This window comes from Populus trichocarpa, chromosome 1, assembly GCF_000002775.5.
Source record: "Populus trichocarpa isolate Nisqually-1 chromosome 1, P.trichocarpa_v4.1, whole genome shotgun sequence".
NCBI lineage: Eukaryota > Viridiplantae > Streptophyta > Magnoliopsida > Malpighiales > Salicaceae > Populus > Populus trichocarpa.
The window spans coordinates 39,879,100-39,951,188 of NC_037285.2; the positions used below are offsets into that span (position 1 = coordinate 39,879,100).

The following is a 72,089-nucleotide window of genomic DNA, read 5'->3' on the forward strand; positions in this document are numbered from 1 at the left end:
CTTTGAATCCTATGCATTTTAAGGTTTACATATTTATTGTTATTTCTAAAGACTTGAGCATGTGTACATGAATGTATGTGACTTATATGAATAAGCCTTTATTCTAAGTTTTAGTGCATTTTTTGGATTTTAGTATATTCTGGGTTTTTGGGTTTAACATTCATCTAAAGAAGATTGCTTCGGGTTATGATTTCCATGTTGTTTTGATCAATTATTAGTTCTTACACATGCGCACAAACTTGTTGATCACTAATCTAGGATCCTAAAGGCTTAAAAACACTGAAATCTTGGCATTTGATCTTTGGTTCAGAAAAACAAATAATCATGACAATTGATTGTTTGTTGTGATGATTGAACCTCAAATTCTTGTTTGAACGATGATTTTACATGTCCCTGTATTTTTGAGTTAGTGAAATATGGTCTGAAATTGAATCTGTATTTTTTGATTTATGTTGACATGTTTTTCGTGTTCTTGATAAATTCTGAGTTTTGATCCATTTAAATTTTAAATTTATAAAAAATATGTTTTTTTACCTTGTTTGATCGGTTTTTATAAGTTTAGGCCTTTATTTTGTTGATTTTGGGTCGAGTCCACTAAGCCCAACCCACATGACTAGGCCAACCCATAAAACTTTAAGGTCTTGTTTAGCCTGTCCCAATTTTACATGGGGATCATTTTTCTTCCTTTAGGGTGTGTATACATAATCAGGGCTAAAGGCATGTTTGCTCAAACATGCCTTTAGCCTTGATTATGTATTCTTCTCCTTTGTATTCTGATTCAATGTCAAATAAACCTCAAATGATTTCTAAAAATTCTAAAAACATTCAAGGATTATTTTAAAAATATTTATGGGTCTCTCATATGTTTTTTCAACTATTTGGTTTGTAACCTTACATTATAAAATACCGATATGATATTAAATATACATACTTTTCTTTAAATTTTTTTAAAAATACAAAAACAAAAACCAAAATTCCTTATTTAAAAAAATATGTTTTTATCTGTGTGTATAAGGCCAAATTCTAAAACTTTTCATGCATATTTTATAAAAAAAATTGCATTTTTATCATATTTTAAAAAATACAAAAATCAATTAATGGGTATCATAACAAATTTGTGATTATCCATTAAGATTTAACCAAAATTTCAAAAACACCATAAAAATCAATTTGTTTAATTAATAATTTGGGTATGAATTCTACATTGTAATGTATATTCCCGATATTAAATTAAATGAATTAAAAAAATAAAATTTTAAAAATTAACTATGGATTTTAATACTTGGTGGTATAAAATTACACTATAAAGTATACCCCTATGTATTAAACATATAAAATAGAAATAAATACATCATTAAAAGTTGGGCCTTATAATATTTAGATTTTAGCTTGATAAAGTAGAGACCTCTTTACTGAGGGGGATCTGTCTTGAACGTACAAAGATAAAGACCTTCTTACTAAGAAGGATCTACCTCAAATTCATAAGGTAGGACTCTCTTTACCGAGGAGGACCTTTCTTGAACCTTAGACAAACCAACGAATAGAAACATGACTTACCATAGATAGGGTGCATTTGGAGTGATGTGTCTTCTTCATGCACAATTAGTCCTCTTACTTAGATTCTTGTAGACCAGTAGGTTTTTTAGTGACCACAATACCAGGTGGAGACCCCTGAACCCTTTAAATCATAATTTCATGATTAATACTAACACATCTAAAATCCTTTTGATATAAGAGAAAGATCTGTTATTCGCCACTGTGCACGCCACGATAAATTATATAACAAATTTACTCTTTCATGATTCAATGATTAAACTAAAATTAGGACTCCATTTGTCAATAACACCTTATGCTCCTTATGATTGTGTCATTTTCTAATCATTATTATGATGAGAAATGATATGACTCGAACACATTCATCACATATATTGTTTACATACAAATATATAAGTATGTTTTGTTCTTAAAATTATATAATAACTATTGTAACCCAATTTTTTACCCATATTTTTGTTTATATTTGAAAACAAAATAGAAAACAAAACAAGAAAAACAATAATATATCTTTTTAATAATTATAGTTTATTTTAATCATTTCAATATTTTTCTTCATTTCTTATCTAATTTTTATGTGTAAAAATATCTTGAAAAATACAAACAAATTAAAAAAGTAAAAAAATACATGGCTAGGGTTGAAACTGGACCAATAATTGAGTATCACGGGCAAAAGAAGGAAGTTTAGGAATTTTTAAGCTATTATTGAGGGCTTAATTGAGGAAGAAATTGAAGAGAAGGGCTTAAATTGATTTAGTTTGGCTAGAATAAAAAAATTGAGGTTCAAGAATGAGTTTGGAAAAAATAATCAAGTTAGAAAATCAATTAAGAGTTTAATTGAGAGAGAAAAAAAAATTGAAATTTTAAGTTAATTTGGCTTAAAAATGAAGAACTGGAAGATTAATGATCAAATGGAGTAAAGCGGAGAATTTATTGGACATATGTTATTTCAACCAGGGGCTGAATTGAAATACATAAAATGGAAATGATGAAAATTAACCAAAAGTAAGAAATTGAAAGACCATAAATAAGGAGCAAAAGACACCGAAATAGAGGGATTATGATGAAGTTGGCACAATAAAATTAGAGGAAAAACCCTAATTTTGATGGAGAAGAAAAAACGACATTGTTTCACTCTATGTGAAACGGTGCGTTTTGCTTGAAAGAGGGAAGAACAAATGATGAAGCTTGGAATGAAAGGACGATGTTTTATCCTAAAATATGTAGGAATTTTGGGCATTAAAAAAGACGTTGGGAAAGCTAATCTCATGCATTGTTAGTGTTTAATTTTTATCCCAATCAATCCTCGTGGCGGCGCGAAAACAAGAGAAACATGGTCTCTAATTGTTCGGCTACATTCTTGGGGCAAGAAATCAAGGTAGAAATTCCAGAATCAATTACATTCTTGGGCTAGGCTGTCAAGTCTTAAAGGAATCAAGTTGGGCTTCACAGAGCCCGTTGTGGGCTCTTGATGTAGATGGGCCGACATTCTTTTTGGTTGGGGTAACTATCTTTATTTGGGTCTGCATGCTCATTGTGGGCTCATAAAATGCTCTATGTGGACTTGTATGGGCCAATGAGTTTGATTTGTTTTGGGTTTAGATTAAGTATTAGATTAATTTATATATTTATATTTTTTTAGGATTGATTGTAAATTTTAAAATCAATGTGTCTCCTGTTTTTGGGATTGATGTTAAAATTATTATTTATTTTATAAATAATATAAAAAATAAACTTTTTATTAGGATTGATTCTAAATTTTAAAATCAACATGTATCTTGTTTTCAGTACCGACGCTTAAAATCTTTTTTATATATATAAAAATATAATGAAAAAAATATTAGGACAATCAATGACAATAAAAAACAAATCTAGAACAAATAATACATAACTAATATAACCTTTTGTAAAAAAAGATGCAGTGAGGGTGACATCGTTTTCCCCCCGAATATAAATAAACTCTTACTCGAATCTCTGGAACCAGTGTCATTTGTTAGGATCCCTAGTGTTTTTTTAATTACTAGGTGGTGAATCCAATCTTCAACAAGATATTTTGGCCCCATTGCGGCATCCACTAAGATATGACAAAAACATTATCATTTTTTTTATGAACCAAAATTATCAATATTTAACGGGTCCAAAACCCCGAAGGCCAAAAACCATGGGCTCAAGCAGCGCCTAGGGCTAGTGCTGGCACCGCCCATTACCCTTCTGGATATGCAACCTAGTGCTCTAAGCGCTGGACACACATCTAGCACCTCATTTGGCGTGTAGCCCATCATCCTAGGTGTGTACCCCAATGCAACTGGCTCTGCGCACCAACCAAGAATCCCATAGGCTCGAGCACACGCCCGAGCCCAATATCTATGGGCTCACGCAATGCACTTAAGCTCATTTTCACCCCTTAACTTGCTCAGGACATGTGTATGATCCCAACACTCAGAGCTTGATTTTTATAAGACCTCACACGAGTACCTCGAGATATTTTTTCAGGAAACCACGTGGGTTCCTCATGATTTTTTACTGAACTAATATATTTTGGATCTTACCCTCTCCACACCCCTATGTGTATAAAAAATATTTCATGGTCTATCACCTTTCCATCTCATTAATACATGAGTAAAAGATATTTATTCATTATGAATGCTATCAAGGCAAAATTACTCTGCAACCCCTCTACTCAAACAAAAAAATAAAATTCAAGAGCTATAAATATCTCATGAATCACCAAAGTAAAAGGAACATAATCTCTTCATTTTCTACATATTTGTATATATATTCTCATAATCTCTATTTTTAAAATATTATGGATGCATTTTCTTTCTCTACAAATATATTTATTTAAGCATTTAAGAGTTTCTAAATTTACCAATGGGGTTTTTTTACTTGGCTTCCCACATCAAGCTACCACTCATCTTGGCTTCCCATACCAAGTTACCACCTGTCTTGGCTAGGAAGAATAAATCAGATTAAAAAATTAAATGATTAACATATTATTCAATTACATGAACTTTATTCTTAATAATCTTAAATTTTGAAACATCATTAATTTTCTAATTATTATGATGGGAAATGATATGACTATTCATCACAGATATTTCTTACATACAAATATATGAGTATATTTTGATCCTAAAATTATAAAATTACGCAAACATGTCTTTAAATAATATCTTCCTATTATGTTTCTTTTTCTCTTGGAGCTTAATGATGGCTGTCACTTCAACCCTGAGATGCACAAACCTTCTTGAATCCTTGATTCGAGCATTAACTTCAAGAACACAAATAATATTTTGGTTATGACATGGTTCCATCTGACCAATTAGTGTCTCGCAATTCTGATTGGTTTTGTCCGAGTTTAACCAATCTATAGCATTTTTATTTCATTAGTAAGAGTCGAATGAATAAGGATTCGGTTTTGCTTTTTCAATCTTATTTGCTGGTCTGATAAATATAGATCATAATCCGTGTAATACCATAATTGACTTTTTAGATAATATAAAAAAATAAAAAGCCTTGACGAAAAAAAGAAAAAGAAAGACGAAACCTAATTGGAGAAAGAGTAATGTTAGACATACATAATGCTTTTAACAAAGACTCAAGAAATGCTGAAAGGCGTTTTTTTTTTTCATTTATGTTATATTTGTTTTTTTCATTTTTGATATCACACTTTTTCCCTTACAATTAATGATCAAAATATGATAAATTAATGACAAAATTAAGATAAATTAATATAGAAAGGCAAAACTTAAGGATAGGGGACCAAAGTTTAAAACATGAAAAAATATCATATTCAACCTAGAATTAGAGCGAAAAAAAAAATTTTTGTCCCTTTATTTTCCTTCTTCTATCACAAACCTTTAGTTTTACAAATATTTTGTTTTGGTCCAAAATATTTTTTTTTTATTTTCAGTCACTAGCTTAAAAGATAAGAGAGAAAATCACCGAAAAAAACAAAGGAAAAAGAAAAAAATATTGATTGACAACATTCGAACCATGAAAAAAATTCTTCTTGGTGTTTATGAGATTCATTCAATAAAAGAAGTCTCACTTAAGTGTTATTTAATATTTATTTTACTTAAAAAAATAGATCTAGTTGAGAGAAAAACTTTTTTCTAATTTGATTTTGTATTTTTGAACTTTTTTTTTTATGTTTTTGGGTTGATTAATTGTTTTTTTTTTTGAGATTCTAAGGGTGATTATTAAGTTTTTAGAAAAAAATAACATATCATCTATCTTTTTACCTAGAAAAAAAAAAAAAAAAAGCCTAGGTGTACAGGCTTAACCTTGAAAGCCCACACCATGTGCTTTTGATTTTCTGATTTAGGCTCATGAGTTTTCCTTTTTAAAAAGGTTTAATTGTTAATTAAAATATATTAATTAATTGAATTTTTGGAAGGCCTGACATGAAATGTATTTAATTTAAATTTAATTTACTTGAAATAACTAAATTAAATGTTTTTGGGTGATATTTCTTAATAAAATAGCATTTTATTTTTTGCTTGGTTTTGGAATAAGATTGTAACATTTTTATAATATTATTAGGGTTCTTTTTGTGCAACATTATATAATTTTTTTCTTTTTCTTTTTAATACTTTTTTAATTAAATGAATAATTAATGCCAAGAAACAAAATTATCAGACCCAATAAGTACTGTAATCCACATTATGAGATTAAATATCTTAATATGTTTCTATCTTTTAACTTTTCAATTTATTCCTTAGTTTTCATTGGGAATTTTTTTTTATATGTATAATTATTGACGTACATGATTCTAAATTATTTAATTAAATATATGCATAAGTTTTGTGATTCGCATAAAAAATATTTAAAAATATTATTACGGTTGTTTTTTAAAATATTTTTCATTTAAAAATATATTAAAATAATATATATTTTTTTATTTTTTAAAAATTATTTTTGATATCAGCGCATCAAAATGATCTAAAAATACCAAAAAATATTAATTTTAAAAAAAATAAAAAAAAATTAAATTTTTTAAAAATATTTTTAAAACACAAAAATAAACAAATCGATCTTAGGTGGTGGCCTCCCCCACTAGTTCAATCAATCAAGTGAAAAACTTTTGTGAAGTGCAAGCATGTTGTGTGAACATGATAAAGGATTCGTGGGTCTGGATTAGATTTATGATTTTGAATCAAATCTTACGCGGTCGAAGAAAAACTGTTGTTACCAAATCATCTGTTCTGAAAAGAAAGAAAAAAAAAAAGGAAAAAAGAAAGTGAAAAAAGGGATGCAAATTTTATATTCAGGCTTTTTAAACGATATGACAACCAAGAAAGTTGTCAGCAAAAGTGGGAGCCAAACATCCATAAAGTTAAGCAGAATATATATATATATCCAACACATTTTTAAAATGTTGCATAGTCAAGGAACTTCTTCTCAGTCTCATTAAAAGTGATAATTGTTAGCTAGATAAGATTATATGTTTGGGAACGCGGCTGCGGCTGCGTTCCCAAAAAATTTGAAATTTTTTTTTTTACTAAAATTTAATATGGTTTGTATGGTTTGGATCGTTTTGATGTGCTGATGTCAAAAATGATTTTTAAAAAATGAAAAAACATCATTGGCATGCATTTTGGCACGAAAAGTTATTTGAAAAGCACCCGCAACCACACTGCCAAACATGCTCTAAAATGAAGAACTTGTAAGTCACCAGTTCAATGATATATTATATTAAGATAATTTGGCATGTTTTAATTTTAAAACAATTTCTAACATCAATCTTAACATAATTTTTAATTAATCTAAAAAGAAATAAAAATTTTAAGGTTTAAAAGTTTAACAAAATACTAGCATGCATAATAAGCTTATATTGAATCTTGCAAAAAAAAAAATTAAAATAAAATCCTAGCATTTATAACACGTTTATATTGAATCTTGCAGAAAAAATTAAAATAAAATCTTAGCATGCATACGAAGCATATAAATGAATATTATACTTACATTAAAACAATGTAACATATTTATTTATTGAAACACTTAGAATTTGATAAAGCTTAATATTTATTATTTTCAATAATTAATCATTTATTTTTAAGATTTTATTACTCGTCACCTAATGTAAATGAACTACAAGTAATCAGCTTCTTAAGATTCCAACAACACTACTTTGGAAGAATGTATTTTCTTTAAATTTCTACAAATCAATGGAAGAAGAGAAACTAAAAAACTCTTTACAAAGTATTGGAATCTAAGCTCCAGATTAAAGGGTAAAAAGGCAAGAAGGTAAAACAAAAGAAAAGGCTAAATATACTTAAAACTCATAAACAAATCAAGCTAAATGGATATCGCAAAGTGTGCAGTAGATCATAGGGTTAAAAGGAAAGAAGGCAAAGCATAATGAAAGGCAAAGCAATCTCAAAAACTGGAGAGAAGGCTAAATACATACCGCAAAGTCTGTAGAATATCTCCCATTTATCCTTTATTTATACTGATTTTTGGAACCAAAACTAATGCAAAATTAATTCTAATAATTATTAAAACTAGTTCCTATAATTTTGCTTAAGTTACCTTCCATAAAAAGAATAAAAACCTAATAGCTTTTTGCTTTAAAAACTAGACATTTTTCATTTAAAAATTAATTTTTTAGGAAGAAAAAGAAGATTGTTTGGATTCTTTATTCATAGGCCAAATATATAAATGAGCCGGCAAAAAAAAAAATTTATGGGCCAAAGAATTATTTATATTAAATTTAAATATAAGTTGAAAATAAATTTGTAAAAAACAAACTCAAACCCGTAAAAAACAAGCTCAAACCCAAAGCCTAACCTAGGCCTTGTTCCTATTCCTCAATAGCCTAAAGCCTAATGCCTGGGACTAAGGTAGGAGCTAGAGGCTCAAGATCCATGCCTTTGCTTGTGCGTATGCTCGAGCCCGAGTTGAGCCAACCAAGCAAGCATATGTGGCTTAAGTCGAAAACCATTTTGATTAGGTTATTTATGAGTACAAAAATCTTATATGTTTTCTATGTGAGATAAAATGGTTTTAGGTTTCACAAAAAACGTATCAATCAAAAGTTATTTGTTGGAGAATAATTTCAATAAATTTTAACCTTAAAAGCAAGAGGAACCCATTTCTAACTTGGCCTCAATTGTGTTTATTAATCATGGTTTTAAATAAATTTTCTAACAATTGCTCACATCAATTGAATTTGTTTTTTTACCAGTTCAACAAGACTTAAAGATTGGTGGAGTGATAATAGTTTATTAGATCACTACATCAAGATAAATAGCTTTTGACGTTGAACATATCTTAGTGAAATACTATCATATTTACTTGGTTAAATAATGAATACAATGTCTTGAACTACACAACCTTTTACGTAAACCAAAATATTCGTACTCATATATTTATCTTCCTAAAGTTTTTCTTTGGTTCTCATGATTATGTTTATTTTAGCACTAAACAACTCTTGGATTCATGAGTATTTTAGAGAATTATGCCTTTATAAAATTCTCAAAGCAACGACCACTTTTTTTAATCACAAAGGTGATCTTTCATTTAAGATTATTTTATTTTACTCTATTTAGTATTTCAAGTTATGAAAGTCACTAAGAGCACAACTCACCTTTTATCACGTTGCAGCTAACACCTTTTTTATTATAGAAACAAACATGAAATTTAAAAATCTTCAAGTGCTACTAAAAATATTATATGATTTAGTTTTCTCTTTGAACTCAGATATTAGGATCTTCAATCAATTAGATTGAGTTATCATCATTACACTTTTATTTTAAAGGCTCCAAGCTCATTCTTCTTGATGAATTATATACAAACTATCTCGACAAATCTTTGGTTCCATAATTTTTTCCTTTGACTTTACATAGTTAATCAAAATTATCTCATTCAAAAGCAAGTGTTTAAAAATTATTGTAGGGAATATCTTAACGAGCTGGTTAGGATTGATAGAAAAAATCAAGAAAAATGAGATGATTATCCTAAAGGGAAAGAAAATCACTCTAGAACATCATACCTAAGATAAAGTGCTTCATGTTTATTTTTGTGACAAAGATACTTATAGTGCTTACATGCTAAGAGTTTTCTAAATTGATTGTGTTTGTTATTAAAGGACAACTAAAACCTAATATAGTAATTTGGAATCTAAGCTCGGCAATAGGATCTATTCTTTACTTTCAAAGTATATATGTCGAACCTAAAAGAACAATAGATGATAAATCAGGTTTTGACTTGTCTTTTTTTTTTGTCTCTCTTTCTTGCCTATTTTCTTCCTAAGATCTTTATAATAATGTTTTATGCGTATTTGTTTTTAGGATTTTGATTTATAGTGTTGGGGTTCCTTTAAAACATGAAAAATCAAAACTAGAAAAAATAATATTGGAAGATTCTTACATTATTTTTTTTATTGAGGATTTCCCTATATTTTTTTTCTCATTTATAAGATCTTTCATTATATTATTTGGTTCTGTCATCTTAGTCCTCTTTTTCTTTCTTGCCTATCATTTCACTCCCCAATATATATATATATAAAATTTTTTTATTCTTTATTTTTTATTATAAAAAATTACATGAAATAAAATAAAATAAACAAGTGCCAAAAATCATGAAATGATAATAAATTAAATAAATCACATTAGAAAGATATCTTTTTGAAATTTAAAATACATTGAATAATGGAGGTAAAAAAAAAAGGGATTATGACAATAATATTATGTTTACTATCTATATGTCTAAACTTACCATTATATATATTATTTTGTGCCGTTCCAATTAAAAACTAACTATCCCAATAGACATGAAATGCTACCATTGGTTTTGGTCAACATGGAATATCCTCCAAGAAATTTGAAAGCCACTCAATCTCTAGCTTTATCAAGAGCAAAAATTTGTGATTCCATTATGAATCTTGCGATACACATTTTCTTAGAGGGTTTTCAAGATACAAGAGCTCCACCGAACTTGAAAACATAAACCAAATAAGAATATTTCATTTGACTTATTCCTATACCTTTATATTTAGGTAGATATACATTGATGTCAATTGGTGTTTTGGTAGTGCTATTGTCGTCTTTATAAAAATTGTCAAAACTTTTCTTAAGGTGTTTTGGTAGTGCTATTGTCGTCTTTATAAAAATTGTCAAAACTTTTCTTAACATACATAAATGATGTTATAGATTGGAACAATACCAACCCATTAAATGTCTTAGTAATTTTTATTTATAGTATAATATCTAGAATATCTAAGTCTTTCATGTCAAACTTGTTAGTTAACATTTTTCTTAGTAGACTTGACCATGTGATCATTGTTATAAAAAAAATATATCATGCATATAGAGACATAAAATGACATAACATTCACACACGTAAATTTATCAACTTTGTTGATTTTAAACTCATTTAACAATATAACCTTATTTAATTTTCTCATACCATTATTTAGGTGCTTGCTTCAAATCATATAATGATTTGACAAGCTTACAAAAAAATTTTCTTGTCCATTAACAATAAACTCCTTAAGTTGTTCCATGTAAACTTCTTCATCAAGGTCATCATTAAAAAAAGTTATTTTTACATTTATTTGATGTATTTCAAGCTTGTTAATAATTGTGATGACTGTTAATGTACGAATGCAAGTTATTCTTGATATATGTGAATATATATCAAAATAATCTGCACCTTCTTGTTGTTTGAATCCATTAATAACAAGCATTTCTTTGTATTTACCAATAGTTATATTAACTTTCATCTTTCTTTTAAAGATTTACTTATATGCTAATAGTTTATTTCCAGATGGAAGATTCACTTGCTCTCATGCAAGATTGTTTATAATTGATCCAATGTCACTATTGACTATCTTATTTCAATATGAAGCTTTAGAACAAGACATTATCTCAGAGTAGGTTTAAGGTTCATTCTAACAACTATGTTAGAAAATCAGGACCAAATATTTTGGTCATTTTTTTCGTTTTACTCCTTTTAAGCTCAACTTATCATTTTTCTATTGATGATAACTATTTGGGATAGTTTCATTCATTCTTTTAAGTGAATAATTTTCTTTTACTTTATTAAATGGAAAACATTAAAGAATGTAGCATTCTTGATTCCATTATAGTATTAGGATGAATGTCATCAATACTTAACTTGTGTATAAGAAATCAACATGCACCACTATTGTAAGCATATCCTATAAAAACACAATTCATGATTTTAGGTTATATATTGATCTTTTTGGGATAAAGTACTACTACTTTTGTAAGATAACCCCACATTTGAGGTAATTATAGAAAGGTCTTTTACCTTTTCACAATTCATATAATTTATTTTCTAACTTTTTATGGGGTACTTCAATATAAGAGATGGTGGAATCCTTCTTAACAAGATAGCATTTACCAAAGCAAAATCACTTGAGACAACCAAATCTTGATTTAAAGTCATGATAATTCTAAATAAGAAATAACCAAATATTTATAACTAAAATATTAGTTTCTCAAATTCAAGAAAGAAACAACAAATTTAAATATGTTTAACAATCACAAAACTAATCAAATTATCAAATAAAAATTTGATAACTAAGATAGTTGATTTAAATAATTTTTAATTGTTTAGTTATTGAAAGTACATATTTAACGAGCATCATATTAATATTATTTTAAATAAATTGCATGATCATATAAGCTAGATTAAAAGTTTAATTTAAAATTAGAGTTGTTAACAACCTAAAAAATTAAATTAGTTTGCAAAGATTTAGATATATAAACTAACCCAATGACTAGTATAATTTAATTTACTAAGTTTTGTTTATATGCATGCAATTTATATAATCAATGTAAACTTGTAATTGAAATCAAAATAAAATACTAGAATGTATACTAATCATATATTGAATCTTGAAAAAGAGAGAAAAATAAAATGCTAGCATGCATATTAAGCATATAAATGAATATTATACATAACCTAAAATAGTGTATAGTATTTATTTGTTGAAACACTTAAAATCCGATAAATTTGAATATTTATTATTGTCAAAAATCAATTTTTTATCTTTGAAGCTTTATCACTCATCATTTAATGCATAATGCAATAAACTTCTTATAATTCCAATAACATTACTTTTAAAGGATGTACTTTCTTTAAAAGTCTATGAATCAAAGGAAGAAGAAAATTAAAAAACTCGTTACAAATAACTAGAACCTAAGCTCTATATCAAAGGGTAAAAAGGCAAGAAGGCAAAGCAAAATGAATCAAAAGGCAAAACAATCTTAAAAAATATAGAGAATAAGGCTAAATGGCTATAATAAAATGTGTAGAACATCTCCTATTCATCCCTTATTTATACTATTTTTAAAACCAAAATTAATGTATAATTAATTATACTAATTACATAATTAATTTTCCTTGTTTTGTATTAATTACTTATAAATAAATATTATACATATAAATGAATATCATATTTAAACTAAAACAATATAAAATACTTACTTATTAAAGCATTCAAATATAATAAAACTAAAAATTTATTATCGTCAATGATCATTTTTCTATTCTTAAAGCTTTATTGTTCAAACAAGCACAATGCAATCAATCTTCCAAGATTTCAATAATATTATTTTTAAAGGATGGATTTCTTTTAAAAGTTTATGAACCAAAGAAAGAAGGGAACTCAAAAGCTATAACCTAAACTCTATGTAAAAAGTACATATATGTTTTATTATTATGTTCTTAGTCCGTAGTTAAATTATCAATAAATTTTTTGTTGGTGGTCTATTTTCATAGGCGTGTTTTTTTATTAGGATACTGTTTTTCAATTTTCATTATAAAAAAAACGAGACACACATAATTTACTCCCTTTTGTATTCTTAGAGAACATATGATAAATATGTTTAATATCTACAATACTGTGTATTTTCAAGGTTTCTAGAATGATGAAGAAAACCCTCTGATTGACCGGGAAAAAAGAAGAAGCTAGCATATAAAAGAAGATTGGGTCATGCTTAACAAAAGTTGATCCAGAAACAGAAAATACTTCAGCTCAGCACGAGATATAACCTATCAGTACCATACCTTTTGTCATGGGGTAATTTTTCGCTCCACGAATAAACCCGTGCGGCAGCCTAGTCCCTCGCTAGACTCAGCCTTCCCTCGCCAATCCCACTCGTGTTTGCCTAGTAACTAAGTGTTTCCCTCACCCGAGAGGTTTCCCCACTTTCCCAAGTTAAAAGACAAGCGGAATACACAAGTAGAATTGCACAACACAAAGCACACCAAGAATACAAGAAGAACTCTCAACCTTTATTTATCTCGTCAACAAAGGATTACACAATGTGTGCTATGCACAAAATTCGCATACTACACAATCAAGCTTACACATGTTATTCCTTTTTATGCATTCCCTATCTCGTGCTCTCTATTGCTTCCTCATCTAAGAGTATCAACAACTATTTATAGCCAAGTATGTGAGCTGCAAGGCTCACCCATGATCTCCTATTTTTCAGGACATAGTGGGGCACTTTCTCCCCCATGATCTCCATGATCTCAGCAGCTTGGAGAGCACTCCAGTTATGCTCCCACGTTCTGCCCCCATGAGGCTGCCACTTCACCCACGTTCTGCCCCATGATCCCATGATCTAGGAAGACCATGACTGCCACTAACCCACGTTCTGCATGCTCACTTGGCAGCCCCATCTGCCAGCTCTTGCTTCGTTAGCTGTTGAGTCACTCGTATGCCTTGTACAGTCCTTCGTCCAAGTTTTAGATTGTGCCAAGTCGAGCCCCTGACTTGCACAAGCTGCTGCGCGCTGCCGAATTCGCATCTGCGTGCAGGCTGCCAATGTCTTCGCTGCCGAATTCCTCGACAGCCCCTGTTCTCGTCAGCCTATGCCCCTGACAAGTTTTCCTGCCTGGCTTGGATATTCCATCGTCAAGCCCATGTTCGTCAACAATCTGTGCTGCCGATTTTCCTTTGACGAACCTACAGCCGCATAAATCTGCGCTGCCGATTTCTCCCACTGTTGGCATGGCTGCCAGCACCCTTAGGCCCTGTTTTGGACAGCCTGCTGAAGCGTGCACCTCGTGCACGTTTAACACTGTTACACCTTTCCTTCAAAAATCAAATGTACTCAACTACTTTCAAGACAGTAAAAAGAAGACTTACAATATAATCTAGTTATTTCATATAAACGGTATGTTATGCTCACAATCCTAGTAATTTAAGAGCGCAATGATTCATGCAGTTGAGCAGCTAAGAGCTAAATGATCATGAGAATAAGATGAAATGATATCGATGCTAAAATTTTCAAATGCTGAGGTAATCCCAGCAAACAAGTCAAAATATTCACAATCAACTTTTGGTCAGAGCAAGTAATCCTACAAACATCAAAGAATAAGCTGAAACAAGCATTTGGAAAGTAAAAAACTACATAGAATTCAAGAGATTCAGCTGACAAACATTCTGAACTCCTTTCTATCGGAAGCCAAAAAGACAACAGATACAGTTTGTGGAAGAAACAGTTGCCTTACTCAATGAAGTCCTTTAAAAAAATTCCAGGCCCAACATGACAAAAATGATGAAACTATGTTGAACCCAGTTGCCTAAAAGTAATAGCATGTATTCATTCAATGAGATTATCAACAAAATTAATCTAACATGTGCATAAAGCTTTAGTAGACTTCAAATTTTATGTAACATGAGCTAGAGACTTTCAATGCAGCTATAGCATTATAATGAAAACAATCCTTTAAAAAAATACCAATGAATGAGGGGCCACATCAACCATTCTTTTTTCTGATTTTTTTACTTGCATGAAGAGGATGACTGACAGAAAAGAATGGAGATCACTCTGTAAATGTTCAGAACAGATAAGGCATTGAAAAGCTAATTCTTTTTGGTGGCCGTCTACAAGTAGACGTCACTTGATATAGAAGCTCAAGGCTAAGACCTGCATCCTACATTTTAGGTCCTCGATGCATCACAACTAGTATTATTGCAATACAGTAGGCATCTCCAACTCTCTAGCATCCAAAAGGCAGCAGAGATCATCCTATGGAACACCTCAGCACCGAGTCTAGAATCAATGGCTAAATTCAAGCATAGATCCCAGTACATGTGATAAAACAGATGTCAAATGACCTCCTAAATCTCAAAAAATCACAGAAAGTGAAATTCCCAGCAGCATAATACAGGAGAGAAAGAGACACAATATAACAGTTCAGGTCTCCTATTAAAAATCACAAAGAATGTGAAATTCCCAGCACAATACAGGAGTGAAAGAGACTATATACCTACTAAAAATCTTGTAATTTATGAATTTTATTTTCCCCGAATAAAGGTTCAATGTCATCTACACAGGGTTTTACCATCTAGTAGAAAGGTTCAGTTTGATATGAACAACGTTTATTAATGCTAAGGACACAGTAAAAGACTCGATACAACCATTTCAATTGATGTCAAGACTGAAGAAGAGTGGCAATGTACTAAAGATCCTATAACATTCCGGATATTATTGCAAAGCATTTCAACAGTTCATCTCAAATGGTCTTGGAGATTAAAAGTAGCAAACATTAAAACACAGATGATGAATTGGGTGAATTGGGAAAGACCCTTGCCAAAAGAATTCCTCTGAATTTAACTTTCAGAAATCAAACCGGAAACCAGTCTATATCTTTGGAAACTTGAACTTTCCAATCAGCAAACACCCATCAGCTAGAGATAACTTGTTTCTGAAATAGCCCCTTAGAAATTTCAAAAAAAGGAAAGCTCAAGAAACAAGGTCATGTCATTAAACAAGCCACTTGCAGTTTATGAAGCTCCAATCAAAAGATTGAGAGATTCTGCCTTCAGGCCACAGATAACTACGCAGAAACCAGAACCACATCTCAAGTTTCCTCTAAAGCCTATGCCCTATTGGTGTACTTTTGCTGAACTTTTTGAGCTGCAAGCCACACGTGGTTAATCTTGAGTCTGTATTTGCATAAATGGATGAGCAGATTTGTATTGATGGATTAATGAGTACTCAAGGACCCCTGAATTTATGCTGGATTGTACATAAATTGGTTTCAATGAGATGTTTAATAGCATAATTTATTGAATATCAAGTTGCAAGAAAAATAGTCAACGAAGAAATTCAATGAACAATCAATTTATTTGAACATAGTACTTTCCAAACACAAATTTGCCTATCTTCCTGGTTCTCTTAAACCACATTGTTTACTTTATAAGATGCTAAATATTCATTAAATATCTGAGCCAATAATATGAACATTATCATCATAGATAACAACATCAATTTGTTAAACATGCAGTAGAAATACATACACCTCATCTACCCTCTTCAGCCTCTGTTTCTTTTGGGTTCTGATGAGCCACATCATAAGTTGCATGGACACCAATCATCAGGTAGTACAATATCATCACTGCACTGCAAATAATGAACCTCAGGAACGCTTCATAATCCAATGATCCAAGTAGAAACACATTCATCGCAATTGACAATGACGGCAACCATGGGACAAGAGGAACACCCCAAACTTTAGGAACACGGTGCTTGTGCAGCAAAGAGATCCCCAAAGTACCTGAACACCAAATAACAGAAGCCACCACATATCCGATCCACCCTCTCACACCTGAATTCCAAAGTGCAGTAACTCCAATTGAAGAACCAACAATAGTGAACAGGGACACAAAAAATGTAACTGAATCATTCTTTGATGTAACATCTTTCACATAATATCGCCTCACAAGCAATGCAACAGCCAATAACATGAAAATAAGTAGCGTACAAATAGAAAATACACTCGATAACACATCCAAACTGGAGAAAAATGCTACAATAGCACTAAGAATAGTTGTTAGAAGAGTAGCATTGATAGGTGTTCCAGTTTTGGGATGAACCCGAGCAAACCAAGGAGGAATCATATGGGATCTCGCTATTTGAGTAGTGTATCTTCCTTGTCCAAGTGATCCAACCATTAAGCTTGTAGTCATTCCCTTGAGTGCACAAATACTCACTAAATACGTAGCCCAATTCATGCCAATTTGAGCAAAAGCAACCGAAAACGCAGCATTTGGATCAATCTCTGTATATTTGACCATCCCTGTCAATGCCATAGCCATCAAGCAATAAATCACAGTGATTATAGACATTGAACCAACCAAGCCAATTGGTATATCCCTTGACGGGTTCTTGGTCTCTTCAGCCATAGTAGCAACCATATCAAACCCAGTGTAGGCCCAATACACAACAGCTGCAGATACAAAAACACCCTCTGCCCCTTTCGGAAAATAGGGTACCAAATTTGAGCTCTTGAAATGAATAAACCCAACGACAATAATAAAAGCAATGATAAAAGCAGTAGCAATAGAGGCAATCCAATTCAAGAAAGAAGTCCTTTTTGTCCCACTCATTGCTATAGAATTAGCCACCAAGAGGACTACAACTGCTAATGGATCTAAAAGATTAAACCCATCAGCGAAAGAGTCAATTTTAATTCTCATAAAGTCAGGGTTTTTAGAATTAATCATGCTTGCAAAATATGAAGACCAAGACCTCCCTAACCCCGCAGCACCAATAATTGCCTCTAAAAGTATATTCCCAGCAGCAAGATATGCAATAAAATCACCTAACTCAACGCGAAGATAAGAGAAAGAACCTCCAGCAACAGGAATCTCAACAGCAAACTCAGTGTAACAAAAAACAGAAAGCAAAGCAGAAAACCCTGAAAGTGCATACGAAAGCACAATAGCCGGACCTGCATTATCACGAGCTTCTTGTCCTGTAATAACAAAGATACCAGAGCCCACAACAGAGCCGAAGCTCATCCACATGAGGTCCCACCAAGTGAGACATTTTTGCATAGGATTTTCACTCTCTCTTCGTAGAGTAACGAGCTCATGGGTTTCAGTAGAACGAGAGAGAAGACGGTCTTTCAAACGAGGGCAGATCTGAGACAGTGCTGTCCTGTAAGAGGACAAATCTTTGAAGGATGGTTCTGGGAAAAAATCTTGCTTGCTACATCTCCAGTAACTCTTTCTTGGCGAGTCTTGAACATCCATTGAAGTTATTGTTGGGTTCGAATTGTTATGGGGATATAGCAATGGCTGGTTTGTTTCTGTTGATGGTAGAATTTGAGTCATAATTATAGTTCAGCGTCAGTAGGAGTTGGAATACAATAGAAAAGGCATCGCTAGTTTCTCAGATAGAGTAGGAGTGCGGTCCGAAAAATTTTTTCTTTGCCTGGCTCGTCAGAATTGGAATTAGAATTGATTTGAGGGAGGTGTGTTGCTACGAAGTGTTTGGTAGAAAAGCCATTGGAAACACGACAGGCCACCTCGAAGAAAAATCCAAAGCTTATGGAGTTAATTGTAAGTTAGTCCCACTAATTTTATAAAACAAATTAATTAGTCTCTTAACCATGCTTAATTCAATATTACTTTATTTCAAAAAATTATTCTTTTCTCTTCAATCTTTTCATATCATTTACTTTGTTTTTCCTTTTTAAAACAAGAAAAAAAACAAATAAATTAAAAAATAACATGAATGGACAAAAAATAATTAATTAGTTTTCAAAACTAGATGAACTAATTTATATTTTACTTAAAACTTATGCTAATGAACATTCATGGTACATTATATAAAAAAAAGACACTCTGGATTTTGCATTAAAAAATACTAGGAAAAAGACAACAAAAAATAAAAATTGAGTTGTGTTTGATAGTGATAAGGGATATAAGACACAATAAAATACAAAAAGAAAAATAAAATTATTTTGCCATTGATGTTGATGTGTATTACGTGTATTACCCACAGTTATTAAATCCGGACCGGCCCGGCGGGTCAACCCAGGACCCGGTGGCTGGATCGGCCCGAGTTTGATAAAAGACCGGCCGGTGAAACAACCCGGTCGACCCGGGCGAATCCGGACGAGACCCGGTATTTTTTTTTTCAAATATGGTTTTTCTTCTATACCCCTTTTTTTTATATTTTTTTAGTTGGTTATTAACGTTTTTTAAAGTTTACTATATAAATATTAGAAAAATATTTTATTTTTTTAATGTGAAATTTGAAACCCTTTCGTATATATACTTTATGTTTACAAGAAAAAAGTTATGTTCTTTCAATGTGAGATTTGAAACCCTTTAGTATATATATTCTATGTTCTCAAGAAAAAGTTATTTTTTTTTAATGTGGGATTTGAAACCCTTTCGTATATGTACTCCATGTTCACAAGAAAAAAATTATGTTTTTTCAATGTGAGATAAAAAACTTTTTTATTTAAATACTTCAACTTAAAAGAATAACATAATATCTTTTCAATATGCGATTTGAAGCCCTTTAATATATATATTCTATGTTCCCAAGAAAAAAGTTATTTTTTCAATGTGGAATTTAAAGCTCTTTCATATATATACTTTATATTCACAAGAAAAAAGTTAATTTTTTTCAATGTGGGATTTGAAGCCCTTTCGTATATATACTCTATGTTCACAAGAAAAAAAATTATGTTTTCTCAATATGGAATAAAAAACTTTTTTGATTACTTCAACTTAAAAGGATAACATAGCATCTTTTCAATGTGGGATAAATTTTTTTAAAAAATATTCTTTTAAACTTCATTATTTACAACATGTATACTCTATATTTACATGGATTTTTTCTTAATTTTTTTATATAAAATATTAAATTTTAATTTTTTTTAATTTTTCCGGGTCGATCCGAGTTAACCCATGAATCCCGGGACCCGGCCCCTTGGCAGGGTCAATCCCAAAAATTAATTTTTTCTTTATTTTTTAATTTTTTATTTAAATACTTCAACTTAAAAGAATAACATAATATCTTTTCAATATGCGATTTGAAGCCCTTTAATATATATATTCTATGTTCCCAAGAAAAAAGTTATTTTTTCAATGTGGAATTTAAAGCTCTTTCATATATATACTCTATATTCACAAGAAAAAAGTTAATTTTTTTCAATGTGGGATTTGAAACCCTTTCGTATATATACTCTATGTTCACAAGAAAAAAAGTTATGTTTTCTCAATATGGAATAAAAAACTTTTTTGGTTACTTCAACTTAAAAGGATAACATAGTATCTTTTCAATGTGGGATAAATTTTTTTAAAAAATATTCTTTTAAACTTCATTATTTACAACATGTATATTCTATATTTACATGGATTTTTTCTTAATTTTTTTATATAAAATATTAAATTTTAATTTTTTTTTAATTTTTCCGGGTCGATCCGAGTTAACCCATGAATCCCGGGACCCGGCCCCTTGGCAGGGTCAATCCCGAGACTGGGTTTGATAACTTTGGTATTACCATTAAACTTGCACTACACCATTAAACAGTTTTACCGACGGACTAATTCCGTCAGTAACAGGTGTCATAACCCATTTTTGGGTTCTTCCAAATTACATTTTCTTTTCTTAAAAAAAAAAAATGTAGAGAACACTGAAACAGTGCCATTTGAACGGCACTGTTCTCCTTCTTCCCTGCGCATGCAAAGGCAGGGAAGAAGATGATTTTAAATCATTTTTCGCATCCTCTTTCCCCTCCCACTTGTACAAAACCCATACCTATAAACCCATACCCTGCCAAGAAAGGGACACCATGCCCTGCAAACACAGCCGGCCACCTTACCCTGCAGAGGTAAGGCAGCCCGTTCCCCCCTGCACCACGATGGGACAGAGCAGGGGGGGCACCTTCTCTTCCTGCTTATAAAGAGAAGGAGGGAAGAATAGGAAAGGGGGGACGATTTGAGGGGCAGAAAGAAAGATAAGAGAGGAGGGGGAGACGATTTTTTGAGAAAGAGAGGAACGGAAGGGGGGGAAAATTTTGGAGAAAAAGAGAGAAGGGTAGACGAACAGGGAGGGCAGAAAAAGAGAGGGAACGAAGCAGAAACAGGGGGGGATTTTCGGGTCCAAAGTTAGAAAAAAATCATCCTTCTCGGGTTCCCAGCAGCTGCTCCTCTCTCTCCACCGTGGCCTTCGGCCACCACCCAGCAGCACCACCAACGACAGCCGCTCCACCATTGTTAGAGACCGAAGAAGGAGCAGCAGAACCGAGAGCAACAGGAGAACAGAAACAGAGGGCGAGGAAAACACAGAAAAAACCATCGGCCACCCTCAGCTCTCCCCAGTTTGCACCACCAGCAGCCACCGTTAACAACCACACAATCACCGTTAGAAACTGAAGAATATACAGAGAAACAGAAACAGAAAGAAGAGGGAAAAGCAGTAACAGAGGAGAGAAAGGGGAGTGACAGAGGAAAAAAATATATACCAGAGAAGAAGAACCACAGCAGCAGCCCTGAATCCGCAGCGCCCTCCGCGAACCACCACCGGTCCTTTCTTCGCCCCCACCTTGAGCCACCGTCAACGAAAAAGGAAGAAGAAACCTTGTTGACAGAGAGAACGAAAAACAGAGGAAGAAAACAGCACAGCGAAGCAGAGGGGAGAAGAAGAAAGACCGCCGCCTCAGCCACCGTCTGCCACCACCGCTGCCCTTCACGCCGGCCAGACCACCGCCATCGCAGGTCAGCCTTCCTTCCCCCTTCTTCTTTCTCTTCTTCTTCTTCCCCGCTGTTCACTGCATGAACAGCGGGCGTGAATTAATTCACGCCCCCTGTTCATGCAGCAGTGGGCTTCGGCCCAGATTTTTTGGGCCGGGTCTGGCCCAGTTCAAAAAACTTTCAAAAAAAATATATTTTCGGAAAAATTTGTGATTTCCCCGCGTATATTTTACTAAATTTTGCTCAATACTGGTTTGTATTTTTATATCGTAAAAATACAAATCCGGTATTAAAATACCCGGTTTTCGTCAAAACTTTGAAAAAAAAATATTTTTGTTTTCATGCACATGGCCAAGTCTCTAAAAATAAAAAAACTCATATTGTATTTTCATACAACAAAGAAAACTTCAAAAAAAAAATGTTTTAGCATGCATTTTGGCTTTAATAACCAGTTTATTAAAGTCAAGAGAACATTGGCCAAAATTTCAAAAACAACAAAAAAATTTTGTTTGTCTTTTACTATTCGGGGTACGATATTACATGTAATACCTATTCGAATATTAAATTTATTTATTTTTCCAAACGTTAAAACGGTTAGGTCTTACCCCATAAGATAAGAACCTCCTTATTGAGGAGGGCTTTTCTTGAATCTTAAATAGACAGGACCAATAATTAGAAAACACGACCAAACCTTAGATTTTGATCAGACAAATAAAACAATGCAGCTTACCTTAGGTAGGGCGTATTTGGGGTGCTAATACCTTCCCTTTACGCAACCAGTCTCCGCACCCGATCTCTGAGACCAGTTAGGGTTCCTAGTGACCAGAATACTAGGTGGCGACTCCCATTCCATTTTTCACCGCTAAGAGACAAAGAATTCCTTGTCTCACCATATTTTCAAGATACACCCACACAATTGAGCCAGGGAGGACGATCGCCGCGACGCCGCACACGTGCGACAGAATGACGACTCCACTGGGGACCTTGTAGACTAAGCTTTGTTTTTGTCTGATCATCGTTTTTTTTTATTTGGTTTTGTGTTATTATTTTCATTCTCATTTGCTCATACTCTTTAAATTTTGTACATATTTGTTCATGCATTGTATAAAATTATTTCATGCATCATTTGAGGGGAATTATAACTTTAGGTTAAGTGGGGGACTAGCAGCTTACCTTACGACTTTTAGTCAAGGTTTAAGTTTGTGTAAACCCCAACTCTTCGCTGAGAGCTTAGACTGGTAATAATTGGTGCATATGCCATCCCATTACCTACTGAGCCCCTATATTGCCTTCACGAGGGTGATCACTGGGACAGCAAGAGACCCTTTTGACCAGGTAGAAAGCCACCATCATGTAATGGCCCCAACCTATCCTTAGAGTATGAACTCCCTAATACGCATGTACATACATTTGCATCGTACACATACATCCATTCATTGTAAATAACATACATACATCCAGCAGGTTGAAATATAGGTCCCCAAAGAGTCTACAACACCCGACTTCGAGCGAGAAACATGGAAGATGAAGAGCGCGCTCATCGTGACGCCCATTTTCAAGAAGAGTTGGAGTCTCTGAAGACAAGTGTGGCTCGCCTCACTAGCTTACTCGAGCAAACACTGAGAAATACCTCTGGTGAAGGTCCTTCTAACCCACCGGTCACCTTTAATCAGATTCCAACAATAGCTCAGCCCGAAGAAAGAATGAGTGAACATGGTCAAGAGCCTCAACATAATCCAACATTTGTGCAGTCAGCAACACCTGCACCAAACCCTGTAGTCATGGATGCATTTGCTAACGAGTCCCGCAAGGCCAAGTCATCTGATAGCATTGATCAAGATAAGATGGAGGCGCTGGAAGCTAGACTCAGAGTAATTGAAGGGGTAGACTTATATGATCCGGTAAGGGCAGCGGAGATGTGTCTAGTCCCAAATGTGGTTGTCCCGAAGAAGTTTCATGTTCCTGAGTTCATCAAATATAGTGGAACACAATGCCCCATGACTCACCTCAAGTCCTATTGCAATAAAATGGCAGAAGTAGTACATGATGAAAAACTACTGATGCATTTTTTTCAGGATAGCTTAAGTGGGGCAACATTAAGCTGGTACATGAGATTGGACAACACAAAGATCCGGAGATGGAAAGATCTTGTTGAGGCTTTTGTCAAGCAATACAAGTACAACATGGACATTGCTCCTGATAGAACTAGCTTGTCCAATTTAGGGAAGAAGGATAAAGAAAGCATAAGGGAATATGCTCAAAGATGGCGAGAATCAGCTGCTCAAGTCCATCCTCCACTTCTGGACAAAGAGATGGTCACTTTATTTGCCGACACACTTAAAGCGCCATATTACGAGCATGTGATGGGTAGTTCGGCTCAACAATTCACTGATGCTGTAGTAGTGTGCGAACGCATAGAGCAAGGTGTCAAGAGTGGTAGAATTTCTGCACCCATCGAGAAAAGAGGCTTTGAAAGGAAGGAGGTCAACCATGTTGGAGATGACTATAGGGGTAGCAAAAACACATTCCAAAACTATCACACTCCATCCCAAATTACTAACATCAACTCTTCACCTCCCACCAAAAAACCCGAGCCCCAAAACTTTCAAGCCAAAAGCCAAATTGGAAATTACCAAAGGGTCCAAGAACAACTACCTCCATTACCGCTGCCCCTGAATGAAATGTACCAAAAGCTATTAAGCATCGGACATGTAGCTCCCGAACCTCTAGCGCCTTTGCAGCCACCTTACCCCGGCTGGTACAAGCCAGAGCTCACTTGTGAATACCATGCTGGTGTTTCCGGACATAGCATTCATACTTGCAATGCCTTCAAGAGAAAGCTTCAGCAATTAATCAAGGCAGGGTGGATAGCATTCGAAGACACTCCTAATGTGAACACGAACCCTCTACCTAATCATGCTTGAGCGGTGGATCAGTAAAGGCACTAGAAGTAGAATGCTCAGAAAGCACCGATGGTCAAGGCAGGATGCGAAAAAAAGGCAGCCTCAATTTTGAAGGACTCAAATTTTGACCACAGTTTTTGTCCCCACCGTCAATGAGACCTCTACAAGAGCTGTTGTAGGAAGGCTAGCCTAAGAGGAGATTTATGAAAATGGAAGGATGAAGCCTGCCCTATTATTATCTTTTGTTTGATCATTTTTTCAACCTATTTCAGTCTTGTTGGTAATTTGGCTCATAATGCCACAAGATTTTCTCTGTCAAATGAGCCTTTCTTGTTAATAAGATCATGTGTTTTCCTGTGTTCAGGACATGCCTTCATTTTTATTTTTGTTTTATGCAAATAATACACTGAGTATAATTTTTACTCACGAAACCACTGGTGTTTTCCCTTTTTTTCCCAAAACAATGCATGATCGCACATGTTCACAAAGATTTTTTGGGAATTCAAAGTTTAGTACAAAAACAGAAATCATGTTGGTGTTTGTTCAAACAAACAAGTTCTAAAAAAATTCAAGTGATTCCTTAGAAAGGTAACCATACTCCGAGAAAACCTGAAAAAAAAAAAGAGAAAAAAACAAACAAAAAGACAAAGCACCATGAAGTGACTCTAAAAGTTGAGTTTTATTTGAATGAATAATGAGAAATCACGTTGCATGCTCGCATGAAAGCAAGGCTTACCGATCCTTAATGCATGCATTTGAGATGAAGAAAGGCCATCTTTGATAATCTTTTCACGAGGCTGAAATATATCCTTTGCAGTCCCCTTTTGAGCCTGGTAACGTTTTTTGGAAATAACCTTGGCTAGGATCACACCCCACACTGGGGGCAAGTGCGAGAGACATGGAAAAAAACCTCAATAATTGAAAGTGCCCAAACAATACTGGGGGGCATAAAAGAAATTTCTCAATCATCAAAAGTGCCCGAACAAAGCTAGGGGGCATGAAGAAAAATCCAAAGGATCTAAAAATTTTGAGCAAAAAAAAAAAAAAAAAACCAATGCAATGATGCTCAAAATCAAATGAAGAAAACAAAGAGAAACAGCCCAAGCCCAACACTAGGGGGCACGATAGACCATTTTGGAAGAACAATTCAAATGACAAAAGGTCAAGAAGCAAGCACAAGTGATCCTTAGTCTTGAAATCCCTTAAACACCTTTTGAGCCTACAAATATCCTTTTCTTTGTAACCAAGAGCCCAAGCCTACATTACGTGCCTAATCAAGCCCTTTCTGATCAAAGGCAAGCAATTTGGATCGGTAGGCAGTGCTTTCTCATGCAAACCAAATCATTATTCACGCAAATAAAATGAATGCTTTGAACACTGGTTCGTTGAAACCCTCACATTAAATCTGAAACATTTTTGACCAACCAGGATGTCACTTCATATTTTTCACCAAAATCAAAACAAAAGGTTTTCATCACTTCTGAAAGCCTCTCCATAGGAATCACTTGAATTTCTTCAGAATAAGTTTGCTTTGAATCAATGTCAAAATGATTTTTGTGTCTGGAATAGCTTTGAAATTCCAAAAATTCTGCAACTCCTTGTCAAAAACCAAATCTTCCTTCATACAACCTCATCCCCAAACCTGAATTAAATACTTGGGGGCATGATCAAGCTGGGGGGCAATCAAAAACTCGTGGTAGGGCTGGCTCCATGATTCCCTTTCTAAGAAAAAATGCTGGGCAAAATTGGCAATCCTTGAGATAAAGGGAGGAGGACAAAGTATGATGACATCAATTCCTTCCTAGAAGTCAAGATCACAAGATATGACGCGAGTAAGCAAGAGCGAAAAAGCCGTTGAAGTTTACTGTCAACACTCCAACTTTTGAGAAAAGAAAGACACCATGAAGAAATGGGGACCTATATTTCTCAGGTAGGTATACATGCATATCAATCATAATACATTGTTTTCAACATTTCAGCAAATTGTTAATCATTCATCAAATTTTTTAGGTAGTGCGTTTTTTAACCCTACCTCTTTCTTTTTAGTGCGCCTTTGAGCCCTCACACCTTCTCTTTTGAGTAGGCCTTTGTGCCCTCACTTCCTTTTGAGTGCACCTTTGTGCCCTCACTCCCTTAGGTAGTGCGTTTTCTAACCCTACCTCCTTCCGAGTGCGCCTTTGAGCCACCATCTTTTGGGTAGTGCGTTTTCTAACCCTACCTCCTTTCGAGTGCGCCTTTCAGCCCTCACCAACTTTTTTCTGGGTAGGTCACCCATTACAATTCGACCATTTCTTCATGTTTTTTTATCTGGGTAGGTCACCCATTACAACACGACCATCCCTCCACTTGGGTAGGTCACCCATTACAACACGACCACTCTTTCTTTTTCTATTTTTGGGTAGGTCACCCATTACAACTCGACCATTCTCCATGTTTTTTTATCTGGGTAGGTCACCCATTACAATGAGACCATTCCTCCACCTGGGTAGGTCACCCATTACAACACAACCACTCTTCCTTTTTTCCATTTTTGGGTAGGTCACCCATTACAACTCGACCATTCTCCATGTTTTTTTATCTGGGTAGGTCACCCATTACAATGAGACCATTCCTCCACCTGGGTAGGTCACCCATTACAACACGACCACTCTTCCTTTTTTCCATTTTTGGGTAGGTCACCCATTACAACTCGACCATTCTCCATGTTTTTTTATCTGGGTAGGTCACCCATTACAATGAGACCATTCCTCCACCTGGGTAGGTCACCCATTACAACACGACCACTCTTCCTTTTTTCCATTTTTGGGTAGGTCACCCATTACAACTCGACCATTCTCCATGTTTTTTTATCTGGGTAGGTCACCCATTACAATGAGACCATTCCTCTACCTAGGTAGGTCACCCATTACAACACGACCACTCTTCCTTTTTTCCATTTTTGGGTAGGTCACCCATTACAACTCGACCGTTCTCCATGTTTTTTTATCTGGGTAGGTCACCCATTACAATGAGACCATTCTTCCATCTGGGTAGGTCACCCATTACAACACGACCACTCTTCCTTTTTTCCATTTTTGGGTAGGTCACCCATTACAACTCGACCATTCTCCATGTTTTTTTATCTGGGTAGGTCACCCATTACAATGAGACCATTCCTCTACCTAGGTAGGTCACCCATTACAACACGACCACTCTTCCTTTTTTCCATTTTTGGGTTCGTCATCCATTACAATTCGACCAATTCTCCATGTTTTTTTTATCTGGGCAGGTCGCCCGTGAAAATAGACCAGTGTGAGTGTGTGAGCAGGTTGCCCAAGATAATCAGATCATTTTCTTTCCTTTTGTTTTCTTTACAAGCTTACTACGCAAAGTCTTTGCTCCGTAAGCATTGTAAAGAGGGGGGCAACTGTCATAACCCATTTTTGGGTTCTTCCAAATTACATTTTCTTTTCTTAAAAAAAAAAATATAGAGAACACTGAAACAGTGCCGTTTGAACGGCACTGTTCTCCTTCTTCCCTGCGCATGCAAAGGCAGGGAAGAAGATGATTTTAAATCATTTTTCGCATCCTCTTTCCCCTCCCACTTGTACAAAACCCATACTTATAAACCCATACCCTGCCAAGAAAGGGACACCATGCCCTGCAAACACAGCCGGCCACCTTACCCTGCAGAGGTAAGGCAGCCCGTTCCCCCCCTGCACCACGATGGGACAGAGCAGGGGGGCACCTTATCTTCCTGCTTATAAAGAGAAGGAGGGAAGAATAGGAAAGGGGGGACGATTTGAGGGGCAGAAAGAAAGATAAGAGAGGAGGGGGAGACAATTTTTTGAGAAAGAGAGGAACCGAAGGGGGGAAAAATTTTGGAGAAAAAGAGAGAAGGGTAGACGAACAGGGAGGGCAGAAAAAGAGAGGGAACGAAGCAGAAACAGGGGGGGATTTTCGGGTCCAAAGTTAGAAAAAAATCATCCTTCTCGGGTTCCCAGCAACTGCTCCTCTCTCTCCACCGTGGCCTTCGGCCACCACCCAGCAGCACCACCAACGACAGCCGCTCCACCATTGTTAGAGACCGAAGAAGGAGCAGCAGAACCGAGAGCAACAGGAGAACAGAAACAGAGGGCGAGGAAAACACAGAAAAAACCATCGGCCACCCTCAGCTCTCCCCAGTTTGCACCACCAGCAGCCACCGTTAACAACCACACAATCACCGTTAGAAACTGAAGAATATACAGAGAAACAGAAACAGAAAGAAGAGGGAAAAGCAGTAACAGAGGAGAGAAAGGGGAGTGACAGAGGAAAAAAATATATACCAGAGAAGAAGAACCACAGCAGCAGCCCTAAATCCGCAGCGCCCTCCGCGAACCACCACCGGTCCTTTCTTCGCCCCCACCTTGAGCCACCGTCAACGAAAAAGGAAGAAGAAACCTTGTTGACAGAGAGAACGAAAAACAGAGGAAGAAAACAGCACAGCGAAGCAGAGGGGAGAAGAAGAAAGACCGCCGCCTCAGCCACCGTCTGCCACCACCGCTGCCCTTCACGCCGGCCAGACCACCGTCATCGCAGGTCAGCCTTCCTTCCCCCTTCTTCTTTCTCTTCTTCTTCTTCCCCGCTGTTCACTGCATGAACAGCGGGCGTGAATTAATTCACGCCCACTGTTCATGCAGCAGTGGGCTTCGACCCAGATTTTTTGGGCCGGGTCTGGCCCAGTTCAAAAAACTTTCAAAAAAAATATATTTTCGAAAAAATTTGTGATTTCCCCGCGTATATTTTACTAAATTTTGCTCAATACTGGTTTGTATTTTTATATCGTAAAAATACAAATCCGGTATTAAAATACCCGGTTTTCGTCAAAACTTTGAAAAAAAAATATTTTTGTTTTCATGCACACAGCCAAGTCTCTAAAAATAAAAAAACTCATATTGTATTTTCATACAACAAAGAAAACTTCAAAAAAAAAAATGTTTTAGCATGCATTTTGGCTTTAATAACCAGTTTATTAAAGTCAAGAGAACATTGGCCAAAATTTCAAAAACAACAAAAAAATTTTGTTTGTCTTTTACTATTCGGGGTACGATATTACATGTAATACGTATTTCGAATATTAAATTTATTTATTTTTCCAAACGTTAAAACGGTTAGGTCTTACCCCATAAGATAAGAACCTCCTTATTGAGGAGGACTTTTCTTGAATCTTAAATAGACAGGACCAATAATTAGAAAACACGACCAAACCTTAGATTTTGATCAGACAAATAAAACAATGCAGCTTACCTTAGGTAGGGCGTATTTGGGGTGCTAATATCTTCCCTTTACGCAACCAGTCTCCGTACCCGATCTCTGAGACCAGTTAGGGTTCCTAGTGACTAGAATACTAGGTGGCGACTCTCATTCTATTTTTCACCGCTAAGAGACAAAGAATTCCTTGTCTCACCATATTTTCAAGATACACCCACACAATTGAGCCAGGGAGGACGATCGCCGCGACGCCGCACACGTGCGACAACAGGAATGAAATCCGTCGGTGAAATAATTCTCGACGGCCTCACTGACGGAACACGTCCGTCGGTATACCAGTCGTAGGTAACTCCAATTTTCGTCGCTAAGTCTGTCGCAAATAAAAAAACCCACCGACGGTCTTACAGAAGGATACGTGCGCGCCAAAAAAAATTTTCCCGCAGGAACATTACCGACGGAATAAATCCGTCTGAAATTTCAACGGTACTTACCGACGGAATATCCGTCGGTAATTATAGCATTGCTGGTAATTAACCCTCTGTGCAATACCGACAGTTATTATCCGTCAGTAAATCCGTCTATATTTAATCACTGACAGATAGATTCCGTCGGTAATTATGGCATGACTGGTAATTGTTTGGCAACTCTCTGTGAAATACCGACGGATAATATCCGTCGGTATGTATTTAAAATATATATAAAAATAATTTATTAATAGTAAAAAACCTTAATAAACAAATAAAAATGGATTAAACATTAAAAATATAAAAGTAATGTTAAATTATATTCATTACAAATTTAATGTGTTTAAAAAACAAAATTAAACTAGAATAGCGGCGAAGCTGGAGGAGGAGGAGGAGGCTGGTTGTTCCCGGGACCATACGGCCAAAAAGAAGCTGCACAAGTATCGTCACCCATCTTTGATCTCATCTCTATGACTATTTGATGGAGCTCATCATAATTCGTCGAGAGTTGTTGATATTGTTGTTTCAACGCAATGAACTCCTCAGACTAGGTGTTCGATACTGATGGAGAGCTTCCAACAGTTGAGACACTACGAGCCGAACGCAAGTTTTCAGCCGTAGTGTTGGAGAGCCTGTAGACCCGATTTTTATCGGGTCCACCAGACGATCTTGCCTCCATCCACAAATCTGGATGGGTCGATGGATTGTCCCCATATTTCTCCCTCAACCGGCTATTATAGGTCTCCTGAAAATTATGTCGGTAAAAAAATCATCAAATGCAATTCAAGATGCAATTCAAGAAAATAATAACTTACAAAATAAAATGAATGAACGAACATACCACGAAGTGCTGAGCACGGTTGTCCACGAACTGCTGCACCCCCTTTTGGCGATCTTGACTCCGCACATGCGTCTCTACAAACAGCTCCATTGGACTCGGTTCACGTCCAAGAGAAGCAGCCTATAAGGAAAAAATAGGTTGAAAGTTAAATATATTATAAGGAACGACAAATTAATTAATGATATATTTCATTAAAATTAATCTTACCATCCGCTTTGCATGTGCGCAGAATGGGACGGATCCGCCAGTGTGCGTGGTCACCGAACCATGAATTTGCCGGTTCCGGTTGTCGGCGCCGGACTGTGAGCACCGTGAGAACCGCTTTGAGGTCACGTGCTCAATATATGCCGTCCATATTTCCCCCGAGATTAATGGCGGTTTGAATTCCTGCCAAACCGCCACCTCATTCCATCCTTCAAGACCGTTATCACTCGCATGTCTTTTTGATTTTTTTTGGGTGTCATACCAAAAATCACGCAACCTACTTCCATAGTAACAAATTAGAATTTAAAACATAAAATTATAAAACAAAAATAAATATTATTTTCGATGTTACCTAGTTGTCGCGTGATTCTCCCATACCCTCCTCACAACATTGTTGTCCGCCCTATCCCACTCAAATTTGTTCTGTGTATATAAATAATTCATATAAAATAAAAATAGTACAAGATATAAAATTATAAAAATCATTTATTAAAAATAAGCTGGAAATTAAAAATTAACACCAACCTGAAATCGCTTAAACCATGCATCGATATTAGGTTTCCACTCAGGATGTCTGGAAACCTAGCTCCATTGAAACAATGGAATCTCCATCGACGATTTAAACGCCAATGTTATAGCCTTTGCAGCCTCAATGTTTGTGAACATGAAATTAAATAAAAGTAGTAATATTAATTAGTTGTTCATAAATTATGTTATAAGTATATATATATATAAAAAAAAACTAAAACCTAAACAAACTTACATTGAGAGGTCATCCTTCCATTGTGCCTGGTACTTGCGGGTGAATTGACCCCGCTGTGAAGGCACATCGCTTCTGCGCTGTGCTAGAAGAGGCAGCATCACAAGTTGGCGTAGATTCCTTGCCGTGATCAACACCTAAGGATACGTCCTCCTCGCTGCTAGAAGAACTAGCTGCAACCATCTTATGACGACGTGTTGTAGATTTCATTCTACGCATCTACACAAATTTATACGAATAATTACATAATTAACTTCGATTATTTTAAAAACAATTCGACAGAGTCTCCCCTATACTGGAGGGTCCCAAGTTATCAACAAAATCATATTACACTTCCAATTTTATTTCACATCCCAATCCAATCATCCTGGATCTCAACCCAACTCATCATCATCAACACAACATTTATTCAATAACATCATATAATGATATTCAAGTAAAAGAATCAATTTCAACTATGAACATTCATTGTTAAATTGGTACTTAGAGTTACAAACATTAGATTAAAGTCATACATTCAAATTTACAGATTAATATTACATTTCAAGTTTTAGCAGACAAGACTCTTAATTTATAAAAAATTACATGGTCAAAAGCAAAAGGTAACTAAATCAATATCATTCCTAACACGATCGACCCTAATGCACCTCAAAATAGAAATTAACGTGTACACATAAATATAAAAATGTAATAACAAGCAATAACAATGACATGTAAACAATAATATCCTAAATTAAGATAAACTAATTAAATGTAATTCTATATATATAAATTAACATTTTTAACATAAATTCAACAATAACAATTATAGCAATACAAACAATAATATCCTAAATTAAGATAAACTAATTAAATGTAATTCTATATATATAAATTAACATTTTTAACATAAATTCAACAATAACAATTATAGCAATGCAAACAAAAATATCATAAAATTAATAAATAAAATTAAAAAACTAAAAAACACTACACAAAACACCATAAACACAAAACAAACAATACATAAAACTAAAAAACACTATATCAATTCAAAATAAATTTGGGAATAAAAAATGCTTACCTTAATAGTGTGTTGAATTTAAGATTTTATCTACAAACAATACACAAAACAAAGAACACCAAAAAAAATAATCATAATTAAAATAAAAAAAATACAAAGATAAAGAAAATAGAATACATACCTTTTAAAACTACCTCCAAAACAATAAAATCCCTTCTAAAAGCTAAATATAAACCGAGAGGAGAAGAGAAATGGAGAAGAAGAGAAACGGAAGCAGAGAAGAAAATGAACCAAATGGGGGGATGGGGGGGTTATATATAGCAATTTTTCCGACGGTATTACCGACGGAAATTAATTGTTGTCGATGGCATTAAATTCCATTGGTAATGCCGTCGGAAATTAATTGAAATGCGCACCAAAAAAAGTTCAAAAATCCCGCCAGACTTTTCGATCCGTCGGTATTTGTGCAGACAAACACGTGTCAGACATGCATACGCTTCGGGATGTGCGTAAATCCGTCGGTGATTCCGTCGGTATTTGATGTCAGTACCGCCGTCGGTATTTGTGCAGACGAACACGTGTCAGACATGCGTGCGCTTCAGGATGTGCGTGAATCCGTCGGTATTGGATGTCGGTAACGCCATCGGTGATTGTGGCACAATCCCATAATTTTTTTGCAACTCTCTGTGAAATACTGATGGAACATAACTCGTCGGTAAAGCCATCGGTGAGTGTGGCACAATCCCGTAAATTTTTTTCAACTCTCTGTTAAATACCGACGGGTTATATTCCGTCGGTAAAACATAAAATTTTTCTTATTTTTTTTTATGTAACCCTGTCACAAAATCTTGAATTGCAGTCTAACAGCACACACAACACAATAACAAGGGCTGACCATTAAAGAAGAATAAATATTTCATGTTTCAAATTATTACATTATAAAATAAGGCTTTATAACATGTTTAGTTAGTCGGAATTTTCATCTTCGTCCTCTATTGAATTGTTATCATCAGCTTCATCGCACTCTTCAATTTCGTTATCATCTTCTTCAGCAACATTCTTTTTTCCACTAGTAGAGCTCAGAATAACATTCAACTCCTCTGCTTCAACATCAACAAGACAATTGTTGAAAATACAAAAATTTGAATTTTCTTCTAAGTCAATCGACGGAGCAACTCGGTATGGTTCAACCAACTCACTAGCTTGAAAGACTTCATCTATCACACTTGTGTCTTCGTTCTCATCCTGAACAACCTCGACACGACCCTTGGGTTTTGTTTTTAAAACGGATAACCAATCAACTCTTGATCGGTCCTTTCTAAAGGAAGGGGTGTATGTGTAATAAACTTGTTAGCATTGCTTTGCGAAAACAAAGACGTCGTTTACGTTGCGGTGTCTAGCTTTTGAGTTGATTTCAACGAGACCATAGTGAGGATCTACTCTGATTCCTCTGTCAGTTGTGTCATACCAATAGCATTTGAATAAAAACACTCTATTTTGCTCGCTATGATATTGCAGTTCGATGACCTCTTCCAATCTACCGTAGTAGTCAACTTCAAACTCACTAGAAGTTGATCCCTTAATACAAACATCGTTGTTATATGTCTTTCTTCCATGCCCGTATTCTTCAGTATGAAAGACATATCCATTGACAAAATACTCGTTATAGCACTTGACTTTTCTTTCAGGGCTCAGACATAGTAAAGACAGTGAAATAGCAACACTACCTCCCATTTGATAAACCTAGATTGTAAATTAAATACAACAATAATCAATAAACGGATATTATGTAACATTGACTACAATTAATTACATTGCAAGAGATAATGAGTTTGTGATAGGACTTACATGTGTTCTAAACCATATGGCAAATTGTTCATCTTGTAATTGAAAGATCTGGGATTCGGTCAGCTGTGAGTTATTGGACAGTAAGTATCGTCGATGTTGCCTGTAAGGTTGTTCCAAATTATATGAGTGTATGGTATCACAAAACATAAATAGTACACTCTTGACAAAGTTTAAGTCGAACATCTACTTACTTAATAAAAGGTCTCAGCTCATCACAGTTAAATAGGACATAATTGTATGCTTGTTTGAACTCTATTTCAGACAAATATCTTCCCCTCACGGCATTTTTAGGTGTAGGTCATCCAGGATTGAAGAATATTGACAAGTTCTCACTTAAATGCACTTCACCACCATCATCATGCCGTGGAACACGGTTTATCCTCGTTCTCAAATGAGGTTCGAAATAGTATGAGATAAATGTTGAGATCTCCTCAACAATATACGCCTCACATATTGATGCCTCAACATGCGCCTTGTTCTTAACCTTTTTTTTTTAAATTGAACAAGTACCTGCATATATATATATATATATTAATAAAAAAATATCAATTAAAAACATTAAAATAAAAATAAAAACATTTAATTATAAATGTCATAGCAACTGTAATACCTAACCTCTCGAATGGATACATCCATCTGTACTGGAACGGTCCTCCAACTTTTACTTCAAACGGTAAATGTACGGGTAGATGCTCCATTGAGTCAAAAAATGATGGAAGGAATATCATCTCAAGTTTGCATATTGTCTCGACGATATTCTTTTCAAGCCTTTCAATGTGATCAACATTCAACTTGCTGGAGCATATATCTCTGAAGAAATGACTAATCTCCGTTAGTGCATCCCATATCCCCTTTGGCAACAAATCACGAAAAGCTAATGGGATGAGTGTTTGCATAAACACATGGCATTCATGACTCTTCATTCCATATAATCTGCATTCCTCCGTATTAACCAGCCTTGATATGTTCGAGGCATGTCCATCGGGAAAACGCAGACTCTTAAGCCATTTGTAGACTAGTAGTTGTGCGTTTTTCTCTAGCACGAAGCTTGCTCTTGGTTTTGCGACCCGTGACCCATCAGAAACCAACTCCATATTTTTACGGTTACAGAACAGCGCTACATCCAATCTAGCCTTGATGTTGTCCTTTGTCTTCCTCTTCACATCCATGACGGTGTTGAAAATGTTCTCAAACACGTTCTTTTCAATGTGCATGACGTCAAGGTTATGGCGGAGAAGATTGGTCTTCCAATAAGGAAGCTCCCAAAACATACTTCGCTTCACCCAATTATCGGTCAAACCAAAACCAGGAAACTTCTGTTTACCTGATTGGAGACCGAACACAATTTCACCGTACTCTGACACAACATCAAACAATTCTTCACCGGAAAGACGCGGGGGTGCAACATCATTTTCAACTCTGCCAGCAAAGAAATCCTTTCTGTTCTTTCTGTACCTGTGGTTATGTGGCAAAAAACGACGGTGAAAGTCAAAAAAAGAAGCTTTACCCCCGTTTGTTAGCGTGAATGCCTTGTTGTTCTCCATACAGTATGGACATGCTAGCTTTCCATGCGTGCTCCAACCAAAAACCATTCCATAAGCTGGGAAATCATTGATAGTCCACATCAAAGCCGCTCTCATAACAAAATTTTGTTTCCTCGAGATGTCATAAGTCAAAGCTCAGAGGACCACAACTACGTCAACTCATCAATCAACGGACGAAGACAAACATCTATATTCCGACCCGGACTGCTCGGACCAGGTATGACCATAGATAAAAACATGAACTCCGGCCTCATACACATCCCCGGTGGCAAGTTATAAACCGTTAGTATGACCGGCCAACAAGAATAAGGAGCAGCAAATGACCCGAATGGGTTGAATCCGTCTGTACATAACCCAAGACGCACATTCCTTGTTTCAGCTGAAAAGTGAGGATGCATACTGTTAAAGTGTTTCCAAGCTTCACTGTCAGAAGGATGAACCATCACTCCATCAACCGCATGGTGTGATTGGTGCCATGTCATATGCTCAGTAGTCTTTGGTGACATGAATAACCTCTGCAATCTTGGTGTGATTAGGATGTATCTAAGTTTTTTATATGCCACGAGAGTCTTCCCTTTACCAGTTCTGGGTTTGTAACGGGAATGCCCGCATGTCATGCACTCGGTCATCTCAGCATTTTCAAGGTAGTATAACATGCAGAAGTTATGGCATATATCAATTTTTTGGTATCCTAAACCGAGGGGTTTCATCATGGACTTGGCAGCATAGAAGTTCTCTTTCAGCCTGTTCCCTTCAGGTAAAATGCTTCTCGCCCATTCAATAATCTTGTCATAACCGGCCTCACTCAACCCGTGATCTGACTTGATGGTGAACACCTGTGCTACGGCTGATAATTTACTGTGGTTCGTGCAGCCATCCCATAATGGTTCGTCAGAATCTCTCAACAGATCAAAAAACCTTGTTGCATCTGCATTAAGTTCTTCTTCTACAATTGGACATTCCCTGACATTACCTTCACTCATTCTCATTGCATCCATAACCATATTCCTGTAAGGATTACTGTTCTCATTTCCAACTTCATGCATGTTGCTAGCACTAGAAGTTGACCCAACCACCTGTTCTTCCATGCTCTCATCAGGAACAAATAGTTCTCCGTGAGCATACCAACACAGGTAATCTTCCATGAACCCTTTGGTTAGAAGATGCATCGTTACAACATCTTGATGCAGAAACTTTAAATTTTTACACTTCCTGTATGGACACCTAATACCGCCATCAGTAAAATTCCTCGAAATAGATGTTGCGAAATTAATAAAACCCTGGACACCGTTACAATAATCCATCCTCCGCAATCCTTGGGGTGAGTCCCGATACATCCATGAACGATCATCCATGACTTCTATTGAACCTCTATAAAACATAACAAAAATATTGGTTTTCCCCTACATTATCCAACAAACTAAAACAACACTTATGTTAAATATTCATTATCAATTATCAACTATCAACGTTCATACATACAAATTAATTTATACATATATAAATTTACAGAAATCACAACTTCGAAATAGAATTGATAACAATTAAACAAGACTCGTTAAACAAGCTATTAATTATTTATTTCATCACAATGACACATTTAATTCGGTGTAATTCAAACAAAATTTCAACAATTTACAGACAAATATAATTTGATAAAATCTAAAACAAACTATAACAACTACAAAATTATACATTCATACTACAAGTTTCTTTGAAAAATAACAATTAAACAAGTACAAACGTTAACAAAATACGACATATACGTACTACAACAATAAAATTCACAATTAAATATTAAAACTAAAAAGGATAGATTTACTTAAAAAAAAATGATAAAATTTACAAGAAACAGATATTGTGACCACGTACAAGATATAAGAAATTAACTTGAGTGCTCGTGTTGAGAATAGTTTAGAGTTGGGATGGGAGGGAGGTTGGCTGCAGTTTGGGAGGGGAGAGGTGGGATGGGAAAGAAGAAGAAGGAGAAACAGAGGAAGAGAGTGTCGGCAGATGGGTTGGTATATAATGGTTTTTTTCCTATGGAATCACCGACGGATTCATTCCGTCGGTGATTTCGTCGGTGCCAGTGCCACGTCACTGTACGACTATCTCAGTTTGAATCCCTCGATCATTCCGTCGGTAAAATCGTCTGACGTCACCACGCCGTTGCATATTTCCAGACAAACTGTATACCCCGTCGGTGAAACGGTCGGTATATACCGACAAATTTTGAGACGGAATTATGTCCGTCGGTAATAATTACCGACGGAACAATTCTGTCGATAATTCCGTTGGTTTTCTCCGGTTTTCTGGTAGTGTTGCAATGTTTTAAATTATAATATAAATTGTTATTTTCACTTTATTTTATAATAAGCATTAATTCTTCTTACTAACTTAAAATAACAAAATTTCTCCAGGCATCCAAACTATGTAAAAACAATTTGTAAGCGTCTTAAAAGAGCGAATTCATTGCTAAAAAGATAATATAATTATATTATGAATTACTCTATAATTAAGTTATTTCTATAAATATATTTAATATTAAATAAATAATTAAATCATTTATTTGTCAATTTAAGAAGCAACATCCCAAGACAAAGGCGAACAATCTTGGGTCTGAACACGTTTCTTTCTTACGTAAGGATAGCTCAGTGTCAACTGCAGCTATTAATTTTGACATTAATTGATGCTATAGGTTATTTTAATTGCTGCATATTAACTGGAAAAATGATTTATGTGCTTCTTAATATCAATTAGTGATGAAAATGGTGAAGCATCGTGTGTTCATCTGAACCATGATTCATGTTTTCCAGTTCCTATGCAATTCCTCTAGAATGACCTTCTGTTACTGAACTTTCTTCTTCATAATACAAAAAGGTTTTGGACTCACTGCCAATAATTACCGAAAAATGTGATATGTAATGCTTTTTAATGTTTTTTACAGCATACATTCCTAATGGCTCAGAATCAACCATTGGAGATATAAACATGTCCTTCTGATAGATCCCACCAAATATTACAAATGCTAATGTAAATTGTTCTCTCTCTCTCTCTCTCTCTCTCTCTCTCTCTCTCTGGGTGAGAAAAGAAGCACAATTTCGATGAATATTTTTCTCATACTTCATTGATAAATTCTGGATGCTTAAATAAGCAAAGCTACGTATAAGAATGCAGAAAATAAAGGGAAATTAGTAGCTAACAACTGGAACTTCAAACAGGTAAGAAATATAGAGCATAACAAATGGAAATAACATGCAACAGCAAAACACAAACACGTAAAACTCTCAACTATGATATGAAACTCTCAACTGCAAAAGACCCAGTCCAATATTGCACTCTTCTTGTTCTCTACTTGCCCATGACTGCAACGTCTTCATTCACGTCCACTTCATCCTAAATATTTGGGATTTGGCTTTGGCCTCTCTCTGAACGACGTGGCCTTGCGTACTTGGGAGTGCGGTTGCAATTGCTTTTTAAAATGTTTTTCGTACCGAAATGCATCAAAATGATTTTTTTTCATTTTTTAAAAATTATTTTTGAGACCAGGACATCAAAACGATCCGAAACATACAAAAAAAATTTAATTTTAAAAAAAAAAATGAATTTTTTGGGAACGCGGTTTGCACCACGTTCCCAAACAGCCACGACAGCTATTTTTTTGTATTGTTTTTTTTTTTTCGTTTTTATGTGTTCTTTGTGATTGAGCTCGGCTGAAATATATTGGTACACCTTAGAAGATCAGCTCTTGAATTAATCCCTGCATCCGTTAGCTTTTATATCAGATTCCCATGCTGCAACCTCTGGCATCGACAGCTACTTTCTCTGGGTTTTTTTTTAAAATGTTTGCTCGATACTAATATGCTCTATGCGTTGCAGGACTAATGACTCCACGAAGCCTTGGTTGGTTACAAAGCTGTGCTATATATGCGTGTTGAGATTCTTAGCTGCTAGATTTATTTTGTGCACTCTTTCTCAACTGATCCAAAAAGTTTTTGCGTTCATTCTTGCATTCACTTTCTTTATAAACCATGCTTGCTGTTTTTTTAAAAAAAACTATTAATGTTCATCCATGAACCTCCAGCACATGTAAAACTATCAATGTCCAGCTTGCACATTTGTATATACCATTCGACCATGAAAAAAGTTTTTAATTCATGAAAACAAGGTTGTTAACCAACCCGCAGGGAGCACTTAGCATGTGCAACGGAGCAAATAATTGGTTAAGTTGCTATTGTGTAACTAATAATTTAAATTGGTTAAGTTTTTTTTAAATAAATAAATAAATAAATTGTTCGGCTCCTATTTATTTCTGCTATTGTAGCGTATCTTCCTTGTCCGAGTGATCCAACCAATAAGCTTGTAGTCATTCCTTTAAGAGCACTAAATACTTAGCCCAATTCATGCCAATTTGAGCAAAAGCAACCGAATTTGCAGCATTTGGCTCAATCTCGGCATACTGGGTTTTTTTTTTTCAATCATGAGTGTTGGACCAGTTTATGTGTACCTGAACTAATTCTTCGAAGTCCTGATGTTAACGACCAGATAAGCTTTCAATATTCCTGAAATTTATGACATTCAAATCGGTGATCTTTATATAATAAATTTAGAATCTGAGAGGTTAAATTATACTCTTGGAATTTCAATATCTTTATACTTGATCATCCCCGTCAATGCCAAAGCCATCAGGCCATAAATCACACTAATTATAGACATTGAACCCACCAAGCCAATTGGTATATCCCTTGGCGGGTTCTTGGTCTCTTCAGCCGAGGTAGCAACCATATCAAACCCAGTGTAAGCCCAATATACAATGGCCGAAGATACAAAAACACCCTCTACTCCTTGTGGAAAATAAGGTGCCAAATTTGAGCCCTTGAAATGAATAAATCCAACAACAATAATAAAAACAATCACTAAAGAACTAGCAATGGAGGCAATCCAATTCAATAAAGAAGTCCTTTTCGTCCCACGCACCGCTATAAAACTAGCCGCACAAAGAACTACAACTGCCAACGGATGCAAAAGATTAAACCCATCAGCAAAAGAATGTGGTAGCATTCGTGGGATAACATCGAAATTTTTCAGAGTGTTCGGTAAAACTTTTTTGGTAGCTGGATTTTTGAATTTATAGATGAAGTTATTAATAAAATTTCTGATATAATAACGATAGTATTTTAAAAGTTGACGTCTATTATTAAAGGTTGTATGTTTATTTAATATTATACATATACTTGTTTTAGGTACCATAATAACATATTTTGCAAACAAAACAAGAATTATCTTCAATTGTCATGATTTGTAGGCTAAATTTAGCTAGTAAGGTATCTTTTGAAATTGAGTTTCAAATAGTATTTTATAATAATTTGAATTTTTTTTATTTAAAACTAATTATTTTATATTTTTAAATTGTTTTGATGTGCTAATATTAAAAATTATTTTTAAAAAATAAAAAATATATTATTTTAATATATTTGCAATTCTTATTTACATTTTTAAATATTCTCGGAATCTTTATGATTTTTAACATCAATTTTTTTTTTGAATAGCATTGTCATTTCCCAGTTACCAATTAAATGAGTACATTTATGGAAACAATGCCACTCAATTGCTAACTTTATTTTAATTAAAGTGCCATTTATATACATTTTTAAACATAAAATAAACCATCTCTTTCCGCAAATGAGTAACCTTTTATAATTACTGGTTTGGCTATTAATGGATCGGATTTTAACCCCAATTTAATCCAATTTTGATGTAATTAAATGAATGTGGTTTACAATTTTTATGACTCGAGTCTGCTAACCCATGGATCAAATGTGGATCTATCTCAATCTGGTTTGATAATAATCTGATCCAAAATTAATATCAATATTATTTATAAAAATATAATATTAAAAATAACATGACAATAAAAAATAAGAAAAAAACATGACTATGGATTTAGATTTAGGGTTTTTTTTCTTACTCTGAATACTAAATAACACTATATTTATGTTCTTTTTTTTTTATTAACATAGTTGTCCGGGCCAGCTTATGCGTACCTCGACTGATTCCACGGGCCCTGAAGTTAAGGATCATGTAAGCCTTCAGTGGCCCTAAAGTTTGTGAGACTCGAACTGGTGATCTCTAGAGAGTAAACCCAGAACCTGACTAGTTGAACTATACTCCTCATTATTATTTATGTTCTTCTTTTCTCCATATTGATGGCTATTGTTTCAAAATATCAATTGATAAGTTTTTTCTTCATCCTTTTCAAATCCCGAATTAATTTGGTAAAAAGCCTTATAAAAATATGACAATAATTCATGAGTTGTTGCTAGTATTATACTTGTATTTATAATTTATAACGTCTTGATCCAATTTGAATTTCTGTCCATCTCGAACTTGTTCTTTATAAAATACTAAAATGTTTCTTTCATACCAATCAAGTTGTGCATAGAGTAGGCATTTTTATTATTTTCCTTTAGCTTTGTCGTAATTATTGTCTAATTTAAATTAATTGTGGCATTTAATTTAAATTTTTAATAGGAACATTTGACTATGCAGCATGATTTTGAATGTAGCTAACATTTTTTCTTTAAAAAAATTCAATGGTAAGTCTGATGGATATTTAAAATCTAATACGAATCCATAAGATCCAATTCAAGAATTAGATATTTATTATAATCTAATCCATCAGGCTGAAAGATTATAATAAATATCTTTAAAGATTTGAGTTGAGAAATTAGTTTTTTTTAGACATTAATGATGTTTATTATGTGTTTTCATATAATAATTTTAAAATAATTTTTTATGTCTAAAAACCCCTCGCCTAAATTTTCAACTACCTCTCTATTGGTCGGAATCTAAGCAATCAAACAATGTATCTTTTATTATTGTTAGTGATACTTTGTTTGCTATGTTTTCCGAGCTTCAATGGATACCTAATTTATTTATGTGCCAAGCCATTTGACCCAACATGCCTATGACCTAGGTTATATTTATAAAAGCCTTTATTTATTTTATTTATTTCTTTAATTTTAATTTAATTTCATTAAAATTAAATAATTAAAAATATATCTAGGGTATAATTTTATTAGATGTTATTTAGTTTTTATTTTATTATGATAAGATTATAATATTTTTTATAATATTAGCAAACGCTTTTGTATAGATTTTCATGATTTTTTATTTTTTAAAATTTTATTTATTTCCTTTCATATGCATACTTATTTTTATTATCATAAAATTAAATTTAAAAAAATAGATTCCAAGAAGTTACCTTTACTAATGCATAAGCAGTGTATTCTAAACTTTTTTAATACAATCGTGTCAAACATAGTTTTTATTTCATTAAAGCTTTCTTTAATAATTCTGACAAGCTGTTGTAAAAAGAATATCCTTATGAAAAAAAGTTCCATAAAAAGAAGTCACATTAGAGATGTCGCATGTGCGGTGCTGCGGCGATCATCCTCTCGTAATGGGAATATCAGGAATGATGTAGATAGAAAGGACAAGAAATTCTTGTTTTTTCTCAGTACAACAAAGGGAAAGATAGTCACCACCTAATATTATGGTCACTAGAAAACATAATGGTCTATGCGAGTCTGGGTAAGGGAACTGGTTATGCAAAAGAAAGATGCATCACCCCCAATGCACCCTACATATAGTGAGTTGGTTTGGTGTTTGTTCTAACACTACCAGAAATTGAACGAATACAAACGGAATTGTCGAAGGAATGTTTCTGTCGGTATTTTATGGTGATATTTACCGACCGCAACATTTTGTTGGTACATACTGACAAAAACATTTCGTCGGTATATATCCCGAGAATACAGATGAAATATAAAAAAATTTAAAAAACAAAGCAGTGCGATGACGTGGAAGTTTTTGTGGATGATTTTATCGATAGAATTATAGTAGGATTCAAACCGGGATGTCCGTACATTGACGTGTCTATTTCACCGACAGAATGGCCAACGAATTTATAGACGGATATATTTTGTTGGTATTTCCATCGATAATAGTTAATATATGACATAACCATCGACCCTCCCCCCTTAATTCTCCTTCTTCCCCCTTGCTTCTAAACGAACCCCACACTGCAAACAACCACCCCCTCGCCAAAAAAAAAAAAATCACCCCTCATCCCAACACAACTCATCGTTCTTTAACTTTTGTAGTCACGACATCCGTGTTCTGATTTTTTGCAGATTTTAATTTTATTTTTAGTAAGTAAATCTATCTTTTTTTTCATTTTAACACAATTTTAAAATGTCAATTTTATTATTGAATGTTTTTTTAGTATATGTATTTTGTTTGGGTGTGTACTTGTTTTATTATTTTTTCTAAAACAAACTTGTAGTATGGATTTATAATTTTGAACTTATTATGATTTGTTTTAGATTCTGTAAAATTATATTTGTTTGTAAATTGTTGAAACTTATGTCGAATTACCGACTTAGGTGTGTTATGATGAAATAAATGATGACTTATTTAACAGGTTCGTTTTAATTTTTGTTAATTTTATTGCCGAGTTGTAATTTCCGTAAATTAATGTGTATAAATTTGTATGTACGTAGATAATTGATAATGAATATTTAAGAGAAGTTTGAAAGTAAGTTGGATAATCTTGAGCTAAACTAATTTTTTTGCAAATTTATTTACTTAATGTAGTTAATTAATACATCCATGGTTCGATAGAAATGGATGATCGTTCATAGATGTATCGAGATTCACCCCAATGATTGCAAAGGATGGATTGTTGTAATTGGGTTCAGAGTTTTATTAATTTCATAACATCTATTCCGAGAAATATTAATGGAGGTGGTATTAGGTGTCTATGCAGGAAGTATAAAAATAAAAAGTTTCTTTATCCAGATGTTGTAACGATGCATCTTCTACAAAAAGGGTTCATGAAGGATTACTTGTGTTGGTATGTACACGAAGAGCTATTTGTTCGTAATAAGAGCATGGTAGAAAGGATGGTTGGATTAACTTCTAGTGCTAGCAACGTGCATAGAGTTACAAATGACAACAATAATCCTTACAAGAATATGGTTATGGATGCAATGAGAATGAATCAAGGTAATGCTAGTCAATGTTTACTTGTAGAAGAAGAACCTAATACAGACGTGACTAAGTTTTTTTTTATCTTTTGAAAGATTCTAATGAACCATTATGGGATGACTGTATAAATCATAGTAAATTATCGATCGTTGCACGGGTGTTCACCATCAAGTTTGATTATGGGTTAAGTGAGGTTGGTTATGACAGAATTGTTGAATGGGTGAAAAACATTTTACCTGAAGGGAACAAGCTGGAAGAGAACTTCTATGTTGCTAAGTCCATGATGAAACCCCTCGATTTAGGATACCAGAAAATTGACATGTGTCCAAACTTTTGCATGTTGTACTTTGAAAATGTTAAGCTGACCGAGTGCATGGCATGTGGGTATTCTCGTTACAAACCTAGAACTGGTATGTAAAAGACTCTTGTAGCATATAAAAAGCTTAGATACTTTCCAATCACACATAGATTGCAGAGGTTATACATGTCACTAAAGACTGTTGAGGACATGATACGGCACCAATCACATGATGTGATGAATGAAGTAATGGTCCATTCTTCTGAAGGTGAAGCATGGAAACACTTTAGCAGTGTGCATCCTTACTTTTCAGCTGAATCAATGAATGTGCGTCTTGGATAGTGTACATACAAATTCAACCCATTCAAGTCATTTGTTTCTCCTTATTCTTGTTGGCCGGTTATACTTACGGTTTACAACTTGTCACCCGGGATGTGTATGAGGCTAGAGTTCATGTTTTTATCTATGGTAAGACCCGGTCCTAACAGTCTGGGCCAAAATATAGATGTTTGTTTTCGACCGTTGATTGATGAGTTAACACAATTATGGTCCTGCAAGGCTTTGACTTATGATGTATCGAGAAAACAAAATTTTCTTATGAGGGCAGCTTTGATGTCATTTTCCATCTTATGAAATGGTTTTTGGTTGGAGCACATAGAAAAACTAGCATGTCCATACTACATGGAAAATAACAAGGCGTTCACACTAACAAACGGTGGTAAAACGTCTTTTTTTTACTTCCACCGACATTTCTTACCAACAAATCACAAGTATAGAAAGAACAGAAAAAAAAATTAATTTTTGTTGGCAGAGTTCAAAAGGATGTTGCACCCCCATGTCTTTATAGTTAAGAATTGCATGACGTAGTGTCAGAGTACGGTGACATTGTGTTTGGTTTCTAATCCGGTAAACAGAAGTTTCCTAGTTTTGGTTTGACCTATAACTAGGTAAAGCGAAGTATTTTCTGCGATCTTCCTTATTGGAAGACCAATCTCCTCTGTCATAACCTTGACGTCATGCACATAGAAAATAACGTGTTTGAGAATATTTTCAACACGGTCATGGACGTGAAGAAGAAGATAAAGGACAACATCAAGGCTATAATGGATATAACATTTTTTTTTCACCATAAAAATATGGGGTTGGTTTTTGATGAGTCACGGGTTGCAAAGCCGAAAGCAAGCTTTGCCTTAGAGAAGAATGCACAACTACTAGTCTAACAATGGCTTAAGACTCTGCGTTTTCCCGATGGACATGCCTTGAACATATCAAGGTTAGTTAATTTGGAGGAATGTAGATTGTATGGAATGAAGAGCCATGACTGCCACGTGTTTATGTAAACACTCGTTCCACTAGCTTATCGTGATTTATTGTCAAAGGAAATATGGGATGTACTAACAAAGATTAGTCATTTCTTTAGAGATATATGCTCCAGCAAGTTACAGACACAACACATTGAGAGGCTTAAAATGAATATCGTCGAGACAATATGCAAACTTAAAATGATATTCCCTCTATCTTTTATTGACTCTATGGAGCATCTACCCATACATTTACCATATGAGGTAAAAGTTGGAGGCCCGATCCAGTATAGATGGATGTATCCATTCAATATGTTAAATATTACAGATGCAATGTATTGTTAATATATTTTCATTGTTTTTCTTAATTTAAAATATTTGTTTAATTCCATGCAGCTTTTTGGACATCTCTTAGACGTGAGCTGAGCCCAATGGAGCTTTTTATGGAGACGCACGTGCGGAGTGAAGATCGCCAAAAGGGGGCACAACACGTGGTATGTTCGTTCAACCATTTTCTTTCGTAAGTTATTATTTTCTTGAATTGAATTTGATGATTTCTTTTTAAATTTTTAGGAGACATATAATAGCTGGTTGAGGGAGAGATACGAGGACGATCCTTCGACCCACCCGGATTTGTGGATGGAGACAAGATCATCTGATGGACCCGATAGAAATAGGGTGTACGGACTCTCCAACACTACAGCCGAGAACTTGCGGGCGACCCGTAGTGTCTCAACCATAAGGAGCTCCCAATCGGTATCGAGCATCCAGTCTCAAGAGTTTGTGACCTTACAACAACACACGTCTCATCTCACCGAAAAATATGAGCAACTCTCAGCGGATTATGAACAACTCCGCCAAATGATCATGAACATGAGATCACAAATGGGCAGTACGTACACGCCCTGTTTTTGGTCATACAACCTCCTCTTTCTCCTCCTCCAGCGCCGTCATTATTCTAGTTTAATTTTTATTTGTACAAATAAAATTGTAATGAATATTTGGATTTTATATTATTCAATTTTATTTTTACATATTTTTATTTTATACAATCTTATTTGTTTAATTATTTTCTTTTTTTGTTATTCTATACAATTTTATTTTTAAAAATATTTTTTAAATATTACAGACGGAGTTACTGACGGCCTCAATCCATCGGTATTTTCCAGAGAGTTGAAAAACATTTATTGCATATACCACAATCACCGACAAACTAATTTTGTTAGTGATTTACTAATAGGAATATCGACAAACTAAATCCGTTTGTATTTTCCAGAGAGTTGGGAAAACTTTACTGCAAATGCCACAATGACTAACGGATATATGTCGACATAATAATTCCGTCGGCATATTTCCAGCAAGTATTTTTTTTGGCATGCATTTTTCATCTGTAAAACCATCGGTTTTTAATTTTTTTACCGATTGAATTAGCGCTAGATGATGGAATTACCAATGAACGTTATACCGATGGACACATTCCATCAGTGAATTAGTCGGTAAAATTTTCACCAACAGAATGGTAATCTCACGCCGATGGATAAATTTCGTCGGTAAGACTGTTAAATATTGTAGTGTAAGTCGTGTTTATATTCATTTGTCTACCTAAGATTCGTGAAAAATCATCATCGATAAGGAGATCATTATCTCATCAGGTTACCATTCTATAAAGCCCAAAAAAATCTATCTAAATTTTAAGAAAACTCCTCCCTAGTAAGAAGATTTTTTATCTTACTAGGTTAAATATCAAATGTTTTATGATTTCACCCCTACCATTTTTTAATCTATAGATAATCTATCAAATCATAATTTTTTTTTAATTTCACCTCTATCATTTTTAAATATATAAATAATCTATTAAATTACAATTTTTTTAATTTCACCCCCTAATAATTTTTAATATCTATATAAACAATCTATCAAATTAAAAATGTTTTTCAATTTTACTTCCTACCATTTTTATCTATAAATAATCTATTAGATTACAAATATTTCATCGGTGTTTTGTTATTTTCTGATTATGATATTTATTGATATGTTACCTATAATATTAACTAAATTTATGTAAATGTAAGAATAAAATTGATCCTTCGATGAACTAAATTCATTGAAAGTATTAATCGATAGTTAAAAGTTTTTTTTTCTTGAACAATGATGTTATCTTTGCATACTATACATGATAAATATTGTATATCAGCTAGCCTTTTTTATTTTTGTTTTTGTTTTCTTAACCTTAAAAGCTAAAAAAGTCGACACTGAAACGGACCACACAAATACAGTAAATGTAAAATTAAAAAGTTTCTTCATCTAGATGTTGTAACGATGCATCTTCTGCATAAAAGGGTTCATAAAGGATTACATGTGTTGGTATGCACACAGAGAACTATTTGTTCGTAACGAGAGCATGGTAGAAAGGATAGTTGGGTCAACTTCTAGTGCTAGCAACTTGCATGGAGTTGTAAATGACAACAGTAATCATTCTAGAAATATGTTTATGGAGGCAATGAGAATGAATCAAGGTAATGTCAGTCAATATCCAATCATAGAAGAAGAACTTAATGCCGACGCGGCCATGTTTTTTGATCTTTTGAATGATTCTGATGAACTATTATGGGATGATTGTATAAATCACACTAAATTATCGGCTGTTGCACAGGTATTCGCCATCAAGTCAAATTATGGGTTGAGTGAGGCTGGTTATGACAGAATTGTCAAATAGGCGATAAATATTTTACCTGAAGGGAACATGCTAAAAGAGAACTTCTATGCTGCTAAGTCCATCATGAAATCCCTCGGTTTAGGATACCATAAAATTAACATGTGTCCAAACTTCTGCATGTTGTACTACCTTAAAAATGTTAAGCTGACCGAGTGCATGACATGTGGGCATTCCTATTACAAACCTAGAACTAGCATGAGAAAGACTCATGTAGCATATAAAAAACTTAAATACTTCTCAATCACACTTAGATTGTAGAGGTTATTGTTGCGATGTCGCGGTCGAACAAATTAATTACCCTAGCTTAAAAGTTACAAGATAGTATAGAGCAAGCAAGGGGTCGATCCCACGAGGAAGGTTTAGTTCAGATTTTTATGCTATACGTTATGTAATTGGGGGGGTTTGATTTGCAATGATCTTAAACTATGGTAGAAATTAAACTAACAAACAAAATCAATTAAAACTGAATTATATCAAGAAAACAAACCTTGGTTGCAAGCACACATCCACCTACAGAAATCAGAACCGATCCTTGAAACGAAACTTCAACTTATATTCTGAATTTTTTATCTTTTCTTAACATTGGTTAATTAACGGATCCGCCGTATAACTAACCCTAACCAACAAATAATCACAGTGTCCGCACTAATGATTTAATCCAATGGCAGCCTTAAGATCTAGATAAATTCATTAATCTTAACAACCAAGTTGTCAGCTTGTGTTGCTTTGATCGAATGTTCTCCCTAAGTTTAATAACGTAGTTCCGCTACAATTACCAAGCTTAGTTGCTTCACAAGTTTATATATCACAACTCCGGTTTTGATATCAAACTTAGCAATAGATTGTTCACAATAATAACTTAGAGTCCGCTCTAGCAATTAAGATAAACAATCATAGGAAATATGCATAGGAAAACAAACATACTCATTCATAATACAAACTGAAAATAAATGGAAGAATAAATCTCACAGTTCTTGAAATCTGAAGGTGTTTGCGTCCTTGCAACCAAGAAAACGAGCTTAGCCTTGCATATCTATTGAACAACTACTCCTAAAGATGAAAGAATACATGATTTCTGATTTGTAGAAGGGAGAGTTTGTGTTTCTTCTCTTATGGCTGCCACCTTTCTTTCTTTGATTCTACTGCACTCCCTCTCCCTCTCTCTTGGCTCTCTTAATATCATGAACTTAGCTGCCTATTTATACACAAATTGTAAGTAAGAAAATTCAAAGTTCAAGTGTGAACATCAAGAGATGGTGGTAGTGTGAAGGCGGCTGGCGGCTGGCGGCTGGTGGCTGGCAGCTGGTGGTTGGCAGTTTGAGGTTGGTGGCTTGAGGTTGGTGGCTTCCTTCCTTGACCTTCTGGATTGATTTACTTAAGGAGCTAAATTGCTGAAATTAAAACTTGGATGTCGGTTTTGATGCTTCAGGATGTAATTTGGATTCATTTCTTCACGAAACCTGTTTGCCGGCAGAATTCAGTTGTCATCTTTGAAAACTCATATCTCCCTCATATGACATCTTTTTTGGCTGAAATTTGGAGCGTTTGTAGGAATTTGAGTCAGGAATACAACACAATTGAGTTTGCATAAATTGGATATCTACAGCTCCAGATATTGAATTTTTAATGGACAAAGGTCAACACTGGCAGAATGCGAGTTTTGACTTTGAAGGATGTGATTTCCATGCTCTTTGTATTTTTATTTTTCTTGACTTAGATTTCCAGAAAGGTATGGATGTTAGCTTTCTAATGCCACTGGAATCACTTCGTTTCGACTTTTAGAGCTCACGCTCTGCATAAAACATCGACTGAGGGTCAAATCTGCCAATTACCTCCAATTTACTCCTTTTTGCATCTTTCATCTAAAGGTGCCTTCAAAACATAAAACAAAGAATATCAAGGCATTTTATACATAAAACATAGGCAAAACACTAGTTAAATGTGAGTGAAACTATCGAATAATATGGTTACATCAAATACCCCCACACTTAGCTCTTGCTCGTCCTCGAGAAAGGATAGATAAAATCAAATTGAAAATAAATATGATCAATCTCTTAATCTCCCATCAATGTCCAAGAATATATGCATTATAAACAAGAATACAATCAAGAAGGATACAGAGTATAAATTTTCTTGAATTCATTTACATGCAAACTTCAAAGCTCAATTAATTGTCAGGATTTAAATGAAATCTATGCCATGCCAAAGTGATAGGTCCTCTCATTGATATACACTCCAACACTCACGTGTTTAGGGCTTATGTGTTTAAATCTCTCAAATTCAATCAATGAATATAATCTACCATAAGCTTGCTCTTCAATCTTATCTCCATTACTAACATATTACAAGCAATGCATGAATCAAAAGGTCTTATTTTCCGGTTGTAATGGGGCTAGGGGTAAGGTGAGGTAAAAGAAAGTAAAAGGAAAGGTTCAAACCAAAGAAAGTAGAGCATTCTGAAAAATAATATTTCAAACAAGATATTCAATTAAAGCACATAAATTTTTCATCTTTAATCACCAATGCTTAACTTCTTTTGATTTCAAGCTCTTTCAACATAAAACCTTAAGGACATAAAGGAATACCTTTTTTTTCTTTTTTTTTTTCTTGTTTTTCACCTTTGGCAACTTTGCCCATCTTTTCATCAAGCATCACTTCTTCTTTCTTTTCACATTATTTCCAACCATAATTCCATGAGATATCACAAGTATATGCTCTACTAATCCTTGGCCAGGGGAAAAGGAAAACATATAAAAAGTTAAGGTTTATACATGGATAAAGCAAAGAAAAGATAAACAAGCTCAAAAGGGGTTTACTAAGGATAATTTGCTTTAGGTTGGCTTTTTGGTTCAAGTGGTTAAAATTTCTAATGCCTTTATCATCTTCATGTATATATGTAATGCGAATGTAATCTCAACAAGATATGAAGCAAGTTCTAGAGATACATATCATTGAAAGAATGCACAATAAAAAAAATATAATGTTGAAGGCTCAAAAGCTTGCATTGGTATAACACTATAAAGTTAACATGGCATATTCTCAAAGTCAATCCTTAAAGCAATTAAATGTTTAAAATTTGCATACACACTCATTCATTTGATTTATATCTTCATCTATCTCAACTAATTCTCATACATAATACTCATATTCTCAAAAATCAATAGGAGTTCTAAAGATCAAACATAATTTTTTTAAAAAAATAACAAAGAAAACCAAAGTTCTCTTAATACCCCCACACTTAAAACACAACATTGTCCTCAATGTTGAAATAAAAGAAAAGGAATATAAGAGAATGACAAAAATAAAGTAAAATGCGAAAAATAAAAGATAAGGGAAAAAAGAAAGCAAATCTGATTTTTTTTTTTGGGTTGCCTCCCAGTAAGCGCTTTTGTTTTATGTCATTGGCTCGACATGTTGCATGCTTATTCTTCATAGATTGGTTCAGCTAACTCCACAGAAGCGGTGAGTTCTGCCGTCCAACTTTCATAGAAAGGTTTCAAGCGATGCTCATTGACCTTGAGTACTTTGTTGGTTTCTAAACTTGTAATTTCAACTGCATCATAAGGAAAAATATTAGAAACAACAAATGGTCCAATCCAACAAGAGCGTAACTTTCTAGGAAAAAGTTTCAAACATGAATGATAAAGAAGGACTTTGTCTTCAACATGAAACTCTTTTCTTGTAATCATTCGGTCATGAAGACTATTAGTCTTTTCTTTGTAAATCCTTGCATTCTCATAAGCATCATTCTGTATCTCTTTAAATGTGGTTCCATTCTTTTTGGGTACCAAAAGGATAGACGCCACCCATTCACTGTCCGTGATGGAGAGAATGACTTTTGCATCATGGGGGACAATTTGAAAAGCTTGCAAAGCCAATGCTGATTGGTACACGCTTTGGGGAACACATATATGCCTCTCCATCTGTTTTATCTTCGTAAAATCATAGCCATAGCTCAAAGCTACGCTTAATCCATCCTTACTATCAAAATCACAAAATTGTTGTACACACTTATCAACTTGGTCATAGCATGTGATAGAATAAACATTGCTATAAGGATATGTCATTGCATCATGAAAATTAAATTCAATTTTTTCATCTCCTACTTCCATAGACAAAGTATCCTTACCACAATCAATCTTTGTATTGGCAGTTTTCAAGAATGGTCTCCCAAACAATATAGGAGTGTTGTTTGATGAATCACAAGAATCATGTTCCATATCAAGAATATAAAAGTCGCATGGAATAACCAAACTATCAATCTTGACTAGGACATCTTCAATCATACCAAGTGGATAAACAAAACTATGATCCGCAAGTTGTATTACAATACTAGTTTTATTCAAAGGCTCAAGACTAAGAGAATCATAAACTTGTTTAGGCATAACACTAATGGATGCACCTAAATCACACAAGGCCCTTTTGAAACTAGCATTACCAATAACACATGGGATAGTGAACGCACCTGGGTCTTTTTGCTTCAAAGGCATATTCTTTTGAACAACAGCAGATACAACTTCACCCATACTTACCGTTTCGTGACCTTTTAGTTTGAAAGCTCTCTTGGTAGTACAAAACTCCTTCAAGAATTTGGCATACTTCGGAATTTGCTTGATAACATCAAGCAAAGGAATGTTGAGTTCTACTTTCTTGAAAACCTCTAAAATCTCTTTTTCTTTGTCCTCTTTCTTTGACCTAGAAGAATTCACAGGAAAGGGTGGAATTGTTTTAAAACTGGAATTCATTGATTGAGGAATTACCTTTGGAGTAATGGTCATTGTTTCAGTTTGTGGAGGAGGAGGATGTTTCTTCTTTGTACTCAATTCGGTTGCTATCTCTTCTTCTTCCTCCATCTCAATTTGTTTCGACCTTTGTTCTTTAAGTTCTTTTCCACTTCGCAGCATGATCGCACTAACATTCTCTAATGGATTCAATGCTTGGGAGGGAAATTTTCCATTCATTTGTGCTTCCAATTTCCCCACACTTGAAGCTACTTGCCCCATTTGCTTTTCCAAGTTGTGAATACTTGACCTTGTTTCCTGTTGAAAAGACATGACATTTTGTTGTAAGGTCACAGTGTTAGAAGCCAAAGTTTTCATCATCTCACGAAGATCATCATTGGATGACGACCCCATAACATTGGAGTTTGTGAATGGAGGAGGGGGTTGTCTTGCTTGATAATTCTAGTTGGGATTGAAATCCATGGGGATGGAACTGTCGTCCTTGATTGCTTTGTTGAGGTGGGTTCCCATAGCGTAAGTTGGGATGATCTCTCCATCCAGGATTGTACGTGTTGGAAAAGGGATCATATTTACGCTGGGGTTGTCCATTGAATGCTCCATCTACTGTATTAGCCTGTTCAATGTAATCTTCTTGCATTGTTGGGCACATATCCGAGGCATGTCCTTGTAAGGAACATATGCTACAAACCTTTACCTGCTGTACATTTCCACAAGCCAAAGAACGCACAAGAGAAGTAAGATCATTAACTTTATTTTCAAGGTTAGAAACACTTACCTCATTTACTCGTTTGTTTGAGAAATCTCCACGAGTGCCAAACTGTTTCGAGTTGGCTGCCATGTTTGAGATCAATTGACGTGCAGCCTCGGGTGTCTTATCTACCAATGCCCCTCCACTTGCAGCATCAATGATACTACGGTCAGTAGGCATCAATCCTTCATAGAAATATTGAATGAGCAGCTGATCAGGTATTTGATGATGAGGACATTGAATACAGAGTTGCTCAAATCTTTCCCAATATTCGGAGAGTGTCTCTCCATGAGATTGCCGAATCCCACATATTTCTTTCCTTATGTTGGCAACTCGAGATGCTGGGAAATACTTCTCAAGGAAAATCTTCTTCATGGCATTCCAAGTTTCAATAGATCCTGGGAGAATAGAGAAAAGCCATGTCTTTGCTGCCCCTTTTAAAGAGAAAGGGAAAGCTTTCAACTTAACCTGTTCTTCGTCAACTCCATTCGGTTTCATGCCAACACAAACCATATGGAACTCCTTGAGATGAGTATGAGGATCTTCTCCTGCAAGACCATTGAATGTTGGTAACAAATGTATAAAACCAGATTTGAGCTCAAAGTTTACATTATTGTCAATGTTTATGCACAATGGCTGATTTTCCACGTTAGGAGCAGCAAGCTCCTTGAGTGTTTGTTGTCGTGCAACCGCCATGGTGTTGAGGCGAGCTTCCTTTCGTAACCTGCGTAAAGTGCTTTCTATTTCAAGATCCAACTGCACTTGAATTTGATTAGTAGAACGGGTTACAGGCATAAATCTTCAAGAAAACTCAAAATAAACCAATCACACAAGAGATTGAAAACAATGCAAATTGTACGAAAATCCTACGGTAGAAAACTAAAACTGCCTAAAAACCCTAGAAAAACAGTGGAATTTGGCCTCGATAAGGTGAGGCTAGTGGTTTGCCACTAGTCTTGTTCAGAACATCGTTTCCCTTCAGGAAACAAAAGGCTGATACCTAATTCCACCAAAAAATCTGTTTTGAACAATACCGTTGCCATAAGTGAACAATACCGCCGCAAGCAAAAATTCTATCTCTTTTTTTTTTTTAGAAAAAATAAATAACAATCACAGCAAATAAAAATAATAGCACAAGAATTAACTAAAATTACTTCCCCGGCAATGGCGCCAAAATTTGTTGCGATGTCGCGGTCGCACAAATTAATTACCCTAGCTTAAAAGTTACAAGATAGTATAGAGCAAGCAAGGGGTCGATCCCACGAGGAAGGTTTAGTTCAGATTTTTATGCTATACGTTATGTAATTGGGGGGGTTTGATTTGCAATGATCTTAAACTATGGTAGAAATTAAACTAACAAACAAAATCAATTAAAACTGAATTATATCAAGAAAACAAACATTGGTTGCAAGCACACATCCACCTACAGAAATCAGAACCGATCCTTGAAACGAAACTTCAGCTTATATTCTGAATTTTTTATCTTTTCTTAACATTGGTTAATTAACGGATCCGCCGTATAACTAACCCTAACCAACAAATAATCACAGTGTCCGCACTAATGATTTAATCCAATGGCAGCCTTAAGATCTAGATAAATTCATTAATCTTAACAACCAAGTTGTCAGCTTGTGTTGCTTTGATCGAATGTTCTCCCTAAGTTTAATAACGTAGTTCCGCTACAATTACCAAGCTTAGTTGCTTCACAAGTTTATATATCACAACTCCGGTTTTGATATCAAACTTAGCAATAGATTGTTCACAATAATAACTTAGAGTCCGCTCTAGCAATTAAGATAAACAATCATAGGAAATATGCATAGGAAAACAAACATACTCATTCATAATACAAACTGAAAATAAATGGAAGAATAAATCTCACAGTTCTTGAAATCTGAAGGTGTTTGCGTCCTTGCAACCAAGAAAACGAGCTTAGCCTTGCATATCTATTGAACAACTACTCCTAAAGATGAAAGAATACATGATTTCTGATTTGTAGAAGGGAGAGTTTGTGTTTCTTCTCTTATGGCTGCCACCTTTCTTTCTTTGATTCTACTGCACTCCCTCTCCCTCTCTCTTGGCTCTCTTAATATCATGAACTTAGCTGCCTATTTATACACAAATTGTAAGTAAGAAAATTCAAAGTTCAAGTGTGAACATCAAGAGATGGTGGTAGTGTGAAGGCGGCTGGCGGCTGGCGGCTGGTGGCTGGCAGCTGGTGGTTGGCAGTTTGAGGTTGGTGGCTTGAGGTTGGTGGCTTCCTTCCTTGACCTTCTGGATTGATTTACTTAAGGAGCTAAATTGCTGAAATTAAAACTTGGATGTCGGTTTTGATGCTTCGGGATGTAATTTGGATTCATTTCTTCACGAAACCTGTTTGCCGGCAGAATTCAGTTGTCATCTTTGAAAACTCATATCTCCCTCATATGACATCGTTTTTGGCTGAAATTTGGAGCGTTTGTAGGAATTTGAGTCAGGAATACAACACAATTGAGTTTGCATAAATTGGATATCTAAAGCTCCAGATATTGAATTTTTAATGGACAAAGGTCAACACTGGCAGAATGCGAGTTTTGACTTTGAAGGATGTGATTTCCATGCTCTTTGTATTTTTATTTTTCTTGACTTAGATTTCCATAAAGGTATGGATGTTAGCTTTCTAATGCCACTGGAATCACTTCGTTTCAACTTTTAGAGCTCACGCTCTGCATAAAACATCGACTGAGGGTCAAATCTGCCAATTACCTCCAATTTACTCCTTTTTGCATCTTTCATCTAAAGGTGCCTTCAAAACATAAAACAAAGAATATCAAGGCATTTTATACATAAAACATAGGCAAAACACTAGTTAAATGTGAGTGAAACTATCGAATAATATGGTTACATCAGTTATTCATGTCACCAAAAACTGTTGAGCACATGATATGGCACCATTCATATGATGCGGTAGATGGAGTGATGGTGCATCCTTCTGACGGTGAAGCATGGAAACACTTTAACAGGGTGCATCCTCACTTTTCAACTGAATCAAGGAATGTGTGTCTTGGGTTGTGTATAGACAGATTCAACCCATTCGGGTAATTTGCTGCTTTTTATTCTTGTTGGCCGATTATACTCACGATTTACAACTTGCCACCGGGGATGTGTATGAAACTAGAGTTCATGTTTTTATCTATGATCATACCTGGTCCTAACAATTTAGGCTGGAATATAGATGTTTATTTTCGACCGTTGATTGATGAGTTGATGCAGTTGTGGTCCTTTAGGGCTTTGACTTATGATATATCGAGAAAACAAAATTTTCTTATGAGAACAGCTTTGATGTGAACTATCAATGATTTTTCAGCTTATGGAATGGTTTCTGGTTGGAGCACGCAAAGAAAACTAGCATGTTCATATTGCATGGAAAACAACAAGGCATTCATGCTAACAAACAGTGGTAAAGAGTCTTTTTTTTACTACCACCAACATTTCTTGCCAATAGATCATAGGTATAGAAAGAACAAAAATGATTTTTTATTGGCAAAGTTGAAAAAGGATGTTGCACCCCCATGTCTTTCTAGTGAAAAAATTGTATGACGTGGTGTTAGAGTACGGTGACATTGTGTTTGGTTTCCAATCTGGTAAGCAGAAGTTTCCCAGTGTTGGTTTAACCCACAATTGGGTAAAGCGAAGTATTTTCTGGGAGCTTTCTTATTGGAAAACCAATCTCCTTCGCCATAACCTTGATATCATACACATAGAAAAGAACGTGTTTGAGAACATTTTCAACACGATCATGGATGTAAAGAGGAAGACAAAGGACAACATCAAGGCTATAATGGTTATAACGTTGTTTTGTCACCGTAAAAATATAGAGTTGGTTTTTGATGGGTCATAGGTCATAAAATTGAAAGCAAGCTTCGCCTTAGAGAAGAATGCACAACTACTAGTCTACCAATAGCTTAAGACTCTATGTTTTCCTGATGGACGTGCCTCGAACATATCAATGTTGGAATACAGATTGTATGGAATGAAGAACCATGACTACCACATGTTTATGCAAACTCTCATTCCACTAGCTTATCATGATTTATTGCCAAAGGAGATATGTGATGCACTAACGGAGATCACTCATTTCTTTAGATATATATGCTCCAACAAGTTGCAGACACGACATATTGATAGGCTTGAAATGAATATCGTAGAGACAATATGCAAATCTGAGATGACATTCCTTCCATCCCTTTTTGACTCTATGGAGCATCTACCCATGCATTTATCATATGAGGCAAAAGTTGGAGGCCAAGTCCAGTATAGATGAATGTATCCATTTGAGAGGTTAGATATTACAAATGCAATGTATTGTTAATGTAATTTCATTGTTTTTCTTAATTTAAAATATTTGTTTAATTCCATACAGATTTTTGGGTGTCTCTTGGACGTGAGCCGAGCTCAATAGAGCTTTTTGTGGAGATGCACGTGCGAAGTGAAGACTGTCAAAAGGGGGTGTAACAGTTCGTCGACAACTGCACTCAACACTTCGTGGTATGTTCGTTCAACCATTTTCTTTCGTAAGTTATTATTTTCTTGAATTGAATTTGATGATTTCTTTTTTAATTTTCAAGAGACATATAATAGCCGGTTGAGGGAGAGATACGGGGATGATCCTTCGACCCACCCGGATTTCGATCCGGATTTATAGATGAATGCAAGATTGTTCGATGGACCCGATAGAAATCGGGTGTACAAACTCTCCAACACCACGACCGAGAACTTGCGAGCGACCCGTAGTGTCTCAACCGTTGGTAGCTCCCAATCGGTATCAAACACCCAATCTTAGGAGTTTGTGGCCTTACAACAACACACAGTTCATCTCACCGAAACATATGAACGACTCTCGGTGGATTATGAACAACTCCACCAAATGCTCATGGACATGAGATCACATATGGTTGGTACGTGTGCGCCCCCTTTTTGATCGTATGGTCCCAAGATCGACCAACCTCCTCCTCCTCCTCCAACGCCGTCATTGTTCTAGTTTAATTTTTATTTGTACAAATAAAATTGTAATGAATATTTGGATTTTATATTATTGAATTTTATTTTTACATATTTCAATTTTATACAATTTTGTTTGTTTAATTATTTTCTTTTTTTATTATTCTATACAATTTTATATTAATTATTCTATACAATTTTATTTTTAAAAATATTTTTTGAATATTATAGACGGTGTTACCGATGGCCTCAATCTGTTGGTATTTTCCAAAGAGTTGGAAAACATTTACTGCATATGCCACAATCATCGACGAACTAATTCCATCAGTGATTTACAGATGAAAATATCAACGGACTAAATCCATATGTATTTTCCAGAGAGTTGAAAAACATTTACTACTTATACCACAATCACCAACGGACATATGCCGACAGAATAATTCTGTCGGCATATTTCCAACAAGTATTTTTTTTGCAGGCATTTTCTGTTTGTAAAACCATCGGTTTTTATTTTTTTTATCGACATAATTAGTGACAGATGATGGAATTATCGATGAACATTATACCAATGAATGCATTCTGTCGGTAAATTAGTAGGTAAAAGTTTCACCGACGGAATGGAATTTCACGCCGACGGAAAAATTCCATCAGTAAAACTGTTAAATGTTGTAATGTGAGTTGTGTTTCTATTCATTAGTCTATCTAAGATTCGAGAAAAATCATCATCCATAAGGAGATCCTTATCTCATTAGGTTAAAACTTAGCCATTATCTCTGTCTCTACAAGGATGGCTTTCTTCGTCTCTACATAGATGGGCACGCTTTGCATGGATGGCTGTTTATGGGCTCATGGATTGGCTCCTCTTAATTCTCTGGTTGTATTGCAAAATGGCATCTGTATGCTCTTGCATGGGGATTAATTGCTTGGTGCACTCTGATTGGCAATTCTTTGTTCTTTGGATGTGTGGAAGGAATGCATTTGCATGCTCTTGCATGTGGTTGTGATTGCTTGGAGATCCACTTGCTGGCTGCCATTGTTGACTTTGGTTCTTGACTTTGGCTGTGCTTTGGACATCTATCTCCTTCAAATAACTTCCTTTGTCTCGGCTGGGAGTTTGCATATGGCTGTGATTGCTTGAGATCCACTTGCTGGCTGCCATTGTTGACTTCGGTGCTTAGCTTTGGCTGTGCTTTGGACATCTGTCTCCTTCACATGGCTTCCTTTGTCTTGGCTGGGAGTTTGCTATTCTTGGTTGCTGCAGTAGCTGACTCTCCTTCAACGGCTTGCAGCCTGCTATGATGATCACCGGCTTGTTGATCCTTCACTCCAGTTCTTAGTGGTTCTTGGCCTGGCTTGCATTGGGCTGAAGTTTGTTGCTTGTTTCTGTTATTTCTTGTATGATCTCTTTATGGTTATCAGGATGCTCCTTCGTCCTGTTTTTTGCTTTGTGTTAGGTTAGGAACTTTCTAGTTTTTGGTTCCTCTCATAACCGTTGTCTGTTTCTATGCTGTTTTTCCATTCAGTGGTTGTTGTTTCGGTCTCTAAGGGAGCATGTTCCCTTTCTGTTCATCCTGTATCTGAACTTGCTGGTTTTCCGGCAATGTATATCTTTTGATCTTTTATACACTTACATTTGATAAAAAAAAAAAAACAAAACAAAACTTAGCCATTATAAAAAGCCTAAACAAATCTGTCTAAATTTTAAGAAAAATCCTCCTCGCTAAGAAGATTTTTATCTTACCAGGTTAAATACCAAATATTTTACGATTTCACCCCTACCATTTTTTAACCTATAGATAATCTATCAAATTATATTTTTTTTCAATTTCACCCCTACCATTTTTAAATATATAAATAATCTATTAAATTACAAAAAAAATAATTCAATTTCACCCCCTAATAATTTTTAATATCTATATAAACAATCTATCAAATTAAAAAAAAAAATAGTTTCACTCCCTACCATTTTTTATCTATAAACAATCTATCAGATTACAAATGTTTTTCAATTTCGCTAACCTATGATTTTTTTATCTTTCAAATTTGATCCCTATTTTTTTAGTTGCTATTTATTTTGTTTGGAATCATTTTTTTATTTTTACAAATTTTATCCTTCTTGAGTTTTTTTCTATCAAATTTTATCTCCATTGTTTTTGTTGTTTTTTTATCTTTTGTAAGTTTTTTTATTGATATTTTTCTACGATTTCATCATTTAAAATTAAATTTTTTTAGAGTTAAACTTTTTAATTGAAATTAGATCCAAGATTTCACAAGATGCATGTTTTAAAGGAAAGAAAGCAGCAATGCCAATAGATCCTCCCTCTCTTTGTAAAAACCGATCCACTTCACCGTCTACCACAAAGTTGCCTAGCTTTCGTTTGGAAGCATCAACAGCAGCCAGCATCCCTTCCGACCCATGCATCGTTCACTGGATATATAAGTGCTAGGATGGATATCATCATCTCTGATAACCTAGATTAATTAATAGAATATGAATCCATCTTAATTATCCTATATATATATAAGTGGTAAGTTTAATGTTGAAGTGAATCTCAAAACATTTAAAAATTAAAATAGCTAATCTATAAACATAAAGTAGTTTAGTAGTTTAGTTTTATAGCGAGAATACTAGCGGGTTAGTGTCTAGTAAAAACCTGTTTTACTTTTAAGTTTTTTTCTTTAAATGATAATTATTATTTGTGATAAGATTTAAATATTGATTTATTTTACAGTATATATAACTTGAGTGTGAGTCTACTCCAATGGCATTGTACACGAAAACACATATATGGAAGGAGGATTGACAGAAAAAAATACAACTGTTTATCGATAGCTAAACTTAGATGTTTATTGTAAATAGACTTTGAAATCTTTTTTATATTGTTTGAATTAATGTTTTTTCATCAATATCTCTAATTTGTTTTTCTTTGGTGTAGGAACAATATAGTGTTGTCATGCGTGCTACACATGGAGATGACCTTTCAATTCATAGGATCACACAAGTACAGTAAATGTTTTTCATTTTTTGTTATAGTTTTTGAATTATTTAAATTATTATTTGAATCAATAATTCTTAATATTTTTTTAAGGTTTTTTAAGTTGAAAAATAGAAAGCTTGGACTGCAGTGTAGTGCGGGTAACAAATAGAATAAAAATACACGAGAGAAGAAAAAACAAAAGCCACGTTCCCGTCGCGCCAACTGAAGAAGACCCATTCAACATATTTTCTATCAAAAGCATGAAAGAAAGCAACTATTTGGGCATAATTGTTTTTCGTAGTCCATGGGATGTAATTAAAGTCTCTAAAACTTGTCTTTTGGGTCCAACATGATCTTGATTGTATAGTTCACCTATCTTTCTTGGTTTGTCCTCTACTAGCTTTGTTGCTCTGAAATTTCCAATTCGCTACTCGACGGTCGAAAATGTCCAGCTCTTTTGTCATTTATTACTTGTGTTGAGTCTTTAATATATAGATTTAATTTGCTCTTCTACCTCCTTGACCTCTAGGAATCACCATTGGAGCTTGCTGGTGCAAGACTCAAAAAATAAACATTTTTCTCCTTAAAAAAGATGTGCCTTGACACTTGGATATCTTACCCTACTTGCTTAAAAGGAATTTGTCTTGGATTTTTTTTTTTTTTTTTTGCGGGCAAACATTAATTAAAGATATGGTGAATAATTAATGTTTTACATAAACCTCCATTATATCCAAAGTCACTTTTTATTTATATAACTAGATATTTTAAATGTTTTGATGGTATAATTTTATTATTCGTTAACAAAAAGTTCAATTTCTGCAAATTAAGAAAAAAGATTTTAATTTTCAGAAAAATAAAAACAAATTAATTATCCCACTATCAGAAATTAACTATCTAATTTCCGACATAACCTTCTTCCAGCCTTTTTCTATTAGGCATTATTTCAATAATATTCTTCAAAATAAATCATGTATGAAAATACCCAGTGGATAATTATTTCATTTTTTTTCAGAAAATATCCATCGACAATATTACATAAAAAAGGGTAATCTATGTGTTAATGGTGGAAAAAGATAGATGATGGATTTTCTATCGGTAGTATTTAATTAAAAGCACCGATGGAAATTTTGTCGATAATTATAAATTGAGAAAAATCTTGCACCTCTATATGAATTATCTGATACAAATAGATAAAAGAAAAAAAGGAAAGAAAGCAACAACACCAATAGATCCTCCCTCCCTCGTCAATACCAATCCACTTCACCGTCTACCACGAAGTTGCCGAGCTTCCGTTTGGAAGCATCAACAGCAGCCAGCATCCCTTCCGGCCCTTGCATCGTTCACTGGATATATAAGTGCTAGGATGGATATCATCTCTGATATAAAAATAGATAAAAGAAAAAAAAGGAAAGAAAGCAACAACACCAATAGATCCTCCCTCCCTCGTCAATACCAATCCACTTCACCGTCTACCACGAAGTTGCCGAGCTTCCGTTTGGAAGCATCAACAGCAGCCAGCATCCCTTCCGGCCCTTGCATCGTTCACTGGATATATAAGTGCTAGGATGGATATCATCTCTGATATAAAAATAGATAAAAGAAAAAAAAGGAAAGAAAGCAACAACACCAATAGATCCTCCCTCCCTCGTCAATACCAATCCACTTCACCGTCTACCACGAAGTTGCCTAGCTTCCGTTTGGAAGCATCAACAGCAGCCAGCATCCCTTGTGGGGTATTTTAGGTGTTAAAGGTTTTTTCTGTAGTCTTTTTTGAAGGGTTTGTAACAAACCTCAAAGGGTTTGCTCAAATATTGTCAAATTAATCAAAATGATGGTTCTAAGACAATATTGAAATAAACTCTTTTCTGTGAATGATATCCAATTCCATTAATATTACGATACTGAAGCTGTAAGCTGAGTACTGCATGCATGCATGCATACTAGCTCGAGCTTAACTATAGAATTCGCAAATCACAGGTTTTAAACTCTTGTAAACAAGAACATATATCTTTGATATCTCATAAATAACAAGGAAAATTATACAGATATATCTCAAAGGATGGAACAAGTAGGTGGTTGGTGTGGAGAGTAAACGTCTCCGTACATCATAGGTGGAGGATAGTGATGAAAGTAATTATTTGGCCAATACAGCACGTCTTTCTCTTCCGTTTTCTTCTCTTCTTTCTCTTCTTTCTCTTCTTTGACACTCACTATCATAACATGCCCAAATTTTTTCCTGAGGGCATGGGCCAGCTTAACCGAATCAACTTCCCCAGTCACCACAACTTTGTCTGTCCCTTCTATTTCCACAGAATTCACACCTGTCCAACATAATAAACTCTCCGTGTCAGAACCTATGTAAGATTTCATAACATGTTACTGTTACAAAGTAAACATTTAGAAAAGTTTATACGACGCGTGTATGAAGGGAAAACAACAAAGAAAGAAAAAGAAAATGAAGAGTTTGTACAATATTAGTTGCATGAAACGACCACACCCACTAAAAAAGATTACTAAATGAACCAAAATGTATTTATTCCTTGCAATTTGCGGAGCTCAGTATCAGTATTTCTCTGACATGGTAAGTCTCCTGATCGATCATCGTACAGTTCTGGAAAGCAAAACATGTTCATTCGGAAATTAAGGAACGCTAAATACCGTCTGCGACCGCCGCAATCTTCATAGCCTTCGTTCTGTGTTTGCTGGAGTTCATTGATACCTCCATAACTATTTTTTGCTGCACCATTGAACAACAAACATTCCCACTTACGTGAATGTTAACCACATATAGTAAAAGCTTGCACTTCTTATTCTCTGAGTTTAAGGAAAATGAATCTCACATAAATTAAGCCGTAAACAGTGTGACAAGTTCTGAAGGGGAAAATACTTACCTTCATTCTCAACAGCAACAGAAATAATTTCGGTGAAATACTCTCTTAGGTTTCAAGTCTATTGTGAAATGGAGGAAGAGGAGATGCTTAACTTGTATTTTATAGGAAAATAAAATACTTCTTGAGTCACACTTGGGACATACGCGGTCCAAACGCTGAACTATTCTAACCCTGTATTGTCACATCAGTTCACTGCTTATTTTGTTCCTTAGAAAAGTAGTTCACAATTCACATGAAGTTCTTAGTTTTAAAAATTCATAAATATATATTCATAGGGATCTCTGATAGCCTGGTGTATAACGAGTAAAAAAAAAAAGTAGCATTTTAGTTTGACAATAATTAAAAATATTAATTATTAAGATAGAGATAATTCCATAAAAATAAATAAAACTATATATAACTCAATTCTTAATTAATTAAACATTAAAAGTTAAAATTAAAAAAATAAAAAAAAACCTAAAAAAATTCCCTGCAATTTAATTTATAAGACCAGAATCACCCTATAGAAAACAAGCAAAAAAAATCATGAAATTCAATCTCTAATATTCAAGTTAATGATGAAAAATGAAATTAAAAAAATAATAAATCAAAATATCAAAATAATAAAAATAAAATTTGATATAAGAAAAATTTTACAACATACTCTGGTATTTTTGACAAAGTAAGGTGGAAAAATTGAGAAGAGGATATATAAAAGAGAGAAAAAGAAATGAAAGTATAGTGGTTGGCTGAAACGACACTGTTTTTCTTCCCCAACACTTGTCATCGCATAATAAAGACCCCTCCGAGATGATTCTAGCGGCGCCAATAAAGGAAGCCTTTGGAGATTAGTGGCCATCATAAACACTCCCATGATGCAACGTCCCACTTTACGCACTAAGGTATGCGTTACATACCATTTATTTTTACTCTGCTTGTTCAATTTAGTCCCTCGCCTTGCAAAAAAATAGGGTTGAACATTTGTTTTGATTTTCAAAGTTTTAATTGTTTTAAACTAATGAAACTAAATTTCATTTTGTCAATTGAAACATTAACTATTTTTTCATTACTAGTTTTTTATACCTAGTTAATCGAAAAAAAACTATCAAATCCAATCTAGTTGTTGTAAACAACCTATTTTTTTCATTGCAAGATCTTTATACCTAATTAACTGAAATAAACCATCAAATCCAATCTCATAAAAATTTAATGTAAAAGGATCAATTCGAAAAAAAATATACTAATAAAAAAATCAAAGAACAAAAAAAAATCGGGGGTGAACATTTTCTCCTTATTGTCAATTCAGTCCGTGATGCTAGCAAAAAAAAAAAGGAATTTTTTTTCTCAATACCATGATATCCTTATATCTAGGCAATTAAAACAAATTGTCAAGCCTAATCCCTAATAAACACAATATTAAAGAAATAAATTGAAAAAAATAATAATTCAAGGACCACAATTAAAAAAAATCCAAAGGACTAAAATAATAACAATAAAAAAAAATAACTACGGAATACTATTAAAATCAAAACTGATTTCTCTATACTATTATATAAAGTGATTTTGCCATATTTTTTAGTTTTTTTTATAATTAAGTTGCTAGGGTTTTGCCATCCATTTTTTATTATTATTATAGTTGGCTAGATTGCTTCTTTATAAGGAGTTTTTTCTGTAAGGTTTTTCTAATGTCCTTCCTTAGGGTTTTCTCCTCCTTTTTGGAGTCTTTGTTAAAATAAATAAATATTATTTTTTTTCTTGAATGTGAATTTTTAATAGGAAAACTTTATGGTAAGAAATTAATTAAAGTTTTTTTAATTGTTTCAAATCTCTTTTTTTTTCAATTTTTCCAAATTTATTTGATTCTCTATTTATTTTTCTTTTCTTCATTTGTGTAATTTCTCTTCATATTATTTCATCTCCATCATTTTAGTTTCTTTTTGCTCATCGATTCACACCCTAATTTTTTTTCATTTTATCTTCATTTTTCTTTGTATTTTAATTTTTCATTTTTATTATAAAGAATTACATGAAATAAAATAAAAGTATCAAAAATCATGAAATAATCATAAATTACTTTCAAAAGATAATTTTTTGAAAATTTAATATATTTTATAAATTAGAGGTAAAAAAATGGATGGGTTATGATTTATATATATATATATATATATATATATATATATATATATATATATATATATATATATATATATTGTAAAACAAAATAAAAGGTATAAATAAATTTTTGATGTGAGTGAAGAGGTAAGTCTAGAAATGACAAGATTCTCTATCAAACACAGAGCATACTTAAGTTTATGGAAATAAAAATACAAATAGAATTTAAATAAAATATATATTGAAAGTAAGGTTTAAAGGAACCTTACTGAAAATTTGTATTGAATTTAATTCAGGAGATAATGGTTGTAGAAATTCGGATCCAAAACGTATGTATCTTTATACAAGATGAATGATAATATAGAAGGTTATAGGAAAATTTGAGTATGTTACAAGGGGTTAAGTATTTGATGGCTTCTGCAGAGAAACTCTTCTATGTAAGTTCTGCTTTTAAATATTGGGAGAAGGCTGCTTATATAGAGTATCCATTTATGAAAGAAAACAATCACCAACTTCGTGAAAATCAAATCCTTGAAGATTTTCTTGATGAATCTTAGTTGGAATTCAGCTTAGGTGTTGGCTGCCAACTCATCTTCGCTAATTTGTAGATAGATAATCAAAGGTTGAAGGCTGGATCTTGAACAAGAATGATTGAATTATGGTATGGAAAAGATGTTAATGGTGTGTGTGTGTGTTTGGATCGAAATTTGAAGTGGATTTAAGAAATTAATTTGTAATTCTTCATGTTATGATTAAGAAAATGATTCTTATTCTTTTAATTTTTCAAATTTGTCCTTCAATTATAAATTCTCATATTTTTTTCATTTTATTCCGTATTCTTTTAATTTTTAATTTCTTTTCTTGGCTCTTTTGTTAAAATTTTATTGGCTTTCTATTTCATTTTTCAATCAAAGTTTATGTTGTTTTATTTTTTTAATTTGACTCTCATTTTTTTGATTTGTTTTCCCTTTTGTTAAAGCTATTTTTCAATTCAATTTGACCCTTCGTTTGAAAATTTTTGTTTTTCTCTCTAGTTTATTTTTTTTCACCCTCATTCTTTTAATTAATTTTTTTTAGATCATTTTGTGTAATTGATTTTGTTTTCCTGGTTTCATGTTTTCACATTTGATTTGTTGGGAATTCGATTTTATATTTTTTTATTTGTAGAGCTTCTGATCTAATAACCCGGGTCACAAATTTGAATAGTTAATGTTATTCAACATCTTTTTTTGCTAATTTTCTTTTGATGATCTTATCATTCTGTATTTTTTTTTTAATATTGGTTTTGTGATTATCTTTGATTTCGTTTCTATAAGTTTATCTCAATATTATGACTTGATCACAGGTTTTGCATGCCTTTTTTTAATAGAAGTTTTTTTAAAAATTATTTTGCTTATGTTTGATTTTTGAAGATACTATTATAATATATCTATAATTTTTTTATACAAGTGAACTTTATTTTTTAAAATAAAGAATATTCATTTTAAAATATTATTTCTTATGTGTTCGGCCTTGCGTAATGTTTTTTTAGGGTGTGGATTTGCTAAATCAGTTTCATTTGTGTTTCTATTTTTATTATATTTTATCGATTTCAATAAAAAAAAGTTCAATAAACATAATCGGGTAAATATGTTATTTTGTGTGATTGAATATCTTAATTTATATTTATCTCTTATTTTTTTTAATTTTTTACGATATTTTTTTTGTTTATTGAGATAAGATAGAAAGGGTCCTCAATTTATTTTGTACGTGTACTTTTATAAATATTTAAAATTATTAGATTGGTCCCTTAAAAATATTTAATCCTAGTTCCCGCCAATGCTAAAACATGCAAATTTAGTCCATTCTATTACAATAAAATTGTACGGAAAGAAAGAATTGAAGCAGAAATCACAATTCCTTAACAAAATTGCTCGGAAAGTACTCTAAGAAAGAATTTGCAGGGAAAAGTGGCGTTCCCATCACGCGTACTTAATTAATTATACATGACATTGACAACTATATCAAAATAAATAAAAAATAAAAAGTAATTTTCTTTTTTTTTCTTTTTTCTTTTTCTATCGTCAATGGAGTTTGGTCTCCATATAGATTTGTTACTTATATCTAACATGCTTTCGTCGGTTTGTGATTAGCTCGGCTAGTATATGCTTTCACATCTTTAGTCCACTTAAGTCACGTGTTCGCGAGACGACCGTTCAGCTGGTCTGGGTCTTTGGCATTTACTTGCCAAGTCTTCACAGATTTATAATCTGCTAATTTGATTGTTGTTAATTGTTATGATGATAGTGCTAGAGATAATAGTCCCAAATACCCTTTATGATGTATGAAGGTTTGAAATCCTTTCACATATTTAATCAATTGATTTGACTCGTCTTTTCATTTTAGAATACCTTTATTTTTTTTTGCATATTTCTTTACTTTTTTTTTTATATTGTATCAAAAATCATGTAACGTGGTTAATAAAAAAATCGAATAAAATAAAAAAAAAACATTTAATATTTTTTTAAAAAATTATCACAATTTGAATTCAATCTTACTTAATGGCTTTATGATTCTCTCATACTCTCTTGGCCACGCTGTTGTTAACCTCCTTCCAATAAATTTTTTCCTTACATGTCAATTTTATAAAATAATTAGTTTATTAAATATTAAAAAAATAATTGTTTATGTATATATTAACCTTACACTTTCCGAACCAAGCATCAATCATAGACTTCCATTCAAGATTTCAGAGAACTTGACTTCATTGAAACAAAGACATTTCCATTAATGATTTCATTACCGATGCTATCGTGCGAGAAACCTCAACATTTATAAACCTGAGTTTCAATTCGTTCATTAAATTAATTATTCAAACTTTATCCATTGTTGTTTAATTTTTTATCATGCAGGAAAGAAAAATAAACTTATATGTTGTGGTCGGGCTTCCTTTGAGCAATATACTTCCCAATGTAAACATCTCGCTCAAAAGAGACACCCGCTCTGTGAATCACACTCGCACTCGACGAGATTATGTCGAAAAAAAGTACCCGAGATGCCTCATCATAGTCGGCTCCTAGCGGAACCGCCTACTCATATTTATCAGAAGCGCTGCCTAAAGAACTAGTGCTCTTGTTCATCTTTGTCTTTACTAACCTTCTTTTTCTCATCTAAACAAATTTGATAAAAAAAATTAATAAAATTATCACTATATTCTATTTTAAAAAAAGATTTGGTAGCACCGTCCATTTATAATAGCCTATCTAAAATTTTAAAACTTATAAATATACATCAATAACCCATGCCGCAAATCAATTGATTTTGTTTTTGCTCATAAATTTACCACATAATCAAATGTAGGAACTATATTCATTACGTTTAATCAAACCATGATATTTATCTCAACATCAAGCCAAATCATTGACAACTAATTCATCGTAACAATCCTTAACACGCCTTTAAAAAACAAATCA

General features: G+C 34.0%; 3 protein-coding genes across 3 annotated transcripts; 1 reads left to right on the forward strand and 2 right to left on the reverse strand.

Moving 5' to 3' along the window:
• Positions 1–16,654: 16,654 nt before the first annotated feature.
• On the reverse strand, positions 16,655–18,830 carry LOC7459118 (cationic amino acid transporter 8, vacuolar). The gene has a single exon (XM_002300396.4). The coding sequence runs from the start codon at positions 18,662–18,664 to the stop codon at positions 16,850–16,852; it is 1,815 nt and encodes a 604-aa protein (XP_002300432.2). The 5' UTR covers positions 18,665–18,830; the 3' UTR covers positions 16,655–16,849.
• A 4,729-nt stretch (positions 18,831–23,559) lies between these two features.
• LOC127904269 (uncharacterized) lies at positions 23,560–24,966 on the forward strand. The gene is made up of 2 exons (XM_052446993.1): positions 23,560–24,053; positions 24,144–24,966. The coding sequence occupies exons 1-2, from the start codon at positions 23,560–23,562 to the stop codon at positions 24,964–24,966; spliced, it is 1,317 nt and encodes a 438-aa protein (XP_052302953.1).
• A 40,537-nt stretch (positions 24,967–65,503) lies between these two features.
• Positions 65,504–66,648, reverse strand: LOC7459120 (heavy metal-associated isoprenylated plant protein 41). The gene is made up of 3 exons (XM_024582796.2): positions 66,547–66,648; positions 66,314–66,392; positions 65,504–65,976 (listed from the first exon to the last, which is right to left on the reverse strand). The coding sequence occupies exons 1-3, from the start codon at positions 66,550–66,552 to the stop codon at positions 65,708–65,710; spliced, it is 354 nt and encodes a 117-aa protein (XP_024438564.1). The 5' UTR covers positions 66,553–66,648; the 3' UTR covers positions 65,504–65,707.
• Between the last annotated feature and the right edge of the window lie 5,441 nt (positions 66,649–72,089).

What these genes read in the sequence shown, in the direction of transcription:
- LOC7459118 (XM_002300396.4), bottom strand. Translation starts at nt 18,664, where the DNA reads ATGACTCAAATTCTACCATCAACAGAAACAAACCAGCCATTGCTATAT.
- LOC127904269 (XM_052446993.1), top strand. Translation starts at nt 23,560, where the DNA reads ATGGAAGATGAAGAGCGCGCTCATCGTGACGCCCATTTTCAAGAAGAG. An exon ending in TGCCCCATGACTCACCTCAA is followed by an intron (nt 24,054 to 24,143) that starts GTCCTATTGCAA and finishes GGCAACATTAAG; the next exon opens with CTGGTACATGAGATTGGACA.
- LOC7459120 (XM_024582796.2), bottom strand. An exon ending in GATTGCGGCGGTCGCAGACG is followed by an intron (nt 65,977 to 66,313) that starts GTATTTAGCGTT and finishes TATGTTGGACAG; the next exon opens with GTGTGAATTCTGTGGAAATA.